This window comes from Eucalyptus grandis, chromosome 1 (assembly GCF_016545825.1).
Source record: "Eucalyptus grandis isolate ANBG69807.140 chromosome 1, ASM1654582v1, whole genome shotgun sequence".
Classification (NCBI taxonomy): Eukaryota; Viridiplantae; Streptophyta; class Magnoliopsida; order Myrtales; family Myrtaceae; genus Eucalyptus; species Eucalyptus grandis.
The window spans coordinates 4,721,397-4,793,485 of NC_052612.1; the positions used below are offsets into that span (position 1 = coordinate 4,721,397).

Here is a 72,089-nt window from a genome sequence, read left to right on the forward strand (position 1 = left end):
GCTAGCCTCCATAGCCATCAACAAGGACCGACTAGGCAAGGCAATTTGGTCACAAGCAAAAGGGAGAAGAAAAGGAAAAAAAAATCATAAAAATAATTTAAAGAACTCAAAAAAATTATATGAAAATATTATTGAAAATTGCTCATATCAGCGCTCACCATCCTATGTGGTATTGCCAAATCTACGTTATTAATTTTCAGGCAAAATTAACCATACGGACTCGTTGACAAAAGTAAAAAAGTATAGAACTCAATTGGCAAAATTAAAAGTTTTAAGTTGAAATTGGTAAAAGCGCAATAAATTTAGGACATTTTGAACAATTTTCCCTAAGTCAATCTTAATACTCTAAGGCTCCATTCATTTCGCGAAAATTGTAACGTTTCTAGAAATCATTTTCCAATAAGCCATTTTCAGGAAAATAACCATATTTTCAGGATGCTTGGCTGAATTTTGAAAATGAACTAGAAAATATTTGCTGCCGTTCAGTAAGGAAGATCTTTTCCTACATGCACTCATTTTCAATAATTTTTATTATTTTATTTTTAAAATCGATTTTTTAATTTTTAAATTTTTGTATTCTTTTTCCCTTCTTCCTGGGCCTTTTTTTCTTTTCTTTTCTTTCTTCTTTTCTTCTTCTTCTTTGGCCTTGGCTGATCGTCGGCTATGGCAATGGGCGGCCGGCAACCGCCATTGCTAGCTCCGACCTCCCTAGGCCGGTGAGGCTTGAGCTCATAAGATTCTGACAAGGTCAAACCTTGCCCGATCAAGCAATGCCCGAGGCCGGCAAGCTCGAGCCTCATCGGATCCGGCGAGCTAGGTGGGGCTCGAGCCTTGCTCGAGTTCGCCAAAGACCCTCGTCGGCCTCTGGTGACCTCGGGCGAGGCTCGAGCCTTGCCTAGCTTGCCTAATGTGGCGAGGTCCGAGCTTGGCGGCCTTAAGCGAGCTTGACTTTGCCAAATCAGACAAGGCTCAACGTCGCCGGCCTAGGATGAGGTTAGAGCTCACTAGCTGCTGGTCGTTGGCAGTCACCGTAGCCAACGGCCAAGCCTAAGGAAAAGAAGAAGAAAAGAAATAAAGGAAAAGAAATAAAGAAAAATTCGATTTAAAAAAAAACATAAAAAAGTATTTGGTAAAAGAAAGTGAAGTGGAAGAAGTTACAAAAAGTGAAAAACATTTTCCCATTTTTTGGATGGCGGAAAATATTTTTTTTTTTAACTAGTTCAATTTCTGTGAAACGAATGCCGTGAAATTCGGAAACAGTTTTTCTATAAGATATTTTCTATGAAATGAATGGAGAATGAGATTTATGATAATATGGTTAAACAAAATTGAATTTGATCACCCATATGCATTGGCAGAAGCCCTTCGTAAAACTAGGGCAATGAAGGCAAAACTAGACTTTTCCGTTAAATTATCACAGAACCCACATAAAATCAGAATTTTTTAATCGAGAAACGAGACGACAGACTCACACCATGAAACACTAGAAAAGCTTACCAAGTACCGGAACGTATCCTTTCTCCTTGAGAACGGGAAATATGGTAGCAATATAAAGAAAAGCTGCGCCGGCGGTCCGCAGCACCAATGCATGGACCTTCAGCCTCTGGGCTACACTGCACGTAAAGCTGAACATAGAATCTGATATCAAGCAAGCGATGGGCGCCGCATCGCCACCCTGCGATGACACTATTTCCCGCAGGCATTCCTCGAAGGGGACCGCGCACCGGACGTCGAGGAGTGCGAGGAGGCCCCGGGTGTCCAGCGTGGAAGCCTCTGATTGGTCGATGCCGTCCGTGATGGATTGGAAGGCAAAGTTGGGGTGGGAGGACGGATCTGGGGCGTTGAAGTTGGTGTGGACGATGGTGATGGAGAAGCCTCGGGCGTAAAGGATCCGACCCAGTTGGAGCATTGAATTCATGTGGCCTTGGAATGGATGAGGAAAGAGGATCAGACGGTGGTTGTTTCTTGGGTTCATTATGGACTTCGTTTCTCTGGTCGCTCGCACGTTAATGGAGGGAGGTTTTCTTGAGAGATATGCAGAAATCTTAGGTTTTTTGTTGCTTTATATGCTCTTCACGAGTTGGGTTTATAAAATTGGTATTGCTGATCATGCGAGATATAACATAGGATTAGAGATGGCTCGGTCGTGGAAACTCGTGAAATGAACGTTCGATGTTTCAGGGAAGCATGGCGAGTTTGACTATTAGGTGTTTTAGTTCTAGCCCAAAAAGGGGCGAAAGAATGTTAGGTGTTCAGAGGCGAGCAAAGCGTGTGGTCAGAAATAAATGCAACTGTTGAAATAGATTGGACCAAGATTCATGATGTCGCTGGAAAAGCTTTGGTATTGCCGGCGGTAGGCCGGCACAAAAATGCAGTTTGTGTCCTTTTTGTGTTTACCTGCATACGTATATATATTCTATTTACATATTTTGCTTCAAAAAAGAAAATGCACTCTTTTCATCTTGTAACTAGTGATTCACATCATCTAGGTAAAATATGGATAAGTATCATTACAAGATGCAAAGTTCGAAAACGTCTTTGTAAACATTTGGAACCAATTTTCCTTGCATAAAAGGTCATAAGTAATCGTGTTTCTCACGCTTGTCTCCGCTCATTTTATTTTCTCCATTATACACCCCTTTTTTTGTTGTGAATTTCCGTCTTTTTATCTCTCTCCCTCGTCGCACATGATGATATTAGTTTTTCTTATCATTGAAATGTGGGAAGGAGCTATCGACATCGAGGACTCTTTCTAAGCGTTACTGTACAAGTTTTACGTCTAGAATAGAATGTTCGATTTGAATTATAATCACAGCTCATTTTGAATGAACCCATCACCCCATCACAAAGCTATCAGGGGCATAGATGGGAATGGCGATTATACCAACTCTGTTGTTGCATGCCCACTCACTCAGATTCCCGCACCACCCTACCCCAAAAGTATTGATACCCACTCATCCTGTGCAACCCCAAAAGCAATAATGTATAATCGGGTAAAGTAAGATAGCGGAAAATTACCAAAAAGTCATAAACATATTGCAATTATGCCAATTCGGTCATAAACTTTTCTTTTGACAAATTGAGTCCTAAATCTTTTACAATTATTCCCAATTAGTCCATTCGGTTAAAATTGGCAAGCATCAGCAAACTTTTTTAAATAATATTTTATTTTTTGAAATATTTTATTAATTTTTAATATTTTTTTCTTTTTCCTTTTGTTTCTCCTTCTCCCTCCTCCCTCCCCCTTCCTTTGGGCGGCAACCCGCCAGGTGGCTGGTCACCAAACTAAGGTGATCGGCAAGCTAACCTCATTAGTTGGTGAGCTCGCACCCAACAACGGCGGAAGCGAACCCCTGCCGGATTTGGCAAGGGCTCGCCTCACGGTCGGCCCAGGTGAGGCGAGCCCTCACCGGACACAACGGAAAGCCCCCTTGCCGGACCGGCGAGCCCCCTCGCCTCGCTTGGCAATGGCGAGGTGAGCCCTTGCTAGATCTAGCGAGAGCTCACCTGTGTCGCATTTGGGCAACTTGTCGACTAGCAAGGCGAGCCCGCTAAATCGCCTCAGTCTAGCGACCGGCTAGCTTGGCGGTTGCGAGCCAAAGGAAGGAGGAAGAGAGGAGGAGAAGGGAAAACAAGGGGAAAAAAATATATATATATATATATATATATAATTAATAAAATATTTCAAAAAATAAAATATTATTAAAAAAATTTCAGTTGATCTTTGGCTAGTTGCCACATTAGCATCGGCTAGCCAATTTTGGCCGGATGGGTGATCGGGAATAATTGTAAAAGGTTTAAGACTCAATTGAAAAAAATAAAGTTTATGACTGAATTAACACAATTGCAATAGGTTTAGGACTTTTTGGTAATTTTCCCTTAGTGTAGACATTGCACGGTATATTGCCTTATTTGAAGAGTAAGGACTAGGGTTAGTTTAATCTAGCATGGGCAAGCCATGAACCTGAATATCTGCTTTGTAGAGTAAGGCGACTAGCCGTCTTACTAGACTCCTAATTGGTTTGAAATAGGTTAATGGCAACTCTAATATAATATTGATTTAATCTAAAGAACGGGAGAAACCAAATTGTCGTCAGTGGAATTTAAGGGAGTCCATATTCTGTGTTATTCGAGCCTACTTAGTTCGATCAGTTTGAAACTCAAGTAGTTACTAGTGGATGTGCAAGTAAAATTAAGATATGATCAATTTGACGATAAAAGTCAACCTAACACAAAGCAATAATCATCATTCATACACGATGAGATACTTTACTCCTGCCATATATTACTTGAGATACCGTAATTAAGCTCATGCAATCTCTACTTAATAAATAAAAAAACAAAAAGATAGAGAGATATTCCTGATATGTAGAAAATCACTTGCTATGTTGGGAGATGAACATGCTTCTTTGGAGCATCTCACTTTTATTAACTCCAATTTGGCTTTGGCTTATATTATAAAGAAAGTAAGGGAAAGTAAACTTTTTGACTAAAGCTAACTTTTCCTTTTATTTAGGAGAAAGCAAACTTGCGGTGAGATTTTGTCATTCATTGAATCAAAATCATAATTGAGTGAAAGGACATTGTCATTATCTTGTGAAGTATGAAATAATGAACGAGTTAGCAATTATTAACCAGATGGCATCTTCCTTTTTAGTGGGACACACAACCCATTGTAAACATTAATCCATTAGTGGTTAATCTAACTCAAGTTACTTGAACATGACTCATGAATCACGTGTCTTCTCTTCTTTTGAATCTTTTTGCCTGAGCTTGTGAGTCACGTTGGAGCGATGCTCACAAAAATCAGCCTTTAAATCACAGGAGTTGTATGTGGGGTCTACATTATTCAATGATTGACAACCTTTTTTTCCCTGTTGGTGATTTTGTCCTTGGTGCTGATTGGACTTCATGTTCAAATCTTCCCACCACCAATAGGAAAACCAATAGAAACAGTCTGCAACCACGTTTGCATCGGCCACGCTATAGTCTCGGTCCGAGAACCTTTTAAGAATTTGCTTAAATCCAACGCGTGAGTTCTACATGGGGTTTACATAATTAAATGATTGAGATTTTTGTTTCTTATTGGAGATTTTGTCCACGGCACTGATTGGACTTCACGGTCAAACCTTCCCCGCACCCATAGGAAAACCAAGTGAAAGTCAGGAGCCACTTTTGCGTCGAGCCCCGCCCGTTGTCTCTTCACTTCTCGATTTTTAAGCTTGTTTCATTGGCATGTAAATTTCTTCTGCATTAGCATTCACTTCGATCTCTTCTACGCATTCGACATTTCCCTGCATAACCCTCATGTCTCTACTTTTCTATATGCGCTTGTCTACATCATTCATCCATATTCGACTCATTTTATCAATCAAATTGTATTTTTGAAAATCAAACTGGACAATTTTGTTAAATGCTATGTCTAAATGTATAAAATCATGCCTAAGTATATGTAACCAGATCTCGATGACACGACTAGCTGTTTCTAAACGTGTCATAAACAGATTGAGATGGTCAATTAACAAATATATAAAAAGATTAATCTGTTTAAGCTCAATTTGAATAGGCTTACAATCATGCTTCCTTTTACATCATGTTTTGTTTTCCTTGTTTCCATTAGACCCATTTATCTTTTATCTTTTTCGCCTTTTTCTTCATGGTCTCCGCACAATGTTCTTAAATTGCACGAAATTACGTAATTTGTGAGTCATGTTTTCTCTTTCTAATTTGTGAATCACTTTGGTGTCTAGTAGCTGATGTACAACTCTTCGCTCTTTATTCGAGATCTGCTAATTAGATTTCTGTTGGTGAGTTCCTTTACGGTTGTCAATTATTCTATTACTTGTAGAGTAAATAAACTTATAGAATACTTAAATTAATAGCTTATTCAATTTCCTTAATAGCATTTATTATGTTCCTTGCAAAATTTGAAAATCAAGTAGCTAATTCAAATTGTGAGAGCCGTAGGAAAAGGGAAAATTACCAAAAATGTCCTATACCTATTGCAATTATGCAAATTCAGTCATAAACTTATATTTTTTTTTTTTACCAATTGAGTTCTAAACCTTTTAGAATTATTCTCGATTAGTCCATCCGGTTAAAATTGGCCGGCCGGCGAACTTTTTAATAATATTTTATTTTTTGAAATATTTTATTAATTTGGTTATATTTTTTTTCCTTTTTCCTTTTTTTCCCCTTCTCCCTCCTCCCTCCTCTTTCCCCCTTCCTCTGGCTCCAGCAACCAGCTAGGCTGGCCGGTCGCCGGACTGAGGCGATCTGGTGGGCTTGCCTTGCCAATTGGCAAGCTCGAGCCCAGCAACGGCGGGGCGAGCCCCCGCAAGTCATTTTCTTCGAACGTTGCTTAATAAACATGCAGAATATTAAGCAACGTCATTTTCCTCAAACGTTCATTTAAGACAATTTTAGGTAAGGGTAAAAAAGAGAAAGGATGAAGTAATTCTCTGTGCTTGTTAAAAATAGAGATTTTTATATTGCTTTCTTCCAACCAAAAATAAAAATATTGCTTTTTTTCTTTGTTCTTCTTGTCATTTTTGTTTTTTTTTTTTTGTTTTTAATGGAAGTTAATTCTAAAACCACAATTAGTACCTAGGGTTATGTGGATAAATTTTTTGTTTAAAGAGAATTTAAAGTAAGTTGACGGGGAAAAAAAGTCTATCCAAATCGAGTACTACATGTAGAACTGGTACGTACACAATTTTTTTCCTAGTTCAAGTGAATAACTACATGTATGAAAGTTACTTGTAAAGTTTTCTCCATCCAACATTAATTTTATGATATTGGTGTCCATATCCATAGATTTTATTGGGATGATTCCTTGCTTATTTGTCAGAAAATAGAATCTATTCAAAAAGTCAATAAAGTAAAAAAATTGTGAACCAATCATTTTGCAAGTGAAATGGGGCTCAAGATAAATCTAACTTGAGTTAGATTAACCACTAATGGATTAATGTTTACAATGGGTCGTGTGTCCCACTAAAAAGGAAGATGCCATCTGGTTAATAATTGCTAACTCATTCATTATTTCATACTTCACAAGATAATGACAATGTCCTTTCACTCAATTATGATTTTGATTCAACGAATGACAAAATCTCACCAGCAAGTTTGCTTTCTCCCGAATAAAAGGAAAAGTTAGCTTTAGTCAAAAGTTTACTTCCCTTACTTTCTTTATAATATAAGCCAAAGCCAAATTGGAGTTAATAAAGTGGGATGCTCCAAAGAGGCATGTTCGTCTCCTAACATAGCAAGTGATTTTCTACAGATCAGGAATATCTCTCTAGTTTTTTTTTTTTTTTTTATCAAGTAAAGATTGCATGAGCTTAATTACGGTATCTCATGTATTATATGGCAGGAATAAAGTATCTCATCGTGTATGAATGATGATCATTGCTTTGTGTTAGGTTGACTTTTATCGTCAAATTGATCATATCTTAATTTTACTTGCACATCCATTAATAACTACTTGAGTCTCGAACTGTCGAACTAAGTAGGCTCGAATAACGTTTACACAGAATATGGGCTCCCTCAAATTCCACCGATGACAATTTGGTTTCTCCCGTTCTTTAGATTAAATCAATATTATATTAGAGTTGCCATTAACCTATTTCAAACCAATTAGGAGTCTAGTAAGATGGTTGGTCGCCTTACTCTACAAAGCATATATTCAGGTTCATGGCTTGCCTATGCTAGATTAAACTAACCCTAGTCATTGGTACCTCTTTCTTTTTAGGAAAACGTTTTCATGTGATCTTGGTTCATTTTATTCCCTAAATTTTAATCTAAGTGTCGATGTAGAAAAGATGATCTGTGGAGCATTACCAAAAGTAATTTATTCAAATAAGGCAATATACCATGCAATGCCTAAAATGAGGGAAAATTACCAAAAAAGTCCTAAACGTATTGTAATTGTGCCAATTCAGTTATAAACTTATTTTTTTACCAATTGAGTCTTAAACCTTTTACAATTATTCCTGATCAGTCCATCTGGCCAAAATTGGCTAGCCAAAGACTGACATGTCGGCCGGTCGGCGCCGGTGAGCTTTTTTTAAATAATATTTTATTTTTTGAAATATTTTATTAATTTTATTAATATTTTTTCCTTTTTTTCCTTTTTTCCCCCTTCTCCCTCCTCCCTCCTCCCTCCTCCTTCCTTTGGCTTCGGCGATCGACCAAGCTGGCTAGTTGCCGAACTGAGGCGATCCAGCGGGCTTACCTCGCCAGTCGGTGAGCTACCCAACGATGGTGGGGTGAGCCCTCGCCGAATCGGCGAGGGCTCGCCTTGCGGTCATCGGGCAAGGTGAGCCCTCGCCAGATCCGGCGAAGGGGGTTCGCCGTCGCGTCTAGCGAGGGCTCCCCTCGCCAACGACCGCGAGGCGAGCTCTCTCCAGATCCAGCAAAGAGGCCTCGCCAAACGCGACGACGAGCCCCCTCGCCGGGTCTAGTGAGGGCTCGCCTCACTTGGCAACCGCGAGGGGAGCCCTCGCTAGATCTGGCGAGGCCTCCTCGCCAATGCGACGGCTAACCCCCCTTGCCGGGCCTGGTGAGGGCTCTTGTGACATCCAGATTTTCGGGTTCGATGTCGATGAGATAAATTTGGCATTTCATCGATGCGACCATAGTGTTTTTCTTTGAGTTGGCCACTCATGAGATAACTAGACTAGTTGGGTAAGCTATTAAGAATTTTAAGGTAGATAGACTTGAGAATTCGACCAAGAATCGATTTATTGACCGTGCTCATCTTTAGAGGTCATTACGGCACAGTTAAAAATCGAATTAAGATCAGAGATAGGTCGGTTTGACTAAGATGAATGATCGATTATGGGTGACTCCACTAAATTGGAAAACTCTTGTCGACTGGCATTAATTTGATTTCTTGTCGTTTTGATACTTTGTGTCTGTATTTGAATCATTGAGATTTTCATAACAACCGAGAATCGCCAATGGGTCGAGTGGGTTCATCGTGGCTCGAAAAAAAATCGACCATGAGTCATTTGTCCTAAAAGTTCTAAAACTACCTAGTAGCCTAGGTCATACTAAAAACGCGCCCGAGTGAAATTAACTGTCAATCTGAGTCCGAGTTTAGAAATTGAAGATTCTATCTTGTCACAATAAATTTTAGGAACGTCGACTTAGTCTCAGAAGATTTTTCTGACAATCGAGACTTTTTGGGAAAAAGTCGGTTTAGGACCATTTTTGTTCGGTTGAAGCTAAGGATTGTGAAATTGAGAAGCATAAGGGATCCTTGGATGAGGAAAATAATCAATTTGATAAGTGAGACATCAATTGATTTTATGAGTCATTTGAGAGAAATTCAAGAGGGAAGTTAGATACATAAATGCAAGTGGGGACCAAGAACTCTAATTTGAAATTCTTTTGGGAATTTATGAGCTTATTCAAAAGAAAATGAAGTAAGAATTTTCTATTTGAGGAAATTCTTTTCTTTTGAATTTATTCTCATTTCTTTTTCCCCATTTGGCCAAACACCTCTTTCCCCACAAGCTCTCTCTCATTTCTTTCTTTCTTTCTTTCTTTTTCTCTCTCTCTCTCTCTCTCCCTCTCTCTTTTCCCCCTCATGCGGATTATCCCCCACCGATTTGCCCTCTTCCGTTTCTCACTTTGCTTCCCCCCTCACTTTTTATTTTTTTTGACTTTTCAACATCTCTCTCTCTCTCTCTCTCTCTCTCTCTCTCTCTCTCTCTCTCTCTCTCTCTCGGTACCCTCACTCTCTCGTGACCGACCCGCTCTCCCTCCTCTTGTTCGTGCAAACCAACAAAACAAAAATAGAAGCAGAAGCAATGGCCATCATCACCTGGAGCTGAAGCAACAACCTCCAGCCGCACGGCGCCTTGCCGAATCGCCAGTCGCATCACCGCTTGGCCGCGTGTGCCATTCCCCTGCAACCCCCGACCCCTGCAGCTTCTATTCGTTGCTGGAAGGACCGACTAGCCTCCATGAACGGCTGAGTAGGCCGCTGGAGTCATTGTATGCTGCCACCTTAAACCACCAGAGCTCCACCTGGCCCTAGCCACCCTTAGCCACCTCAACCAGTCGCCGCCTCCCCCTCCTTCGGCCCCAACCAACAGCAAACCGAGATGAAGAAAATGGGTATGGCAGCGGCTTCGTTGGCCCATTTTGGTCGTCTTCCCAAGCCCGGATGCTTGGCCCGCCTTGAGGAAAGTCGATCCCGTCATTTTGACTGAGTTTTGCTCACTAATGCCTTGTTAGTTTTCTAATTATGCTTAAAGGTTAATTAATGTTAGTTAAGTGTAATTAGGTGGTTAGATTAGAATGGATTATCGATTATTAGTTAATTGCATTGCATATTAGTTAGGTGGTTAGTGTACTTAAATAGAGAATTGCCTATAGTATTTATTGGATGCTTCTTGGGATTTTCCCCGACCCTTATCGGGTGTTAATTAGGCAATTTGGGCATAAATGGAATTTTTAGGAATTAAATATTAATTTTTGAAATTAATTATTTAATTATTTATTTTCCGGAAATTCAACTGGAATGACCGATTACTGAAATTTTATGCTGATTGTCGTGGCGCAATCCATTTATTTAATTGAGCTTTATTTTGTACTGAATTGAATTATTTATGAAATTGAGAATTATTCTTTAATTGAACAATCTTTGGTTATTAATTGAAAAATAACCGGGCATCGGTTGATAATGTCAAAAATATGTGAATGGACTACAGAAAATGTGGGAGTTATGGAATGGAAAATATTATATTTTGGTTCAAGCAAGCCGTATGCCAACACATGATATCTTATTGTGTATTTTTAATACGAAGAAATTAGGCCAAGACATTACTTTAATTGAGGAATTTAAGTGCGAGGCGCATTGTCATTGGGCCGTGAGGGATTAATCGTGTGTTGGTTTATAGTTGAAGCAAGATGATTATTGGAAGTAGATGTGATGTGTGTTGTGTTAAGGGAAGCCAACGGGTCATGAGCAGGTAAAGGACTAAGTACTACACGATAGCGAGATTGTGACATCCCGAATTTCGGCCCCGTCCCGAATATATGAAATGGGCATTATTAGAGGAATTTTGGGTCACCAAATTTAAGTAAATGGTGAGGAGATGGTGCAAATTCGTAGGGATGATGGACTACTGCAGTTCGGTCCTCAAATTGACTTCATTTGGTGTGGAATTGTGGAGAAATTGGCCCCTTGAGTGACCCATTGGAAAGGTTGGCTGAAAATGGGCATAATTATCTACAACAAAATGATTTAATTTGGGGTGAAATTGGAGCAAATTCTCCATTGGTTGGGCTAAAGACTTTTATGGTTTGTTAATCATGAATGAGATATTTTGTTTTGACTTGACTCCCTCTCATTCGGTCTCTCCAGCAAGTCTCGCCAACTTCATCTCCACGGCACCTCTCTCATTCTTATCTCTTCTATTTCTACTTTCCTCTATTCTCTTTCCTTTCCGTCGAACCAGACCGAAACAGCTCCGTCCTCTCTCCTCTATCCCTCTGCCACCTTGCTGTTTCTTTTACACGCACTCAACACCACCGAATTCCCCATTCAGCCGACCCACCGAGTTCTCCTCTGCGCACCAACCTGCTCCACTATGCTTGGTTTCCCACAGTCAATCTTCAGTAGAAGTCTTCAAGCAACACCACTTGGTTGACCCGGCAAAGCCACCGAGCGAAGCCCTCACTGATTCGCTCAGCCCACATCCCACGAAGCAGCCGCGCCACTCGTCCGTTCCTCCGCATCTCCAGTCAACGTTCAGCGAAGAGGAAGACTGTGTGCTAGCTGCCGTGCGTCTGTCGCAACTCAGACGAAGCTGCTTCCATCTTCAACGCTCGAAGTCCTCCTCCGAAGCCAGCTCCTTCAGTCAACAGCTGCACTCACAAGAACCCCTTAGTTGACCGCAACAGCCCACACACGGATCAGACGCCAACAACACTATCCACCGAAGAAATCTCCATGCGTCTTTAGTTTTCGGTTGAGCTGCCCGTGTTGTCCACTCGTGAAGTCGGTCAGCAAATCAACCCCTATGACCACTGAGGTTGACTCCTCTTGGTGCGCATCTCCGCATGTCTCTAGCTTCTTCAATCCACGAAGCCGCATGTGTCTTCATCGCCAGCAGCTGCTTCCCCGTCTCTGCCGCGCCAGTCCACAAACGAAGTAGCACCGTTCGTCCGTGTCTCTCGCGTAAAGCGTTCCTTCAGCCCGTGAGTCAGCAAGAAGCCCAGGCCGGGAACAGCCCATTCACGAAGACTTGCAGCAGCCCAGCCGTGAGTCTTCAGCCCGCGAGTCTAGTTTTGGCTGTTGGTTCCAGGCCCAAACAAGTTGTATTTCAGTCCAAGAAGCAGTCCAGCAATTAATTTAATTGAAGCCCATCTCAGCCCATTCGAATTTTGGTTTAGCTCTTTGAAGCCCAAGCCCAGTTGAGTTCAGCAAAGCCCAGCGAAATTCTTGAAGCCCAGATCAAGCTCAGCCCAAGAATTTTAGTAGGCCCAAGCCTAGAATTTCTGCGAGCTTGCAAGGTTTCTTGGCCCGGTCCAAGTTCGTCGAAAGCCTGATTTCGGCCGTCGTCGTGTTGCCATCGCGGTGTCTCGGTCTTTGCATTTTTTCAAGTGAGTTTTGCTCACTAATGCCTTCTTAGTTTTCTAATTATACTTAAAGGTTGATTAGATTTAATTAATTGCAATTAGGTGGATAGATTAGATTAAAGTAATTAAATTAAAGACTCATTGATGCATGTTAATTAAATTGATTGTGCATTTAATTAGTAAACATGTCTTAGTATTTATTGGATGCTTCTTGGGATTTTTCCGTCCCTTATCGGGTGTTAATTAAGCGATTCGAGCCTAGGTGGTATTTTTAGGAATTAAATATTAATTTTCGAAATTAATTATTTAATTATTTATTTCGGAAATTCAATTGGGATGGCCAGTGACCGGGATTTTATGCTGATGATCGTGGCACAGTCCGTTTATTTAATTGAGCTTTATATTGTGCTAAATTAAATTTATGGTATTTATTTATTTAATTTTCGAAATTAATTATTTAATTATTTATTTTCCGGAAATTCAACCGGGATGGCCAGTGACCGGAATTTCGTGCTGATTGTCGTGGAGCAGCCCGTTTATTTATTTGAGCTTTAATTCGTGTCGAAATGATTTAATGGTGCATTTTTAAGTATGTTATTAAATAATGCAATTTTGGCCTTGTGATTGAGAATTGGTCGGATATCGGTTGTTAGTATCGAAAGTGAGTTGGTAAATCATCTTGGGGATGCACGTGGCCTAGTGAATTGGAATATCACTTGGGAAAGACACGTGGCTCGGTGATTTGATATGTCATCTTGGCGAAAAGGTAGCCTTAGAGGATGCACGTGGCTCGGAGACTCAGTATGTCTTCCTGGAGAATGCACGTGGCTCGGTGACATAGTATGGCATCTCGAGAGGGTCGGGTGGGACTGTAAAGCCACTAGTTCTCGAGAGGGTCGGGTGGGACCGTAAAGCCACTAGTTCTTGAGAGGGTCGGGTGGGACCGAAAAGCCACTAGTTCTCGAGAGGGTCGGGTGGGACCGAGAAGCCACTAGTTCTCGAGAGGGTCGGGTGGGACCGTAAAGCCACTAGTTCTTGAGAGGGTCGGGTGGGACCGTAAATCCACTAAATCCAAGGAATTGCTTGATGTGGGACGAATGACCTAGAAATGATTTGACTGGCTTGAAATCGACTAGGTCGATTGATCGATGATTCGATCTGAGTGTGTCTTGATGTGATTCATTGCCTTGGTTTGATGTTGTGAATTGAATGATTGAAGGGAGATGATCGTGAGTGGTCTTCTTGATGTGAAATCGACTAAGTCGATTAGATCGATGCTTCGATCTGTGATGTGATTGCTTTTGTGCCTATTCGATCTGTACTAATATGCAGGTGGAATATGAGGCTAAGGTAAGTCCTCTGACTCATGTTGTGCATAGGCAGCCCTAAGGTGTATTAGTTTACTAATCGGGTCTTAGGAAGTAGAACTTGCTGAGACGTTGTCTCAGTGGTTATTGAATAACCATTTCGGGACCTGGATGAGGAGCCTAAGGAGCATGAATCGATGAGGAGATCCTGTTGAGGAACCCAAAGAGGAGTACGTGGAGGAGGACCCCGAGTATGACATCGAGTACGACCCGGATGAGGATCGAAATCCTATCCTGTCTTGTCAGACCTTGTTTGCATGTAAAAAGATGTAGTTGTGAATTTTCAGTATGAAAAATGTATAGCCTGCTTTTCTATCCCATTGCTTTATTGTCTAGGGAATTATAACTGCTTCCGCATGTGCATATATAAATGAAAGGGTCGGCGATACATAGTCCTGGGATATCGCATTTTTAAATCGACCAAAAGTAAGGGATGTGTGCGTGCCTGAGGGTCGGGGCGTGACAGAGATTTCGTGTGAGTTACCTCTAGCGCCTTATACTATTGCTTTTTGTAGTGGAGGACTAAGTACTACACGATAGCGAGACTTCGTGTGAGTTATCTCTAGCGCCTTATACTATTGTTATTTGTGATCTGAGAGTGCTAGTATGAACACTTAGAGGGGGGTGAATATGTGTTTAAATTAAACCTTGGCAAATATATGCGGAATAAAATAAATTTCGAGTAAAAGAAAGGAGTTAAGGAAGAGAATAAGAACACAAGGTTTATAGTGGTTCGGTTTAATCCAAGCCTACGTCCACTCTCCCACGTTAACAGCCTTCTTGGCTGGATTCCACTATGCAATCAACAAGAGATTACAACTTTGAGTGCAAATACTTAGTAGTAGATCACACTATTTTATTAAGTCACTTTTTTGGTATTTCTCTCACAATCACAAATGTTTAAGCTCACCAAAGACAAATATATGATTGAAGGTTGCTCAGACTTTGGAATTATAAATTCTACGCTCCGTCTCTTACTTGCTTATCGGTCCTTCATCTCCTTAAATACTCATCCACTTCCAAACTAGCTATTAGACAGTATCTTGAGGATCGTCTTCCAATCTACCCATTGGAGTATCGAGAAAATTTGGTAGCCGTTGAGTGACAAAAGTAGAATCCCAAATTGATTCTGATCGCCCATACAAACAGAATCTTGGTTTCCATAAGTAAGGCTCCTTCGTATATAAAGTTCTTGTCTTCAAGATCCAATTGTCAATCAAATAGAATGAGTCAATTAAATCAATCTTGATGTGGAATCCAAACCAGATCACTAGCCGTTATATGATTGGGCTTGAGTTACGTTCTGTCGAATCTAGATGTAAAGTTTAAGAGCCATAGACTTTGCAATATAAGTCTGAGTGCAATAGACTTTACAATCTGAGTCTGAACATATTATGCTTCAGCATAGAGTCTGTCTTCTAGCTCAGCTTCAGCATAGAGTCTGTCTTCTGGTTCTTCCAAGTATAGATTTGATAATATCTTTTACACGTTCTATCATCTGCATAGCCTATTACTCAACCATCAAATACATTAGTAGCCTTTGATTTATTTTTTCATCTTCAAAACATCATAAGGGATTTCCCTAACATGATTAAGGACTAAGTACCGCACGATGACAAGACTTCGTGTTGGGTCACCTCTAGAGCCTTGAGCCTATTTTGAGTGGGAATGTTTAATTTGAATGTTGAGATTAATTATCAAGTATAGATGGAATAACCGATATGATTTGATCTGTTTTTGTCATGAATTGATTGATTGAACTGAATTGGCCAGGGAATGGTCATCGTTGACATGTAATCGACTAGGTCGATTGATCATTGCTTTGATCTGATGTTGTGAATTGATTGATTGAATGGAAATGACCGTGAGTGGTCTTGTTGGCGTGTAATCGACTAGGTCGATTTGATCGATGCTTCAATCAGTGATGTGATTGCTTGGATGCCTATTTGATATGTGCTAATATGCAGGTAAAATCTGATGCCAAGGTAAGTCCTTTGATTCATGTTATTCATAGGCAGCCCTAAGGTGTATTAGTTTACTAATCGGGTCTTAGGGGATAGAATTTGCTGAGATGTGGTCTCAATGGTTATTGAATAACCATTTCAGGACCCTGATGAGGAGCCTGAGGAGGAGGAATTTTAAGAGGAGAACCTTAATGTAGAACTAGATGAGAAAGAAGATTTTGGAGAAGAAGATGACCATGAGGAGGATCCTGAGTACAACCCGGATGAGGACTGAGACCCCATCCTGTTTTGTCAGACCTTGATTATATGTGGATAAGTGTTAGATCAGACCCCTGTGAATAGTATTGCATTATATACTATGAGGTGCTAGTATAAAAGAGTAGTTGTGAATTTCAGTATGAAAAATATGGCACTACTTTTCTATCCCATTGCTTTATTGTCTGGGGATTTATAACCGCTTTCACATGTGCATATTAAAAAGAAAAGGGTCAGCAATACGTCCTGGGATATCGCTTTCAAAATCGACCAAAGGTAAAGGATGTGCGCGTGCCTGAGGATCGGGGCATGACAGCTCGCCTCACCCAGCGACCGTGAGGCACTAGCTTGCCTTGTGGTTGCCAAGCAAGGCGAGCTCGTCCAATTCAAGAAAAAGAAAAAAATTGCCAAAAACATACCTTAAGTCAGTGACCATATATTGAAAAATTGAAAAATTAAATGTGATTTTTTAGTCACAAAAGCCAAAATTTAGGAAAAGTTAGAATAAGAGAAAATATTCATTTTGGTCTAGAGAGCTCAGCTTTAAAACATAGGCCTTATTGATAATGCAATAGTTTTAATCTAATAGAAAGTAAATATCCACTTGATATAATAATGTCATATTTTTCTCTTAATAAAAAGGAGTAAAAATTCTACTCGAGGTATATATATATAACTTCTATTTTTGAAAATATCACATACATACCAGAGTTTTAACTTTAGAGGCCACTTTACATTTTCACACCAACGATTTGGGTGTCCCTATTTACAAATATGTCATATAAAAAATAAAAATAAAAGTCCATCCATAAATCCTAGATTCTCACACCCACACAAATCACTAAAATCATTCAAAAACCATACCATCCAAATCCTAAGCAACATACTAAAATGAGTTTGCAGGAGGTGCAATTTGTTCTTTTCAATGAAGGTTTTGTTAGAAACCGGTCGATAGATTTTTTGAAAAACACATATAATAACGTGTAGATACATCTCTCTCGAAATGTAGAGCTCTCTCTACCTCCTTGGTAGCATTTTTCCATGAACCCTCACTCCATTGTTACCCACCGCAAAGCGTTCTTTCCAAAGTCAAATATTGCCTTTCATCTCCACCCTTCCCATCTCCGTTTCTCGTATCCATAGCTCAATTCACCGACTCATCTTCGCCCATCTTCCCTCCTCCGCCTCTTCATTATCGCCCTCCGCCTTACTTCTATGCTAATCTTTTGCATGTCCCTTTAGTTTTGTTCTGACGATGCCCTTGCATTCCAATGCTTCTTTCTTCTTTTGATTCGACCTCACTGGATTTGGAATGGCTAGAGTAACTCGTCCTCTTGTCAATTCTTTCGAAGCCACTCGTGGATGGACCATTTCAACGAAGAAGCAAATCCCCCGAATTGTGCTGATGCTCACTCTTAGATGGGACGATGAGGCTCGCCTTGCTGCCCTGTGCAATCAACTGGGACGTCTTTGGTTAGAACAGCAAATAGAAGTCTGGGATGATGCGGCCCCTAGGGAAAAACTAGAGGAATGCATATTGATTTTGGTGGGTAAGATTTTAACCAATCCCTCCATTAATTTTCAAGTGTTTCAGAATATTATGAAGCGAGCTTGGTGCATTGACTAGGTAGATATATCCCAAAGCGAAGCGAGACTATATGTCGTGAGATTTAAATCAGAAGAGGAAAAACAGAGAATATTTGAGAATGGACCTTGTCTCTTTGCGAATCATCTGGTTGTTTTAAAGCTCTGGACACCAAACACCTCTACATTGCTATGACTTTACAACCTGTGCTTTTTGGGTCCAAGTATTTGGCCTCCCCTTGGAATGGTGTATTGAACCTATGATTAGTAAAGCTATGCGACATGTAGGTAGGGAGCTAGAGGTTAAAATAGAGCATAAAGAAGGTACAACTCTAAGAGCAGGGAGGGCAAGAGTTGAAATCAACCACAATAGCCGCTCAAAACAAGGCAACTCATTAGATTGGAAGGGAAGAATATTTGGTTAGATTTTCAGTATGAAACGCTATCTCACTACTGCTACTCCTGTGGTAAACTAGGAAACTATGCAATGTATTGTAAAGACTTCCCTTTTGATGAAAGCAAAATGGAAGGAAAGGCTAATATGTATTATGGTCAATGGCTCTGAGCAGAGATTCGAGAACATAGTCCCTTTTGGCGTACCTTTTATGAGCCTCACCACCCACGAGAAGAGGCAGAAGAAATTATCTTGGAGACTCCTCAGTCTCCTAATGTTTTGCTTCCTACGAACCAGCCACAAAACAACAAAAACAAGGAAATTATGGAGTTACTGGTTGACAGCCAACTTATTACTGTGGCAAAACCGATCAAATGGCAACCTCTAGATGGGGAATCAATAGGTTTCAAAGTTGGGACTGACAAGACCCCTGCATTGCAGCAGCATGTGATAATTTTAGAAGCGGCAGAAGGTTCGATCAAATCTAAGAAACTGAAAAACACACGCTTGAACACAAAAACAGGGCCCATCAAGAAAGTAAAACGGTAGAACCCATATGAATTGCGAACTCAGTTACAAGAGGGGTTTGATGAATCTCATCTCCAGGAGACTCCAGTCCTTGCGGTAGTAGGTCCCGCAAGTTGGGCCTTGGTGGCTGGCCCTAAACAACCACCAAGTAACAAATGAAATTAGTAAGTTGGAACTGTCGGGGTTTGAGCAATCCTGACAGTTCAAGCTCTAAGGGCCTTAGTGACCCAAGAAAAGCTCGATGTTCTTTTTTTATTTTATTTTATGAAGACTAAGAATCAAGAAGTGATGCTACTTCGCCTTCAAAAGAAATTAAGGTACCTAGCGGTATCATAGAAAACCCTATTGGCTTGGTGTGGCACCTGAAACACTTAAGGTCACCATGGGTACTTATCGCTATACCTAATGAATGCTAGTTACATCTCTTTGTAGAAGCATCGTAGTTCATAGGCATTTTTTTTTTAAATGGTCCCAGCGCAACTTATTAGCGAAAGCATAATTAAATATTACCATCTCTCCCTCCATCAATCATGATACAATACACACCACTAAGCACCATATGAAAAGATAGAGCCGAGCCACTTTTATTTACATATTTTCATGATGGATTTTCTCAAGTCGATACAACAAAAGAAAAGCCAAGATTTTTAGCTACATTTGGCCACATCCCAAAAGGATATCTCGACCCCTATAACGATCACGTGTCATCCTCCATCTATCAGTGTCGACTACCCCCAAAAAAAATCAGCTCTCTACCCCTCACGCGGCCATCACACCCATCATGGCGCGTCGGGCGGTGGTGGTGGCAACATCCCCCTAAACACTCCATCTCGGCGGACGTGAACTGATAAAAACTCCTGTATGACCGGGGCCCCAGCTAGGCCCACATCGTACGTGACCAGCACTCGAACTCGCACAAACGTCAGACCAGGGATAGTAATGCAGTCGATCTCCGAACACTCTACCTCCACATCAGATGGGAGGCCATAAAAGGTGCCCCGCGTGACAATAGGGAGCGGCATCTTTCTAATCTGAAATGTTGGTCCCCGAAATTGTGAGTACAGCCACTCAGCAAGTAAAAGATCCAATAAACCACTCAATGCATCACACAATACAATCATAACATCCATAGCATAGTACATGTTATTCATGCATCTAAGCATAACTTACCTTGCAGCCATGCATATGTCATCATACCATATGTACATACATCCTCATGTACTCATCACTATCATGTCATACATATACCATGCCATAGGTGCACACACAACCATGCACTCATCATCATCATGTCATACAAGTACCATCATGCAATAGGTACACACACAACCATGCACTCATCATCATCAGGTTATACATGCATCATCATCATGCCATAGGTGCACATACAACCATGCACTCATCATCATTAGGTTATACATGCATCATCATACCATAGGTGCACATACAACCATGCACTCATCATCATCATGTCATACATGTATCATCATGCCATAGGTGCACATACAACCATGCACATACAACCATGCACTCATCATCATCATATCATATAGCCATGATTCAATTTCCACTTTTATCTTTCAATTTGATCACCATATCTTTCTTTCCCGGGACCAGTAATTGCATCCCACATTTTTATCACTCGCACCCCAACCTGGCATCGCGAGAAACCTCCGGCACACATCACCGGGCATCCGGCACCCCCACATTCCGGGCATCTCGCATCCCAACTGGCATCACGAGGCATTCCCTGAGCACAAACCTCCGAGGCTTCCGGCACTCAACCATTCCGGGCATCTCGAAACTCCTGAGGACATCCGGCATGTATCACAATATAACTAGGCATCCAGCACCCCCCATCCCGGGCATCCTGATACTCCTAGGGCATTATCGACCCACCTCCAACAGTTTCCTCATTCATCATAATTCATATTCACCAATTCATGTCACACAATCAACATGGCACATGATGTAATGACAACAAAGTCAATTTCAGCATTTGATTCTATATGCAATGCCAAATATCATCACATGCTCAGCAAGATTCAATCACCTCAACCAATATAATTAATAGGGCTCATCCAAAACAGAATAATCATAAATTTCAGCATTTGAAATTCGCACAATCCAGCTTGCACAGTTTTAGAAAATATTTCCATTAAATACCCAAATGGTTTTTAAAAATTATAAAATTTGAACATGTGATAGTCAAGACATAATGGCAGATATTTCATGAAGGACGCACCAAAAGACCCTCATACAATTTGATATAGATCACGCATCACAGCATTTCTATTCTATCAATACAGCTTGCACGGTTTTTGAAACATTTTTGGTTAAATAGGCAATTGAACTTAAAAAAATATGAAATTTGAATATGTTGCAGAGAAGACATACAGAAAGATACTTTTTTAAGAACACTTTGCCGAAAGAGCTTCATACAAAAAGATATGACCCATGCATTGAAACTGACTAAACCGAACACGTCAGATTACTCGGTTTTTGAAATATTTCCGATTAAATACTCTAATGACCTTCAAAAATTATGAAATTTAAATACGTGGTAGTAAAGATCCTAAAGTATATTTTTCATGAATACATAGAAGTCATATTTTTCCTAGATAATTAATTATGGATGGTTGAAGCCCCTGTTCCTAGTACCGAACATTCCAGGTTTAGCCGTCTTCGAAAAATCACGATTTAACCTACTTATCTTCCATATTTTCCTCTGAATTTTTTATATGTTTTACCTCATGATGTCTAATACAACTTTCATTCAGGGGTCAAGGTAATATTTTCAAAGGAAAGTCACTTTATAGTCCACGAAGTCACTGGAGTTCAGTACAACATTTCCAGATCTAACGTCTTCAAGAGAAAAATCGTTTCACTAGGCTATACTTGTTTTTTTTACCTTAAATTTGAGTATTTTTGTCTTCAAGATGTTCTATACAACTTTTTTGAAGGGGTCGAATTGAAATTTTCAGTAAAAAGTTACATGCAACACACAAAATCACCAAGAGGTCAACAAAACAGCTTCAGATCTAACATTTTCGTAGAGTGAGGGTTTCACCCCTCACAACTCAGCCATTTTGTCTCAAATTTTAGTATGTTATACTTTAAGATGTTTTCTACAACTTTCATGGAGAAGTCAAAGCCAAAATCAGACTCAAATGTTGCATGCAAGCCACTACAACATTCTGGGTCAGACGGTTTACTCGAGAACAGCTTACTACTTCAAAACAACACACTCAAAACTTCGGTTTTTCACACCCTAGACATCCAAAATTCATCACCATTCAAACACACATGCTAGATACAACATGCAAGAGCAGATTAAGGATCCCAACTTGCCTCCAAACCGAGCTACGGCGAGCACAATGGCGGCGGACGACGGACGCACGGGCGGCTACAAGCGATGGACGCACAGCTTCTTCCTCACGCGACCTCTTCCTCCTCTCTCTCGGTTCCCTCACTCTCTCGACAACTTTCTCTCTCTCCCTCTCTCAAAACCGGTCACCTTGTCTTTTATTTCCCCTTTTATTCCATCATTAGTAATCATTAGGTGCCACCCAAGGTGGCCAATGGGCTTAACTCCCCTTTTGCCACTTGGCAAACCCCATGCATGATGGGCTTGAAGATGGGCCGGCCTTCTCCCCTCCTTATGGTCAACGGCAGCCCCTCATGGCTCTAATGGGCCAGCCAATTGGTCCATCTTAGGCCCATCCCTCTTGGGCCTAAGACCCAAGTTTAATGAGATCCAATTTAACCCATTTTTAAAACTAATTAAATCTCTATTTAATTAAAGCACTAAATTGCAAATTAAGATAACTATATACTTGAAATTATAAATCCATAAGTTCCCATCTATCATACATATGGCCAAAGATAAAACTTCCTTTCCAAAATTCATCCATTAAAGACTTGGCCATACATCTCATCGCAAATCATGGATTAGAAGGCTACAAATTACAATATCGGTACTTCCATCACCTATCCATGGTCCATGGCATATTCAGGGATTTTATGAAATTCTAGGATGCCACACTTGGCTAGTGGCTTAGCGGTTGTTGACACCTAAATTTTGGCGATCTAGTTATTTATTTATTGCATAGAAAATTAGGAGTTAATTTTATCCCTAAAAAAATAATCAATTGCATAGCATATTAATTTAGGTGCATTTGTTTTTAATTTGCATTTTATGTTGGACCTGTAGTTCTGAGCTTTAACTTGACAGACTGGGCTAAGCCCACAAATCGGCCTGAGCTTGCATTCTCGGAGAGATTTTATGAATTTATCTTTGCGAGATTTCAAATTTGAGAAGAATCTTTTTGCAATCCTAAATTTGGGAGGTGATCTTCGTGGATATTGATTTGAAGTAGGAAATGAAACCCTAGTCTATTCGGCTATAAATAGGTGGCTATATTATAGAATGAAGGGGGAGACAATTGAGTACACGAAAAATTGAGAAGACACGAGTGAGAAATTGAGAGGAGAAGGCGGATCTTGGAGACTCCTTCGATGTCAGAGATCTCCATGCACTTCCGTGGTGTTTTCTCGGTGATGTTATTGTGTTCGTTAAAGGACGCCTAGTATCAATTGCCGTTGTTCCAGTGCTATACCACGCCGGAGTGTCTTGTGGTGTCGCGTGAGCCGCGCCCCCAACTTCACCAGCAAACGCTCGGATCTCTAAACACCAAGTGCTGCTCCCGCTAATCTACCACGCCGAGCCTTGCTCCCGTTGCTCTGTCACACTAGTCGTGTCAAGAATGATCGAACAACATCTTCTCCAACATTGACGTGGACTTTCAAACATCCAGCAAATCCCGCAACTTCTTTCGGTGTCCAGTATTGTGTCCGTGAGAGGCGCCAGTCCAGAACCTGCTGGTCTTGCTGCATCAACGTTGTGGTTGTTAGGGAAATCCCTTATGATGTTTTAAAGATAACAAAATAAATCAAAGGCTACTAATATGTTTGATGGTTGAGTAATAGACCATGCGAGATAATAGAACATGTAAATGATATTATCAAAGTCGAAGATAGAAGCCGAACGGAACACATGTCAGTATATTTTGAAGATTTCCAGACTTCGTGTCAAAGTCCGAAGACGCAGACTTTAGTGTCAAAGTTTGAAGACTGCCAGACTTTAGTGTCAAAATCTGTTCTACATTAGAAGTCTGTCAACTCTGACAAATTCCAGATTGAACGTGAAGGAAGAACCAGAAGACAGACTCTATGCTAAAGCTGAACCGAGAAGACGGACTCTATCTTGAAGGCCGAACCGGGGGTACTGAGACCTTAAAGCTAAATCTGTTCAAAAACAGAATATGTTCAAACTCAGATTGCAAAGTCTATCGCACTCAGACTCAGATTGTAAAGTTTATTGTTCTCAGACTTTACATCCAGATTCGACAGAACGTAATACAAGCCCAATCATATAACGGCTAGTGATCTAGTTTGGATTCCACATCAAGATTGATTTGATTGATTCAATCTAATTGATTGACGATTGGATCTTGAAGACAAGAACTTTCTATACGAAGAAGCTTTGCTTATGGAAACCAAGATTCCGTTTGTATGGGCGATCGGAATCAATTTGGGATTCTACCGTTGTCACTCAACGGCTACCAAATCTTCTAGATACAGAGCTGTCCAATGGGTATATTGGAAGACGATTCTCCGGGATGCTGTCCAACGGCTAGTTTGGAAGTGGAGGAGTATTTAAGGAGATAAAGGACCGATGAGCAAGTAAGAGATAGAGCGTAGAATTTATAATTCCAAAGTCCAAGCGATCTTTGTTTATACACTTGTCTTTGGAGAGCTTAAACGTTTGTGATCGTGAGAGAAATACCAAAAGAGTGACTTAGTGAGATAGTGTGATCTACTAAGTGTTTGCACTCAAAGTTGTAATCTCTTGTTGATTGCATAGTGGAATCCAGCCAAGAAGGCTGTTAGCGTGGGAGAGTGGACGTAGGCCTGGATTAAGCCGAACCACTATAAACCTTGTGTTCTTATTCTCTTCTCTAACTCCTTTGTTTTATTTGAAGTTTATTTTATTCCGCATATATTTGCCAAGATTTATTTTAAACACCTATTCACCCCCCTCTAGGTGTTTGTACTAGCTTTCATAGTGGTTTCCTGCTCAGCGACACCGGCAAACCTCCCGACGAATTATTTAAACTTTCAATAGTATTGCAGATTTCTTGGTGTCCCGAACAATAGTCCATCAAACTCGCCGCGACTTTGTCGAGCCACACCGGATACTGCTACAACCGTTGCCCTAGATTTGTGCCGTGCCATGCTGCGCTTACCATTGATCCATTCTACCGATTGGGTTTTTGGAAAAATTCAAATTTAGGTATAGATTTATTTTATTTTATTTGGTAGATTTAGTAGATTTAATTTCTTAGGTAAATTTGTTTATCATGTTTTAGTTTTTGATATTATATCTCTTTGTTTGAAATATTTTCCAATGCATGATTGAAATTCCCTGATGTAGCATCCAATTCGCAAATGCACGAATTTTTATTCTATCTATAAGGCTTTAAATGGAATAATTATTCATGCGAGAGTAAAATTGATATCTTGATCTTTAAGGCTTAAGATCAATTTATCAATTTTATTAGCGAGATAGTCAAGTTTGAATTTCAAATTGAGTGATGGATAATATTCTTGACGATCATGATTGGTTTGATGTTTATCTCATAATTGTTCTATTTATCCCAAAAATACAAACAAAATTGCATTTGCATCCCATGTAGATTAGGATTGATTGCATGATAGGTTAGTTAGTCATTTTTTTTTTAAAATGCATGTTTAGATGATATCTAGGATAGATGATATCTTTGAAATAGGTTGCATTTTTAGGATAGGGATTTTTATTTTGAAATTTTTCAAAAAATAAAAAATGCATTCATTTAGGATGTTAGTTTTAAATTTGAATTGCATGTTTAATTATTTGGCAATTTTAATTTTGAATTTCATGAAAAAGGGAAAAAGAAAACTTAGAGCTAGGGCATTCTTTGCACGTCATTGCATATCAGAGTAGGATTGCATGTTTAATTTTATTTTCTACTTAGTTATAGTCTCAGATAATTTTATTTAGATTAGACCACATGCTTATTTATATCATATAGTTTAGGTCATGTTGCCATGTCATATCATTTCATGTTAGAGTAGTAGCATGCATTGCATGATTCTCATTGAATAAGTGAAAACAAAAAAAGAAATTGCATGTTAATTAGAAATCATATCTACGACTATTGATATGAATTTTGATTTAACATTGCAGATACTTTCGTTGCTATGAGGTAAGTCTTGCAATTTATTCATCACTTTATTTGGGTGTTAAATTGATGGTTTGCGCACCTGCATGATCACCTCACATGTTAGGGAATTAAAATCAATTCAAGTTGCCTGCAAAACATTTTTTCAAAATAAAAGAGAAATGTACCGAAATGTCGTTAGAGAAATCTAGCGTAATAAAGTCTCCGAACTCACAATCTTTGGTTCGTAGAAGTCAAGTAAATCTCCCGTTACTTTACTTGGATGTCTAATCGACCTATCAAAAATAGATTAGTGGCGACTCCTAGTTAAAAATCATTTGCATATTATGAACTTAAACCTAAGTCGCGAATTGGTATGGGCTTGGGAGAGCCCGAGTTAAGTCTAGGCTTAACAATCTATTAGCCAAACCCTAGGTGGTGCACCAAAAAATTTTGGTCGCGATAGCTGTGTTTTGGAATGATAGGATATCTTTGACATTGGACTATCAATCTTCGGCTTTACTAGATATAGTATGCATGGATTTGGACTATGGCATAATAATGCGTCTAACATGTTTACAGGCACCAGCAGTATACCAGCTCAGACAAGGTCTATGGGCAGAAATACGGTAGATAAGTCACTATAATACTTTACCATGGCTGTGTGTTGGTGATTTCAATGAGATAATGTATCCTTGGGAGAAAATTGGTAAGCGGCCAGCAGAACCACATCACATGCACTTTTTTCGAGAACTTCTAAATGACTGCTCTTTGATTGACATGGTAAGCAAATATTGTGCATTCACGTGGATCAACAATAGAGATGGAGAGGACATGGTGAAAGAACGATTGGATAGGGTGCTTTGTACTATGGATTGGTGACTGACCTTCCTCGACGCAGAAGTTTTTGCCTTACCTGCTCTTGGTTCAGATCATAGCCCACTCCTGTTAACAACTGACACAATGTGAATCAAAAGATGCAAGGCTTTTTATTTTTGAAGCTTATTGGTTACAGGACCAAGAGTGTCGTTCTATCATTGCAGACTCATAAAATTCTTTCAAGGTTAGAACATTGCCTTTACCTCAAAAGTTACAAGCTGTCTCTGAGGCCCTTGCAAGCTGGAGTAGATCAAAGTTTGCCAATTCTCATAATCAAATCAATATTCTCAAGCAGCAACTCCAAAATCTGACAAATTAAGTCGATGGTCAATATGACAAAGTCACGGTTACTAGTCTAAAAGAGCAAATTCAGAAGTTATGGCAACGGGAGGAATAATTTTGGGCGATGCGATCAAGAATTAACTGGCTTAGATGGGGGATAAAATTACAAAGTTTTTCCATGCCACTACAATTCAAATGAGACAACGTAATAGGATAAGCATGCTGCAGGATGAACATCAACATTGGGTACATGAACCGAATTGCTTGAAGGAAATGACATTGCGATTTTTTAAAAACTTATACACTTCAGCAGGACATTGTGATTATGGACCTATTCTAGCGTAATGCACACCTATGGTGACAGGGGAAATAAACTATAATCTTGTTGCAGCGGTCACTAGAGACGAAGTTCAGAAAGCAACATTTCAATTGGGGGAAACAAAAGCTCCAGGTCCTGATGGCTTGAATGGACAATTCTACCGATCTCATTGGGATATCTTACAAGAAGACATATTCTCTTATGTGCAGGATTTTTTCAACTTCGGAGTGATGCGACCCGAGTACAACAGAACATTTTCGTCAGTGGTCGTCAGATTCAAGATAATATTCTTGTGGTCCAAGAAGTGTTCCATCAACTCAAGATAAGGAAAAGGAAAAAAAAAATTCAAGCGGTTCTGAAGCTAGACATGCAAAAGGCCTATGATCAGGTGGAATGGAATTTCCTACAAGACTGTCTACTTCAGCTGGGCTTTCATGCACAATGGGTTCAATGGGTGATGCAATGGATCACTATGGTCTCCCTAAGTGTCAAGTTTAATGGAGAACCCCTAACCTACTTAAATCCAACAAGGGGTCTCAGGCAGGGCGACCCCCTTTCTCTGTACCTGTTCATTCTGGCGGCTAACATCCTATCTACTCTTATTAGTCAAGCTGTGGCCATGTAAAATTTAGAGGTACTAAATTAAACAGGTGGTGTCCTACCCTTTCTCATCTTTTTTTTTTCGCAGATGACGCCATATTCTTCTTAGAAGGTAAACTCTTGGAATGCCAGAACTTAGCCAATATCCTAAATAATATTGCCTAGCTACACGAAAAACGGTAAATCGAAACAAATATGGTATTTTCTTTAGTAAGGCATGTCCTAACAACCTTCAGGTGAATTTGGCAAGAGAATTCAGAGTCCCTATGTTAGACAAGACTGGCAAGTATCTTGGCATACCATCAAATTGGGGGCGGTCAAAAAGGGAGATGTTCGCCTGGATTTTGGGTCAAGTGAACTCCAAGCTAGAAGGGTGGAAAGAACAGCTTATTTCCAAAGGGGGTAAGGAAACTCTAATTAAAACAGTCATACAAGCACTCCCGCAGTATGCTATGTCTACTTTTAAAATCCCTGTGTCTATCTGCAAGTCAATAGAACAGAAAATTGCTAGATTCTGGTGGCAAACTAATAGCAGCAAATCCGGCATACATTGGAAGAATTGGGACACTCTCAAGAATCGGAAAGACAATAGGGGTATGGATTTTCGAGATCTTATTGCGTTTAATAAGGCTTTACTAGGTAAACAGGCTTGGTGGCTACTGCAACATCCTAAATCCCCGTGGAGCAGACTCTTCAAAGGCCTGTACTTTCATTCTTAGGAATTCTTGCAAGCTACAAAAGGAAAAAGACCCTCCTGGGGACGACAAAGTTTACTACTAGGCCAGGATTCAATCTAAGACAAGCTCTAATGGTCTGTTGGTGATGGAAAACAGATAAAAGTCCGAGAGGATAGATGGCTTTCTAAAGGCATCATTGGTGGGCTTGGCACCTAAAAGCGAACCGAAGAAAGTGGCCGATTTTATTGTCCCAGATCAACATGCATGGAATGTTTCCCTTCTTCAGCATAGTTTTGATAATCAAACTATGGCAGAAATTCTCTCTATTCAACTTCGACCTCACTGCACTATTGATCAATTAATTTGGAGAGGGAAGCTAAATGGTATGTTTACGGTGAAGAGTTGTTACAACTCTATTAGATCACAACACAACAGAGATAGACATACCCATGCTACATCATCATTCTAGACCCCCCGCAAGTTGTGGAACAGAATTTGGACTATGAAAACTACCCCCAAATTGCACACCTTTATGTGGTCTGTTTGCAGCAACGCTTTATCTACAACAGAATCTATCTAACAGACACATTTTACTAGAACCGGTATGCTGTCTTTGTAAAGATCAGGTCCCGGAATCTATAGAACATCTCTTTCTATTATGTACTTGGACATGGGATATTTGGTCTCACGCACAAGTCCAGATAACAATCCATTTTAGTGGAGTGCACAAAATCAAAGCTTGGCTGACAGATCTAATCGAAACAGAGTTGGCTCACTTGATCTCGAGACTATTGCTTCCATTCTGTGGCAAATCTGGAAGGCCCGCAACAACTTCGTCTTCCGCCAGCAGAGGCCAATTTCTAAGCAGGTGGTATAGGTGGCTTTAGCAAACGCTGGATCCATTCGGTGCTGCAATCAAACGAAGCTGAAACAGGGTTTATAGCAATTGAATCCAGAGCAGAGATGGAGTGCACCAGATCCGGGAGTGGTAAAGGTAAACATAGATGGTGCCTACCCATCAGCCCAATATGAAGGCTCAGTGGCATGTGTGTGCCGAGACTCTTCAGGCCAATTCACCGACGGCTTTACCAACACCGTCATTGCCTCCTCAGCTCTGCATACAGAGGTGTAGGCGCTCACTCTTACACTTAAATTTCTGCTGCAAAAAGGGAAATCAAACGATCACCTTGTGCTGGAATCTAACTGCTCCGTTTTTGTGGAAGCCGTGCAAAACCCAACCTTGACACCTTGGGAGAATAGAGCTCTGTTCATTGAATGCACGGCGTTGTTGCCATGTTTCCCTAATCTGAAGATTCACCCTTGCTGAAGAGAAGCAAATGTTATAGCCGACTGGGCCGCCAAAGCCCATGGGTGCTCTCTCCTTCCAATAAACTGGGCTGTATCTCCTCCTCAGCATTTTCTTGAACTTATTTATTCTAAAGCACTGTCAAACGGTTGTTACTCTTTGCGCTCTTAATAATACTATCGTTAGACCCAAAAAAAAAATTTAAGGTTTTGTGTAGACGTATGTGAATGGTATTTATATAAATAAAGGTAGTTATTGGTCAATAGTGAGACATGTTTTTTATATTTCCTCTGGAAGAAAAGGACCCACTCCAAAATCAATACAAGCACCGCTTTTCAAAATGAAAAAAAAAAAAAAAACAAATGATACTCTGATTTATAGAAGAAATGATGCAATAAACTTTGAGTAGCTACTTGAACAAGTAAGTTTTGTTTAAATATTCAATAAATATTTGCCACATTGTTCACAACTCGGTTTCATAAGCTAGTTTTATATCTATAGCTTTAATAAATTAATTTTGTTCAAATCGATCCCTGTGCTCTTTGATTCAAATCAATTCGGATATTTTTATGGTTCTCTAAACGATAAATTAATCCTCTTATGATTAATGTGATTAAATAATGCTGGTCCATTTTTCAGCATATATATATAGGGTTTTGTCATATAATATGGATTTCCGATTTTTCGGCTCATTATACAATTATGAATGCATGCAAACTGCCCTGTGCATTTATATTTATCATATAGCATCGTATGGGACCACCCTAAAATGGTGAGCACAAATCCTAAGACTGAGAAACACTGAAATCTGAATATGACTTTGTCTTATCTTAACCAAACGTGTAACTAATCAGCCAATTTGTTGGGTCTTACACAATTTTGTTAATTTTCGATTTGAATTTTTATTTGATATTTTTGCAGCACTATTGAGTTCTTCAACTGGGTTGATTTATCTTGGATTTATGTAAAATTACTATATATATCCAAGAGAATAATCTGTATATAATTACAAATTCAGAACCTCTTATTCGTCAAGTTTTTGATACTCGAAAGGCTGAGGAGTTGCAGAACTAGTTTCATTACTTCCTTTGAACGTAACACATGTTATAATTATAAATTTGGCTTGTCAGGTTCCTAATCTTTAAGTTGGTTTAAGAGGATTTTATACTTTTGTTGTGGAGGATAACCTGCTTATCCTTTAGAAGCACACTCGTATGACTTTTTAAATAACATCTTATTCATCAATAATATCAAGTGTTTTGTTAGGTAGCATCACCAAATATTTCACTAATCTAGTCATGGGTACTGAAGTTTCATAGTTCGAAACTCAAGCAATTACAGATGGAAGTACAAGTAATGTCGAGATAAGACCAATTTGACGATAAAACTTCAACCCTACACAAAGCAATAAGTATTGTCCATTCATGTCTATATATAAAGAGCGAATGAGGTGAGAGAAAGGAAGAATAAGAATAACTTGCCTTACATGGACAATAAACAAAAGGGCGAGGAAAGGAAAGAATAAGAATATATTTTATGCAATCTTAACATAGAAAAGAAAGAAAGGAGAGATTCTTGGTTTCTAGAAAACCGGTCGCCACTTGCATTGGTGGGAGACAGACATGCCTTTCTGATTAACTCGAATTTGGCTTTGGTTTATATCATCCACGTTAAAGGGAAAGTAGACTCCTTGGCTTGGTGAAATTTCGTCGTTTGTTGTATCCAGATCACAATTGAGGGAAAGTTGTCATTATTTTGTGAAGCACATACTGTTAAACAATTTATAATCTAATGGCATCTTCCACTTTCGTGGACATTTGGCCCGTTACTAACCGAAATTATATAGAGAAGCAATAAAATTTAAACTAAGCGAAAAAAGAAGCAGGAAATTTAGCTTCATTGCGAGCCTATGGAACAAATGATACATCTGAAGTGTAATCATACTAAGCCTCTCACTTAAGGTCTTTCTTATTAAATTGCACTCCTAGTAAAGAAAACTATGAACGGCCACATCATTTTCTCCTTGTGGTTGACTTATTTGATGGCTGACTGTATCGGGCTTATCTCTCATAACCAATGCAAGCCACCCCCTGATGAAGCTGAAATACACTCAGCACTTCAGCAATTTTGGCCTAATTTCTCTTGTTACATGCTGATGGTTCGGATATGATCACTGCCTTTTCTCTAGAGAACAGTTCCCTTTTGCGATGGCACTTGCTCACTCTCATTTTCCAAGTCAGTGCCACCATCTATTTTTTTGTACAAATATATTCCAGCAATAAGTTATAGTTTTACAACGATGTTGCTGTGTCTTGTCGGGGTTATAAAAAATGTGGAGAGGTTACTAGCACTTAATCTTTCAAGCCTCTAGAGGCTCCAGCAAGCGATGCTCTCTAGCCTCCCAAGGCACAATTTGGATGACGAAGACGTTGCTCGAGTGGATGAAGCTACACATACGAAGTTGGCCGATGAACTCAATGTTCTAAAAGATAGATATTCTGATGAAGAGAAAGCAAAGCTTGCGGAGGATATTGTGGTAAATCATGCCTACTACTTATTTCAATTCTTCAGGGTCTTCATCCGGAAAAAAAGGTGACAAAAAAGAAGAAAAACAATATTTTGCCCTTTACACGGATAAAACTTATTAAGTTCACGCAATCTTACCAATTTTATATTTTTCCAATAAATTTTAATTTTATAGAAGTTAATCTTGTCTATAAAGGAGCAACTTCAGCTCGCAGAAATCAATAATCCAGAAATTAAAAAAGATAAAAGAGATTCCTAGTTTATAGAAAATCCGCGGCCACTTGCGTTGGTGGGACAGACATGCCTTTATTAAGCGTCCCACTTATATTGACTTTTTGGTTTATACCGTCCACGTAAACGGACAAGTAAACTTTTTAGCTAAAGCAAACTTTTTGGTGGAATTTGCTCATTGGTTGAAGCAATATCATTATCGAGTGGAAGCACATTGTCATTGTCTTGTGAAGTTCATTATAATGGATGGGTTTGGCAATTATATTAGAGAGGCACGATAAAATTCAACTTGAGCAAAAACATGGCATTTGGCTTGATTTCGGATCTGTGGAATAAATGGAACATCTGATGTTTCGTTATTCTGAGTCTCTTAATTCAGGTCTTTCTCATTCTATTTTCATCCCTTAGAAAGAAAATAACCGAGAACCACATCATTTTCCTCTTGTGGTTGGCCTATTTGATAGCTGATTGGGTAGCTGCATTCGCAATCAGGCTCATCTCTCACAACCAAGGCAATTCATTCACTCGTGTAGCTGAAGTAGATAAAGCACTTCAGGCATTTTGGGCCTCATTTCTTTTGTTACATCTTGGTGGTCTGGACACCATCACTGCCTTCTCTTTGGAGGATAGTTCACTTTGGCAACGGCATCTGCTTAGTCTCATCTTCCAAATCGGTGCCGCCATCTATGTCTTTGCACATATATTTCCTAATGACAAGTCACTAATGATCCCAACGATGCTAGTGTTTTCTTCCGGGATCATAAAAAATTTGGAGAGGATATTAGCACTCAATCTCTCAAGCCTACCAAGGCTTAGGGAATGGGTGCAGGAGTTTCCTAATGTTGAACAGAATGAGTTGGTTGAAGAACTTGATGTTCTAGGGGATGGATGTTCTGATGAAGAAGAACCAAGGCTTGCCGAGACTATTGTGGTGAAGCATGCTTATTTCTTCTTTCAAATTTTTAAGGTCTTCCTCGGAGATCTCATATTCACTCATAGAGAACGCAAATTCAGTCGTGAATATTTCAACAAAGTTTCTGCAATGGATGCGTTGAGGGTGATATCAGTCGAACTCCATTTCATGTATGAGGTGCTCCACACAAAAGCATTGGCAATACGTTACAAGTGGAACTACATTTTTCGTTTCATAGCCATCATTGACGTTGTGGTGGCTTTCATTTTGTTTAATCGCTTGAAGAAGCATTGGCTCCCAGAACTTGATTTGAAAATTATTTGTTCCCTTCTTTTCGGAGGGATTTTTCTTAATGTGGTTGCTCTGTTTATGCTCGTTTTCTCTGATTGGACTATTGCTAGAATCAAGTGGTATGACACAGGATCATTTAAACCAAATTCATTTCTCCATGATTGGGTATCTGCCTTATATGACTTGAGGAAGCCCCAATTCATTCCAGTAGAATCAAAGTCTAATGTCGATGTTACTTACATGGCCTTAGATACACCATTAATATTTCGAAGGTGGTCAGAATCCATATTTGCTTGCAACATTTTATCAGAGAAATTGGAGGAGAATCCAAGAAAGATGTACAAGTGCAATCAGCACTGGGTCATCATTGCTTTTTCTAATATCTACAATTTTCCATTCCGTATGGCTGAGAAGATCGTTTCTTCTTTTCATCAAGCTAGTGAGACAATCATCGGAGGTTGTGGTTCGGGGTTTCATATGTATGGGTACATACCAATGATTGCAAATACGAAGTATGTGTCAAAGAATCCATTTGTTAAGAAATTATGGATCTTTATCTTTAAGGAGGTGAGACGTAAATCCAAAAACGCAGATGATCAAATAGAAGTGATGAAGATATTTGAAGCCAGAGGTGATCTATTTCTTAAGAGTAGCTTGTGGGAGAATAATTGTGGCAATCTTTCAGTGTATGTCACCAAGATTAATTACGATGCCAGTATTATACTGTGGCATCTTGCTACTGAAATTTGGTACGATAGAGAGAAATCCACAACCAGAACTGATGAAAGGGAATATAGTAAGATCCTCTCCGACTACATGTTGTATCTTGTACTTAATCAGCCTAATGTGGTGTCCACTGTGGCGGGCAATGCCCAAATGATATTGGCAGAGACATTGCGCGTGCTACAAAAGTGCCCCAATCTTGCAACCAAGGATGTGGAGGGGCTATGCAACGCATTGTATGTGTTGCGATGGGGCGAGCGATCGAACAATAATATAGATAGAAAAAGAAAATAAATCGGACACCAGATTTACGTGGTTCAATCGTAAAGACCTACGTCCACGGGGAGAGCAGCAGTGAATTTCACTATAGATCAAGCAATACAAGGAGATTACACACTCGAGTCACTCAAATACTCTCTCAGTGTTTCCCAAGCCCCAATTATACCCAATAACACACACAGTGTTTAGCCCCGAAATTCCTCAAGAAATAATCTCTCAATCTCACGAATGAATTACACGCAAATCTTACCACAAGATTTAATTGGCTTTAACACTAAACCTTCTTGGATGTAATTCACGACAAAGAAAATCCCTCCCAAGCACTCAACAACGAGGCGGTGCTTCAAGACCAATTCTTCACGATCAACGGCGGAACACCAAGCACTCACGCGGCGCTTCAAAACAATTTGTGATCCACATCTATCACCCATGGCCTTAAGTCTATATATAAGTAAAACCCTTATTCTTTTGCCAACTTCTCATAGGATTTTGTTTCCTATCCAAAACATATCTTTGTATATTTTAAACAAAAAAATCCAAGTCCTAGTCAAAGTTGGACTTTCCTATTTTAACAGCCAGACTCTCCAACGTAGATTCAAATTCGGGAAGTTGATCTTCGGATCTTCTTTGCTTGATTTCGAACATCCGCAACATATCCAATTCCGAATATTCGTAATTTTGCATTGGGCTTAAACTCGAGACATATTTTAACAGTATGAGGCTCCTCTCGAAATCTCTGTTTTAAGACCACTCAGCGAGGGGATCAATTTGGCCAAAGTGATGGAAAGCCTCAGGGATTCGAAGTGGAAGGTGATGAGTGGAGTGTGGGTTGAGATACTGTCATATGCAGCCATTCATAGTAAGAGAGCTACACATGCACAGGTGTTGAGCAAAGGTGGAGAGCTTCTAGCCTTTGTTTGGTTGTTGATGGCTCATTTCGGTTGCTTCTACACTCCTGAATGGGGCATATATTATGAAGACTGGCATGAGCTCTTCAATCCAAGTGTAATACATAGGTGTCGTGACCCTCTTGAAGCGGATCCCAAGGAGGTTTGACGGATTGCCAAGCTGGCGCAAACGCGAGGTGGCGCTTGTGCTGGGCATGGACTTTCCCAAACCCTACCTATTGCAATTTGGTTTCCTCGAGTAATAATGGAATTGTTTTTACTTCAAGATTCGCAATAACCTTTTGGAGGTCAGTTAGGAAACAAGTAAAACTGGAGAGGTCCCTTTACTTCCACGAACCAGAGATTTGGGTCTCCGGACTTGATTACGTAAATTGTCTAATTAATGCTATTTTATTACCTGAAGTTGCTTTGTTTATTTATGTCATGTAGTCTTATCAAGTTATGAATTCCTAGTTACCTTTCAATAGGTGTTCATGCCCATTGAGCACGACATAAACATAATATATATCATTTGCCAAACGAACAAAGTGAAGATCCGAAAATCAATATACGATCAAAGTGCACAGTAAGTAAAAACCTGATACAAGCCAGGTAAAAAATATATACGGTCTCATTATTACGCCTCAGGACAGGATCCGGTGAGAGAAACCGAATGGAATGACTAACAAGCAATGACCGAACCTATCCTTACATACAACCTTAAGCTAAATGCCATTCTAAATGCTCTTTTTCACCTTTTTTCTATTTTTCATTTTGTCATTTGTTACTCAAGACATACGTGACCTAAATTTAACTGTACAAGGTGCACATGAACCTAATATGGACTAACATGCGATATGCAAACATGAAATGATTCGATAACCTGAAGGACACAACCCGCGGTCGGGGCCACCTATTGAAACTACTCCAGATCACGTTATTCATCTACAGAAAAAGGGACCAATGCTTGTTGCCCATGAGATAGAGGGCTGTATATGGCCTTATCTTTGCGTAGAAACGAGACCAACACATGTTAGAAATGACAAAAAAAAATTAAGAGAATGTCAACGTGTCATCATGAGCAACCAAAGTACCAAATGACATCGAAATCCGCCAACTTCCCTCTCAACGAATATCGACCAGCAACATTACAGCAAATACAATTTATTTTTCGTGCATGAGAATGTTATCCAAACATATTAAAGTGTCTAGGAACTCATAGACATAAACCCTAATCATGGACGAGCTAAAATAGGATTCGAGGAAGGCCAAAATAATCCCATATCACATCTCAATGGCAAAGTTTGGCATGCATTCATTTCAACAAAACATATCACACATTCAATGTGACATTTTCCCATAAGGGAGAAAAATTGTCTAGCAAATCCTAAACATGCTGCGCTTTTGTCAATTGACTAGATGAACTCAACTGGTAAAAGGTAAAAATGTTTAAGATTTAATTGGCAAGACTTAAAAGTTTAAGACTGAATTAGCAAAAGCATAATATGTTTATGATTTTTTGGACAATTTTTTAAGTGCGGATTACATGGTTAACAATTATATTTAGTCGACCTCCGTCAATGTTCAGACTGCAAAACAACAAGAAGGAAAAGGACACGTGCTCCTATAGTATATGACTCAAAATCAGAAAGTCAATATATTCCCCAGATTCAGTTTATCCTTACCCCAGCGATGAGTTGGTGATAAAGACCTACAGGATTGGAGGGTGGCGTGACTCCAATGAAAGACGGCAGCATGTGAGCAAACTATTCTCAACGGCAATGCCTCTGCGAATCAACATAAGAGGCACGATCTGAGTGAAGTAAACCTGCTACAGAAAACCGAAACAAAATAAAAATCTTGGACTCAGCTTATAGGTTGACATCGAAGTCCACGATAGCAGTGAGCAGAACTGTCGTGAATGCATCATTAACTTCAACCATGTTCTTCTATCCGTGGCCCGTTCCAAGGAGTCAACTCCGACCATACGTGAATGCATCATCAAAAATGTCGATTTGGATTGGTGACTTCTGCACCGTTCAAGCCGTGGCCCGTGGCCCGTGGCCTTGACTTTGGCCCATCCATGGTGCTTGATGCATGGCTGGTGCTTGGTCCCCCCACGGTTGATGATGGTATGGGCTTGGCTCATCTTATTTGGTCGGACCTTCTTTGATTTTCTTGTTTTTAAGCTCTACTTGTTTCACAAAAGATAAATGATTTTGAAAATATTTTCTTGAAAATAATCACTTCTATTAGTTAAAATAATGAACTAAAGAGGCCTTTATCATTATCTACTAAACATTTTGATGAATAATGAAAATATTTTTCTTTCATTCATTGTTATAAGCAATATAGAAGATCATTTTTAGGAAAAAAACTTTAGGTCATTCGATTATTCACAAAATAAACGGAGCCTTAGTATTTTTATTGTGAATATTTGCTTCTCAGTTTCTCGATGGCCATTATTATCTTAGCATGCTAGGCTCTAACCATATAGTTTTCAAAATTAGATCTCTTTTACTACATTTAGTAATATATTGTACGTTATTTGTCGTAAAGTTCTTCGTTAAGCATGTTTGATTAAATTGCATGATAATTTGCATGTTAGTTTGCATGTCAAATAACAGTTCTTAAACGTCTAATGCATGTAAGTTCGTATATTAATTGAATTAGGAGCTTGCATCTCATATTTGCATCTTTAGAAATTCGAGTTTGCATATCTTGGAGTATTCTCATCTTTGCATATCTAGGAATTTGCATCTTTACATATATTTAAAAATTTACATTCGAATGTTTATGCATATCTAGGATTTTTCATATCTAGAAAATAACACTTTAAGAGATCTTCCATATTTGCATAGATGAAAATATTCACCATCGGCAAGGAAAAATATTTATTAAAATAGCATTTTCATAATATTTGCATAATAAAATTGCCTCCGATAGGTTAGTCAGGGTTCTTTAGAAATATGTGCTATAATGCATATTTAATGCATATTTAGGCTCATTGAGATCACGCGTGCGTGTGTATATGTATAAATCACGTTTGCACACCATCAAAAAGGAAATGGAAAAAAAAAAAAAATCATTTTTTGCATGTTAGGGATTTTAGGGTGCGTTTCCGGTAAAAAAAAAAAAATTGGTAAAAATACTACTTTGGTTGCATTTAGATTAAGCTTGCATATTCATATCATTTACGATAAACATCATTTCCTTTCATGTTTAACATATAGGAAAGCAAATCGCATAAGGTGTAAAATTACTATTCTTGCTTTAGACTGAGTGCATTGCGTATTGAATATCCTAGGCTATGTTTTATTTCTATGCCTAGATTCGCATTGAAGGGAAATACCTCATTTAGGTAGGTATTTTTTGCATGTCATATCATATTTGCATGCGTTGAGCATCGGCGCATTATATCAAACTCATTTGGAATTTCTTTAGAAGTTCCTGTTACCATTCACCAGTTCTTATCCCAGGACATAATGCCAAAGCGGTGATTAATGTTGTCCAGAATTGCTCGGGTTATTTCCTTTTTATACATCGTTTTATTTTGCTTTCTTTTATATTTATGCTATTTTTTTTTATATAATTTTAGGCATTGCACGATATGTTGATTCATTTGCATTATTTACTTTTGATGATTTTCACAGATGGCCATTCGTACATGGACATTTAGATTAAATTTTAGGGAATAAAATGAACCGAGATCACCTGAAAATGTTTTCCTAAAAGAAAAGGGGTATCAATGCACGGGAGTTAGTTCAATCTAGCATGGGCACGTCCTACAACTTTCAAGTTGTAGAAGCAAAAAAGGTAATCTAGACTCTTTGATTATCTACCCAATTTGGCAGGGGATATTACTATGTTTATACATAATACATATCAAGAATCCTCGTGGACTCTGTGGATGAGTTATAAGAGCAAATTAGTCCAATCAATATAGATTTTAAACAAGTTGTGAAAGAAGATTTTTTTTTTTTTTTTTTTTTTTTTTAGAGTGGAATTTATTTCCTTATTTTTATATTGATCGGAGGATCAAATGCCAAAAAAAAGAAGAAGAGAGATTATATGTTTTTTTGTGTGAGACTAAACACCTAAAGACGCACTTAAACTTTAAAAAAATTACGCACATTTGCTCCGTTTATTTCATGTAAATTTGAAAATTTGAAAAAGGATTTTCCTAACTTTAATTGCTTATATCGCTAGGAAAATAGATCAACTGAAAATATATTCAATATCAACAAAATCCTTTAGGCATACATTGTTGGATGATAAAATATTTTTTATTCACTTGTTTATTTGAAAGTTCGTATCTGCCACGGATCACCTAAGGAAATCTCAATTCAACCCATGTAAAGTAAAGCCTAATGCCAGTGTTGCTTACGAAATGTTAGATACACCATTAATATTTTGAAGATGGTTAGAATTGATTTTTGATTGCAACCTTTTATCCATGTATCTTTCAAGGAGTTCGAGAAAGATTTATAAGTGCAATCGATGCTGGAGCATCACCACTTTTTCTAAGATCACCGACTTAATTCATCTAGTTGGTGAGGTTTGCGGGGACTGGGACTGTGATCTTGATGGGAAGATACCAAATATTGCAAATACAAAGAACGTGTCCCAAAATCCCTTAATTAACGATCTATGGATCTTTATTTTTTGAGGAGGTGAATCATAAATCCGAGAATTTGATAATCACGAAAAGGTGGGGGAAATGTTTGAGACTAGAGGTGATATGTTTCTCAAGAGTAGACTAGAAAGGATCGATCGTGACAATCTTTTAGTGTATATCACCAAGCTTAATTACGATGATAGTATTATACCGTGACATATTGCTACCGAAATATGGTACAATAAAAGAAATAAGTAGGAGATAACAAAAGAGAATTCAACAAGACGTTATTGTATCTTTTATTTAAATTATCTAACGTGATGTCTGCTGTGGGGCGTTACCCAATTACCCAAATGACATCAGCTCGGATGTTACGAGATCGTTACTTACACAATGAGAATGGTACCATTGGTTTAGAGACGCTATGCATGAAATTTTTGAGGGTCACAACTTCCGAAATGCGCACCTCCCTCCATGGGGGAACCGATTTGGCAAAAAGATGGAAAGGCTCGAGGAAAGGAAGTGGGATATGATGAGCGGAGTGTGGGTGGAGATGCTGTTGAATGCAGCAATTGATATTAAGGGAGAAGCACGTGCAGGTGCTGAGCAAAGGTGGAGAGCTTCTAGCTTTTGTTTGGCTGTTGATGGTTCATTTCGGTTGTTACTACAAACCTAACTGGATACATCATAGAGAGCAGGATGTCATGTTGTCGACGTTATTCATATAACTTGAATACGATTTTTGTTGAAGTTATCATGAGATGCCAAGGAGTGGATAATCATATGAACGGCAAGCCTCTATAGCAATTTTACGATTCGTCGCAATGCCATCGATCCAATCAATCCCCGTTTCTCGTCTGATAATGTGCAAAATGTTGTATTTTTGTGATAAGCTATATTTCGATTGTTATGGAATAATTAATACAAGATTTAGGACTACGTGCGATTCTATATCTGTGATTTTTGTTGACATGTAATCCCTGTGCGAATAAAATAATGGATGGCGTGTGAGAATGCAGTGGACGGTGCACGTTGGATGGAGATCGCGTCGAGATATTAAAGCACGAGCAAAGAAGCGGCGTCGGGTCAGAACAAGATGGAAAACAGATACAAACTCGATTCATTGATTTCTATTAAGACAACCAGCTTTTTATATTCCTATGAACCTAAAGAAAGTTGCTCAATTCACCATGGTAAAGCCTAAACCGTCGGAAAGGATCAATTCAATAAAACGTCATTAATTTAGAGTCGCAAAACCTAGGTGGTTAAAGTCGAAATTGAGAGACTATTTTTGTTGCGTTTGACTTCACACATGTCGTTGTTCATGGTACAAATGCAACAACAAGTTTTAGCTTATTTGTAATCCTCGAACTGTTATCTCATATTGCATAAACAATCATAATAATAAACTCAAGGACCTCTATTTAATTTTAATTATAGGAATACAAAAGTAAAAACAATAATACGAAATCTAATTTATATGTAGGTTAATTATAATTTGCACAGAACTTACTACATTGAATGAGTAAAATTTCACTTAACATAAATTCATTTCACTGCCGTTACAACAAAAACAATTATTGAAAAATGTAAAATATGTATCAAATGTAGCTTATTTTTATTAATATATTTTTTTTTGTGACCCAGAACCCATACTGACGGCGGCCGAAGATAAACCCTTTGGGCAACACGTGCGTCCACCACACACGTGCTTACCAGGGTAAGTCGCCAAAGGACTCAAAGCTAGCCTTCGACAACTTGCGTTGTAGGAGCTTCAAACATGAGACCTCCTCGATGGAAGTCTAGTGCCTACCCAGCTGGACCACCGCGGCGGGTGGTTCAAATGTAGCTTATTATTCTCCTCTCTCCCCATCACCACACGCACGTTTTAGTGAAGAGGCCAATTGACAAAGTTAAGGAGAAAAGGGTTCGATCTTCCAAATTACATCTCTGCTATTTCGTCAAGTTAGAAAAGCTCCAAGTTGCTACCCACACAAGCCCATACCCGAGACGGTCCCAGACAAGTTTGCTAAGCATTTAACAAGGCGATAAGGGAAAAGTTTCATCTCAAGCGACATGCCAAATTATGATGGTCAGTCGGACGCAGCAATGGGACAACATTATTGCAAGAAGCAAACGGTCACTTCAACATGATACAAGAAAACCAAATCAGACGTTCCAGTCAGTGGCAATGAGCACAGACCTAAGGAATTTCTGAATCCGCCATTGGCAACTGGCATTTTATTCCGCTCATCTGAGCAAATCATCTAGCACTGTGACCTTCGAACAAAGCTGTTATTTGTTTACAATGAGCTTTACCCGATTCATTCAATCAATTACCTGGCGCCTTCTGAAGTCAGGACTCCATGAGTCGATCCAGGACTAATTTCACGACAGAGGGAGCGTCAACAGTCACCGCCACCTTCACCTTCGGTTTGTCAGACCATTCCGTGTGTTCACCGAACCTAATCAATGAAGTTGATATAGCTGAGTGGTTACAACAAGCATACTCAAGTGGAAAAACTTCTTTACAAGCATAGCATATGAGAAGGGTAATCCAACCTCCTATAGTTTAGATTAGAAACGCTACCTCTCCTCTATACTTCTATTCTTTGTTATTCAGCAACAATACAGGGGGAAAAAATTCGTTGTCCCTTTTAAGGGTAATTGAGATACAAATCCGTTTGTCGCATCTTCTCAAAATCGAAACTTCAAGGAAATAACTCTTTATTTTTCCAGAGTTTAAGCAGATTTCAAACCCAGCACTGCGCCCTTCACAATATATTAATTAGATCCTGGACTTCTTATTGGGTTTAACTAATATCAGACAGCCTTGCTTCATGACATGATGCCCACCATCAGTGGTTGGCACTCAAAAAAAATTATGTTGAATTAGTAGAACAAGGGATCTGAAAGGGCCCTTGAAAATTGAGCTGCAGCATTCTACCTACCTTTTCTGTCCATTATATAGTATAGTGAGCCCTCTTGTGATACCGGTCGTTTGCACTCTAACCACACCTTCAGTGAAAGTTAAAAGTGAAGGGTTCAAAGCTGCAATTATTGTTGTTGGATCGTGGAGGTAAACTCCTGCACCAAGATGAGATATAAGTGTTAAAAATAAACAATGGGAAGATAATAAAAACCATGTCCTGAATCAAGATGTTTCAGTAAGCATACCTCTGGTGAAGTATGCTTCGCGGTGATAGGCAAAGTACACTTCCAAGATTCTGGAGAGGTATTGAGCAAATCTTCCATTTGATTGGACCAACTTATCTCTATCTGCATCTGTAGTGTCTCAAAACAGTTCAGATTAAAAAACCTGGCAATCCAAATTTCATCATTATTATTTAAATAATTAAATATGTAATTGACAATACCAGGATTATTACACAATTCAAATCTTTTATTAAATGGATTAAGTTTATGGTTGTTGACTGGCCTGACTTTTGGTGTCACTACTGTTTAGGCAGAAAATACTTCAAAACAGTAAGAAGCTGAATACTTGCGATTTGTCGCACTCAATCAATAAAAAACATTCTTTGGCCAAAAAACAGAAAAATCCATAGAGTAAGCAACGAAAGTGGACTTGTGAAACTATGCTGGAAACAGTTCTGACCCTTAAGTAAATTTACCCTTCAGTTCAACCATCAGAAGAAAAACTAACACCATAGGTTTCTCCAAAAGCAGCAGATAGGATGCTTTACTTATAACTAGAATGATTAAAGAATCACTAGAAAATCACTAGCATTATCTCTGCATAATCTATGCTAAATCTCTATTTAAGTCCATCAAAACATGTGCACTATTAGCAAATTTTAACACTAGCTGACTTTACCTGTCAAAACAACTTGATGGGTTACATTTATTCCTATAGCCAGAACATCAGCTCCACTGGTAAATACAATGTCTGCAGCATCTGGGTCGCCAAAAATCTGATCAGCAGTCAAAGATGGACAAGAATGAGAAGGAGAGTTAAAGCTCTGGGCCTGAGCCATTCAAATTACTTCAGGTTTGAATGGTAAGTCACTCCACCCCCAAACAATAAAACAGACATTTAGAAGCTATTTCAGATAGAACCAGGTACGTCAAACACAACATACACCACCATTATGATGGGACAATTAGCAAAGAATATGAGGCAACGCAGACGACTTAGCCATGGATAATTAGAGAAAAAGAGCCTTCAAGAAAACTTCTGGCAGCTGCTCAGGTTTTACATTGCAAATTTAGATATTTGTCTCTTGCAAGAAAAAGAAGAATTTCCAACTTACGTTGGCTTCAGCTGCTGGATTCACATTGCCATTCACAGAAAAAGCTCCACCAAGAAGCACGATCTGCCCAATCTTTTTTTGAAAAGGTTGGATCTTGTTCAAGAGCCTGGATTACTCATACATTTGACAACATATGAACAAGCCATTACAAAACCAGTATGATACTTTACTACCTAGTGAAACAAGCATGACAAAAGATCAAGAAGCTGACCAGTGCAATATTTGTGGGCAGGCCCAATGCAACCACAGTAACTTCCCCAGATAAAGGTTTGCTTGCTCGATGAGAAAAGTGGCTGCCGACTGTTCTATTGGTTTTCCTTTTGGTGGTGGGAAGTTTTGATTGCCAAGTCCATCAGTACCACGGACAAAATCCACAATTCGAAGCTTTGCACCTTTCTTTACGAGAAACAATGATAAAATCAAAAAACTGATGATGCTTCTTTAGAATAAACGATTGGCTTTTAAGTCATTTAGAAGAGTGCATGAGAATCAGCTCACAGTCAGAAGGCCATTACAATTGATGAAACTCAAGTATGAAATCTGCAAAGTTACGGTTCAAGAACATCACAAATATGATGCACAGCCATTACGAGTTCCAGTGATAATTATTAAGAACCAAGAGGTGGCCTTACAGAGTTTTCTTGCTTTATAAAATAAACTTGCTATGGTGACAACAAGAGATTCCTTGCTATAGTGAGCCATGACAAATGAGAGCTGCCCACACTTCAAAAATAAAACGAGAGGACCTGCAAACCTCTTCTATCCTTGAAACCCATCACATATGTTGCATGCAACAAGTCCCAGAACAAAGACACACACAGTAACTGAAAACGCATACAAAATCCAGGGTCCCTAACATGTGCTAGTGTCGACACTCGCTATGGTGACAACAAGAGATTCCTTGCTATAGTGAGCCATGACAAATGAGAGCTGCCCACACTTCAAAAATAAAACGAGAGGACCTGCAAACCTCTTCTATCCTTGGAAACCCATCACATATGTTGCATGCAACAAGTCCCAGAACAAAGACACACACAGTAACTGAAAACGCATACAAAATCCAGGGTCCTAACATGTGCTAGTGTCGACACTCGCTATGGTGACAACAAGAGATTCCTTGCTATAGTGAGCCATGACAAATGAGAGCTGCCCACACTTCAAAAAATAAAACGAGAGGACCTGCAAACCTCTTCTATCCTTGGAAACCCATCACATATGTTGCATGCAACAAGTCCCAGAACAAAGACACACACAGTAACTGAAAACGCATACAAAATCAAGGGTCCCTAACATGTGCTAGTGTCGACACTCGCTATGGTGACAACAAGAGATTCCTTGCTATAGTGAGCCATGACAAATGAGAGCTGCCCACACTTCAAAAAATAAAACAAGAGGACCTGCAAACCTCTTCTATCCTTGGAAACCCATCACATATGTTGCATGCAACAAGTCCCAGAACAAAGACACACACAGTACCTGAAAACGCATACAAAATCCAGGGTCCCTAACATGTGCTAGTGTCGACACTCGCTATGGTGACAACAAGAGATTCCTTGCTATAGTGAGCCATGACAAATGAGAGCTGCCCACACTCAAAAAAATAAAACGAGAGGACCTGCAAACCTCTTCTATCCTTGGAAACCCATCACATATGTTGCACGCACACAAGTCCCAGAACAAAGACACACGGTAACCGAAAACGCATACAAAATCAAGGGTCCCTCACATGTGCTAGTGTCACACTACTACCACTACCTGGTCATATCTACAGATTGGGGTCCTATCATTTACGCGACCATGTTCATCCCACCAACCGCAAATGCGTCTCAACCACTCATCATTTTGTCAAGGTGACAAGCCACGATTTCAAGAGCCCAAATTGAGAGTAAGCGGTCAATAGTATCCCCTGAATCCTATATCGGCAATGTACGAAAGCGTGCAATTAGAAAAGTACATACGGTAATTGTCACATGGGACCCTTCAGCCACAGGGATGTCGGTCCGTCCTGCAACCTCCAGCTGCACCACATAAAAAAGGGAAAAAAAGAACCCAAGAAAGTAAGGCCAAAACGTTTGTGACCCCCAGAAAATTCACTGTACAATCGATTCAGTCCTTCAACCGACACCAGAAAAAAGTAAGCATACGAAATCCCGAAAACCTCCCGCAGTAAACCATCACGCACCGCCCCACCCAAGTAAGACATACCATATGCAAGGCGTCTCTGGTGGCCAGGGTCGTGTAGACCTTCCCGTATATGGTGGTGAGGCCAATCACCTCCACCTGTGGCGACCGCAGCACGACGAAGATCGCCATGGCGTTGTTTGAAAGACGTCGAACCCATTCACGACAGTGAGAATCGAGGCACACTGACGATGCAAAATCGGGCGATTCCATTGAAAAATCGAAACTTTCTAGAAGGGGGTACTTGAAATTCTACATACCGATGCCGGGGTCGGTGTCGATGATGATCTTCTTCTTCGCAGTGGCCATGTCTTTCGCTGACACGGCAGATGCTAGTGACAGACTGACAGCGCGTGCGTGCCTCGTTGAGATTGAAGAGAGCAGTAGCAGCAGAAACGGATCACGAAGTGATGATCTTTTACGGCGAAATGACTCGGCCGATCGAAGCGATGGCCGACAGGGAAGGAGGGAGGGGTCCCACGATGAACTGGATGTTACCCGATCCACGTGCAAAACGGGGAACCTATTTTAATCTCTCTAGCAACCGTTGGAAAATGTTAATCGAGGAAAACTAGAGAACCGCGGGGGTGGGGTTTGATTTTGATAATATATGTAATTGTTTTTTTTTTTTTATGACCCGGGACTGTTGTATAGCCGGCAGCCAGCTACGTAAACCCGAGGCGTCACTAGCATAGGGGCAGCCATCCATACACCGCACTTAAGTCACACAATTGCGCACGCGTGACTCGAACCTCCTCCAACCGGAAAAAGGAAATGCCCGAATGAACGTGCTCACAATGAAGTAAGTATATATGTAATTGTATTTTTGGTAAAGGTAATAAAGGTATATATGTGATTGTTTTTTTTATTTGGTAAAGATATATATGTAATTGTTTATGCAGCATAAAAATGGCAAAATAACTACATTACCTGAATTCGTAAATTAAATTCTTCTGTAGCAATCTTCTTAGGAAAAAATAGATATGAAAATATGCTAGAATTTATATATATATATATATATATGTATGTATGTATGCATGTATGTATGTATGTATGTATATGTATCATTCTTTCTCGTTACACTAAAATTCACAATCGGAGCTCATGGCTCTCTTAGGATTTCATGTTTCATGAAAACGTTACCAATTGTTGTTGAGCCTCATGAATTATGTGACACTAAGACAATTCAACTTCAGGTTCAATTGTTTTCTAAACAATTCCTGTGGAAAAGAATATTAATTAATAAACTTTCTAACAATTGTCTTAGCTCAACTGGTAATACTAGCTTGTACCATGGTTTTTCTACTAAGAGTGGCTATAATTGTGCGGAACTTAGATAAATGATTTGGATTAATTTCAATATTTTGATGAGTGAGCATCATAAGTCTAATTCATGTGATTTTGATCTCATCAATTGCTTTCCATCTCCACCCTATCAGAAAATATTTAATGTGATGCACAATATAACAAGCAGATCGAAAGTAAGTGATTTCGATATTTATAATATTGTAAGTGATTACAGTAATATCATAGAGCTAAAAGTGATTGTTTGATCGCACAAATTTAGGTGAGTCTAACAGATAAAATACTTTTCCCCACTCAGATCCACCATACATTGGAGTTCTCTTTCCCCACCCTTCTCTACAAACTTTTTCCCCCAAAAGAGGGCGCTTATAATCTTATTTACATAAATACTCACACGACATAGAAGTGCTCTCATTAGACATATATAAGACCGATCATATACTTTTTCTAGAAAAAATAATGTAAAAATGTGGGTTTGGGAAAATTTCCCTCACCTTCATTCACGTGCTTTTATTGAATGCGCATATATACCATAAACTTTATCTTAATATACAATGTCATCTATAAATTTTTATATGTTCAATGTAATCCTTAACTTTTTGTACATATTCGATCGAACTATATGAAAAATATTTGATATTATCTTTGAACTTAAATTAATAGAAAGATAACATTGAACATTCTTATATAGTTTAGATATTACATTAAACATTTATGAAAAATTCAGGTTTCGCATCAAATGAATAAAAAATTCATGGATAATATTGCACATTTACTGCTTAGATCACGTTGAACAAATTAAAAGTACGAGAATTGCATTGTATATTAAGCCATAGTTGAAAAACCATTTATGTCATTTTCCAAAGACAAAAAATCTTAGCTGCACTCCCCTAAGTTACTTGGGCCCTTGGATCAGATGTCCACCTGATCCAAATGTTCATTGGACCGGGCTCACATGTTCTGCGTGCACTCGATACTTGCTCACTTACTGTCGGGACACGCGGCGATTTCCCATTGGAATGCTCTTTCGCCCGTTAACCGTTTGTTTCTTTTCCTCGTCCACGTGCGGCATTTTCGTAATTTCAGGAGGATGTCGGGGGTGAAAATGTCCCCCAAAAAAAGTAACTCCACGATTTCAAATCAAATCTCTCTCCCGTCAGACCTCACTGAGATCTCTGTCCTCTCTCTCTCTCTCTACATTCTCCGACCATGAAACGGGGTCGTACTCGTCGTCCGGCCACCGGAGATGCGCTCCGGCCCCGCCGGCCGGCCGCCGGAGCCCGCTGCGGCACCTCAACGGCGTCGCCGCCTGCCGCGGCCGGAGCAGCCACGCCTCCGCCTCCGCCTCCTCCTCTTGCTCCTCTTCTTCTTCCACCACCACCGCCGCCTCCATCGAAGCTCCCAGAGGTTGCCTCAGGTTCTTCCTCTCTCACTCCTCTTCGACCAGGAACGTCGCCGGTCGGACCTGTGCTCCGGCGAGGACGCCCAAGTCGGCGCCGGCGAGGCCGTCGAAGTCCGATCACCAGCGCAATCGCGGCGCTGCGGCGAAGGCGGCCGATTTGGAGGTACCTAGAGCAGTCAAGCAGCCGAAGCTCAAGAAGAACCCTCCTTGTCTTTACCAGTGGCAATCTGCGAAAACGGCCGCTTCCAGGACTGGCAAGAAGAGCGGCAGCTCTCCTGTTTCTGGAGCCGATGGCAATGTCGCTGGCGAGTTTCCTTCCGGTTCCGAAGCATCGAAGCGGGAACGGATTGAGCTTGGTTCGGCTGGAAATGGCGGCGCTACTTCTACTCCGATTAGTAAGGGATCTGGCGTAGTAGAGACGCCGTGCGGGGGCGATAGAAATGTGGAGGAGAACTCAAGTAATAGTAAAATCAAGACTCCTCCTATCCTGGCTTCCGTGTCTCCGGAGATACAATGCGGGTCGGGTTTGATGAACTACTCTGGGACGATCGCGTCGGCAGGAGGAACGGCCGGGACGCATCCTTGTTTCGGTGCTGGTTATGTCGTTTCGGGAGTCGCCGATAGAAGAAAATGCAGGCCTAGGGGGATTCTTAGCGTTAGAGAGAACGAGTCGGACTTTAGCGTTAGTAGTAGTCACGGCAATGGTGATGGTGAAAGTTTTAGTCGGCTTGCCGACAAACCTAGCATCTCGCCAGTACCTTTACCTTGCGAAGCTTCGATGCAGTGGTTGTTGTCTCCATGTAATGAGGAGGATGAGGAGCATAAATATGATTCTGAGAATGAGTCATGCCCATTTGAGAGGGTTGAAGAGGAAGGGTCTGCTCTCTGTGCTCTTACTTCACCCTCGTCTGGTCCTGTCTTTTCTTCAGATGCTGGTAATAAGAGTAATGTGACATGTACGACGACAGGTACGGATAGCAATAGTGGGGGAAGGAATCCTGAGGGGTGACTTCTTCAAGAGGACTCCTTGAATTTGATGGTGTGCAGCCTCCGCAGTGTACTGGTGATGTTTGTTCTCCAGCAGAGATGACCCCTATTTGGAAGGTTTTTTCTTTAAAGGAAGAAAGAAATTGAGTTACAATGTTGATCGACTGGATGACCCATCAAATGCAGACTCGCTGGGTAGTGGAAATGTTATACGAACCCCAAACTCCGACTCAAGAAGTTCAGATGGATATTTCCGCCTGTCGTGGGTTAATAATGCTCAGCATGGAAGGAAGGATCAAACAGATTCTGAGATAGATCTACTGACTCAATCTTTTAGTAATGCCACTTTATCTCCAGACTACTCTATGTCTACATGGGATTCAACAAATCTAAATTTCCGGTTAGATTGTCTGGCAATGCCATCCAACTCCATTGATTTGGCACAAGTTCAAAATGTTCTTGATAGCAAAGTATATTGGGCTTCCAATTCCATTGTAGACAATGTATCACAATCTGATTTGAGGATATCTTGGAGAGATGGTTTAGTTAGTAGGATCTTTGAGATGGACGAGTATGATTTTGCAAAATGCGTGTCTGATGATGAGGATGCTACTGGCAGCGATATTGATCTAAAGTTGCATAAAGTCCCGCACATAATGTAAACACTCAGAATGCTGCTGCTGAAAATGTTAATGATAACAATACCTTGGGCTCAAATCATTTGTGGATGAGAAGCATGAAAATGATCAGAAAGTCGAAGACATGCATTCCCGTCAAAACAATTTGAATCAGCTGAATCCATAAGCTTTGATGGAGGTGGTCTTCTAGCTTCAACTTCAAGTGATTCAGACTGGAATCTATGCTACAAGAACAGCTTATTCAAGTAAAAGCATTGGGATCATTCATCTAGTCTTGACCAAGGTTAAGTACTTGAAATCTAACATAACGGAGGTTTTCTTTCCATGCAATCTAAAGATTACCACTTCAAGAGCACTGGTGAATTCTTTTCTTTCTTCATTCCAATATGCATTTGCTTTCTGTAACTGCTGAAATGTAGTTCAAATTTGTCAGCATTCAAGATGGCAAAAAACACGCATTTGACAGATTAGCGTGTTAGAATTTTTTCGGTCAAAAAGATTAGATATTTATCTTGAATGTTGGGGTTGAAAACACCGCTCTTGGTAGCCTTGTGCAATTATGGTTTTGTAATCTAATTGTGCTTTTGGCCATGTAACTTACCTGGTGACTAGAATTGTATCACTTCTTTCTTTGTTCTATGAATTCATTACTAATTATAGAAAACGGTGCTTTTGGTTTTTAGATGAAGGATAAAGCATCAAGTTATATAAGTGAACGATAATGATTAAGGAATAGCCAAATTGAGATACCATTGTTTGATCTTACTCGTAGTTTGGGACCTCTTTTTGAGATTCAGGTGAGAGGGTGAATGGTACAGTTAGCACTTAGTTATATGGCTGCTTCTACAGATGGTTCAATGACAGTGACAAAAATATGTGGAAAATACTTCTCAATGTGATCCCATCTTGTGCTTCCATCCAAATGGTATGAGGAATACTTGATTAATTAAAACAATAACTGACAGTACTTGATCGTGATTTGTTGAACTCAATCCTGAACCGTAAGATACTATCTCCGGACGTGCCCTACTTTCCCTCTTTTCGAGTCTTCGGCTTCCATCGCTTATTGTGTCACTTTAAACATGAAAATTTATCCAGATTCAACACCGATTAGAAAAAGAGCGATTCAAACAACAAACAATTTTAGCACTCACTACGTACATGCACCAGCATGAATTCTAAAGGCCTTTCCTACACAAACTATCCCATGGTCGGCTCATATCACTCCCGATCTTGAATTAGCTGCGATACCATAAAAAGGGGATGTCACGCCCAGATCCTCGAGAACGCGCCCGTCATCCTTCTATTGGTTGATTTGAAGTGCGATATCCCGGTGACTAACCACGCCGACCTTTTCTTTTCATTACGCAGGCCGAAGCAATTATAAATCCCCAACAATAAAACAATGGGATAGGAAAGCAGGTCATATTTTTCATATTGAAATTCACAACCATGACTTTCTTCATTAACGGACAACTCATAGTATATTTACAATACTATTCACAACATACTTGTCTCACACTGTCTACACTAAGACGGGGTTTACAAAGGGATGGGATCTCAGTCCACATCCGGGTTATACTAAGATCCCTTTCTTTTGGATCATCTTCAAAAGTCTTTCTTCCCGGAGTTCCTCCTCCTGCAGCCTTCCTCGGGGTCCCGAAATGGTTATTCAATAACTTGATGAGACCACGTCTCAACAGTCCCAACCCCTAAGACTCGATTAGTAAGCCAATACACTATATGGGATTGCCTAAACACGGCACGAGTCGGAGGACTTACCTTGGCCTCCATTCCATCTACATATTAGTACGGTTCAATAGGTATTTCAAACATCACATCAATGATCGAAGCATCGATCAAATCAACCTAGTCGATTTCATGTCACGAGACCCTCTCTAGGTCATTCCCACTCATACCATGATCTCCCAGTGGTGTACTCATTCGCCAAATCACATGTGTTTTTCTCGGGCGTCGTTTTTGCCAATGACATACCGATCACCGACACCGTGCGTTCTTTAAGGCGCCGTTTTATGAGGTGACATCTGGTATAGACAACATCGTGAGTTCTTTAAGGCATCGTTTTCACCAGTGATATTTCCTTAATCACCGAACCACATTTGTCTATAAGTCATTTACGTGCGTTCTTTAAGGCGCCCGTTTTCGCAGTGATACTTCCAATCAAGACACGTATGTCCAATAATATCGTACGATTGGTCTCAAAGCAATAATGTTCTCGGTTAGCTCACCTCACCATTCTCCCTACTATATAGCCCATCAACGTACCGGGCGCTATAACCCCATGCTTTCGGCCATTACCATTCAAATATTCAATAACAAACAATTTAGGACAATTCCCTCAAAATTTCACAATTTAAATCAATTCCATAAAAATTGAAGCTCAATTAAATAAGGCGGTGCACCATGACAGTTGGCACAAAATTTCAGTCTTAGGCCATCCCCAGTTGAATTTTTCGGAAAAATAATTAATTAAATAATTAATTTCTGAAAAGTAAATAAATAAATAATAAAAATCCATTTAAAGCCCGTATTCGATTGGAGCCCAAAACGGGTCGGGAAAAATCCCGAGATACAACACCGGCGGGCTTGGACCGGGCCTTAAGCTTGGGCCCAACAAATCTCAGCCCACCGAGGTTTGTTCTTTGTTGGCCGACCTAAGTTAGGTTCAACGCGAAATTCTCGCACTGAATTCACTTCTGGGCTTCACATTTCTTTGCCGGATATTGGGCCTCAAATTTCAGTTGATGAAATTTCGCTGGACTTAGACTTCGAGCTTCATGGCTGAAGAAGAAGGCCCAAAGAAGCTGCCGGTTCTGAAATCAAATCATGGGCAATGGCCCAACTTGGGCCGTTGGCCAGAAAACTGACTTGTGCCTTCGATTCTTGGCCGGGGAAGACGCACCACGGATCTCGTGGAAGACCTCGCGGACGAAGGTAGCTGGTAGGCGGTCTTCTTTCGTTGAATGCCGACCAGCTTGAGACTTGGACCGAATGAAGAGAGCCCATACGAAGCGAGCTTCGACGCGTGGACGGCTCAGCAGTGCCGCAGCAGGTAGCTTTGGCGGAAGGCAGAATTCTTGGACTTGGCACACGGAAGACTTCTTTGTTCTGATTTTGGTGGAGGCTAACTTTGAGTGGCCAAACTGCTGCTGATGCAGCGCCGACTCGGAGCTGAAAGGTGGTCTTCTTTCATCGAAGATTGACCAGGTGAAGATGGAAATTGATTTTTGTTCGACAAAGCCTAGTGGAGGACGCAGACTTTGGTCTTCGGTGTAGCTAGTCGTGGAGCGGAACGGTGGTGTGTTAGCGTGGCTTCTCTACTCTTGGCTTCGTGCTAGGAAAATGGATAGATGGAGGAGTGGTGTAACTGGTTAGAGGGGTGAGAGAGAGATGGATAGAGTGGAAGGTGAAGGCCCCTTAGCTTGATCTTTCCCACACAAATATCTCTTGCTCTTATCTCTCTACATAGCTGTCATCCACCGGTCCATTTTCATCCCCAGTGCCCCTTCTAGAGAGTTGAATTGGTCCATAAGTCACTACCATGTGGGGGCACACGAATTTTCTAGTAACAAGGCATTCATTACACATCAAATCTCTCAATTCATCCGAGATCGACTCCTCATAAAAATCAATTGACGCCTCAATGTCTCAATCGTTATTTTTCACCCATGCATCCAACCATCTCAATTTTGCGACTGAAACCATCTCCGGCATTTTCGCACTAAAACAAACCGCGACAACTTTTCCCCAAAAAGTGTTAGTTGTCGAGAGAAAAATCTTCCGAGACGAGTCGACACTTCTTGAATTTATTGTGACATGGCGAAAACTTCAATTTCTGAAATCGGACTTCGAATTGATGGTTCATTTCACCCGGCGCGCTTAGCATGACCTAGACTACCGGGTAACTTTCGATATTTTTAAGTGCAAATGACCCGTGATCGATTTTCTTCAAACCACTATGAACCCACTCAACTCATTGGCGACTTCCGATTGTCGTGAAAATCTCGAGATCCAACTACGGACACGGGGTACCAAAACAATAAGAAAAATCGGTCTAGTCTTGGTCGACGAGAATTTTTTCCAATTTAATGGTGTCACCCACGATTAGTCACACATCTCTATCGATCCAGTCTATCTATAATTTCATACGATTTTTAAGCTGATGCGCAATGGCCTTTAAAAGATGGACACGATTGGCCGATTCCCGATCGAGTTTCTCAAGTCTACCGCTCTTAAAATTCCTTAATGGTTTCGCAGGATAGTACAGTTATCTCGAGAGTGATCGGCTGAGAATAACCCTATGCACACGTCAATGAAATGCCCATTTATTCGCAGAAGACAGGTTGAAATTCTGGGATGTCACACTCGGAATTAATTTGGCTGAAGCACATACAAACCGAAAAACTGAGACTTTCAAAGGTTTCTAGAGCTCCTTTTGGAGTTAAAAGCACAGTAATATGGAATGGAGTTTGACGTAAGAACCTCCAAACCGCATTGAAATGTACTTCATATTCTCTCCATGAGAAGGCACGAGACTCTTCACCTTCAAGTTCAAGCTTTATTGAGGAGTTCAAGAGACTGCCAAGGCAGAAGATGTTGAGCGCTTGATGGAGACAATCAAAAGCTGAGGGAGACAGTTCGATCGATGGGGATTTCCAGCTTGTTCAATTCCCAAACACTCCCCGATTTCATTGAACTTTTTATCTTTCTCCACTTTTTTGCCGTCGACAAAAAGGGGGACAATGTGTAGATTTGATTTATCTTTTGGTTGTTGAATTTTGGTTATTGACTCTTTTGACTATAAACTTTTGTTGAACTTTGAACTTTTATTCTATTTGACATTACTGGGTGATAATGATATGGATGGATAAGTTGTTTAAATCTTGGATGTTTATCTTTATCTTTTCAAGATTAACATGTTTTTATGTGGTTGTAGAATCAAGGCTATCCCGATCCTAATCTGTGGCACCTCGATGGCCCCCAACTGATTCGGGTCGCCACAAAGATGTCACCGTTTTTCTCTTAAAAGATATCCGTTACTTGTCTTTTATAAAGGGTCTAAAAAAGAAGGTATGAGGTCATAGGCATTTTGTTTTTTTTTTTTTTTTTTAAACGGTCTCGGCGCGAACTTATTGGCGGAAGCACAATTGAGTCTCACCATCTCTCCCCCAATACCCAGTAACCATAATGCAATACACGCTAACTACACATCATAGAAAAGATAAGGCCGAACCACTTTTATTTATATATTTTCATGATGGATTTTCTCGGTCGGTACAACCAAAAAGAAAAGAAAGCGAGACTTTTAACTACATTTGGCCACATCCCAAAGATATATTGACCCCTATAACGATCGTGTCATCCTTCATCTATCAAAGGTCCGCTACTCTAAAAAACGCGACTCTCTACCCCTCACGGCCATCACACCACGTCTCGGGCACGTCGGGCGGTGGCGGCGACGGCATCCCCCGAACTCACTCCATCTCTACAACGTGGACCGCCAAAACTCTCAATGTTGGGCCCCGGCCAGCCCACATCGTACATGACCAACACACGAACCGCACAAACGTTAGACCGGGGATGGTAATGCAATCAATCTCCGAACACTCTACACCACGTCCGAGTGGGAGGCCATAAGGTACCCCGTGCGATCGGGAGAGAGCGTCTTCAATGTCGAGATGTTGGTCACCGAAGGAGTACGGCCACTCGGCGGAGTAAAAGATCCAATAAACTACTCAATGCATTACACAATACAATGTCACCACATTATAGCATAGTACATGTCATTCATGATCCAAGCATACTTTACCTTGCTGACCATGCATATGTCATCATACCATATGTGCATACAACCATGCACTCATCATCAAGCATCCACGCATATACCATGCCTCATGTACACATACCATCATGCCATGGGTGCACATACAACCATGTATCATACACATCTATCATACTGACCATGCATACATGTCACCATACCATGCATGATTCACTTCACATTTTATCTTTCAATTTGATCTCCACATCTTTCTTTTCCCGGGATCGCATTGCATCCCACATTATCACTAAGCACCCCCAACTTAAGACGCAAGAAAAACCTCCGACACACACCACTTAGGGCATGGCACCCCCACATTTCGAGCATCTCACATCCCAACCGCATCACGAGGCATTCCCTGGGCACAAACCTCCGAGGCTTCCGGCACCCAACCATTCCGGGCATCTCAAAACTCCCGAGGACATCCGGGGCATGTATCACAAGCACCGAGCACAGCACCCCATCACGGGCATCTGACACTCCTGTGGCATTATCGCCCACCTCAACAATTTCCTCATTCATCATAATTCATATTCACCAATTTATGTCTCACAATCAACATGGCACATGATGTAATGGCAAGAAAGTCAAATTCAGCATTTGATTCTATATGCAATGCCAAATATCATCACATGCTCACCCAGATTCAATCAACTCAATCAATATAATTAATAGGGCTCATCCAAAACAGAATAATCATAAGTTTCAGCATTTGAAATTCGCACAATCCAGCTTGCACAGTTTTTAGAAAATATTTCCATTAAATACCCAAATGGCCTTAAAAAATTATGAAATTCGAACATGATAGTCAAGACATAATGGCAGATATTTCATAAGAATACTACACCAAAAAGACCCTCATACAATTTCATATAGATCACGCATCACAAAGCATTTCTATTCCATCAATACAGCTTGCACAGTTTTGAAATATTTTTTTTTTTTTTTTTTTTTGTTAAATAGGCAAATGAACTTCAAAAATTATTAAATTTTAATATGTTGCATACAAAAGATACTTCGTGAAGAACAATTTGCCGAAAGAGCTTCACACAAAATGATATGACCCATGCATTGAAACTGGCTAAATCCGAACGCGTCCAAATTACTTTGAAATATTTCCGACTTAATACCAAAACGACCTTCGAAATTCATGAAATTTGACTTCGTTATAGCCAAGGTCCTAAGGTAGGTTTTTCATGAAGAAACCAAAGTCAAATTCGTTCTAGATGATTTAATATAGACGGTTGAATCTTCTGTTTCAATACCGAAGTTTCCAGATTCAACACCTTCCGAAAAACCACGATTTCACCTACCTATTCTTGTTGGTTTTCTCTAAATTTTGATATTTTTTAATCCTCAAGATGTCCTTCACAAATTTTCTTCAGAGATCAAGATGATATTTTCAAAAGAAGTTGACTTTACAGACCACAAAACCACTGAAAGTCTGCACAACGGGTTCCAGATCTAGTCTCTCCGAAAAATGAAGATTTCACCTACTTATACTCAATTTTTTTGTCTAAAATTTGAATATGTTATATTTCAAGATGTCCCCTACAATTTTCATGAATGGGTCGAAGTGAAATTCTCAGTAAAAGTTACATGCAACATATAAATCACCAAGAGGTCAACAAAACAGCTTCAGATTTAACATTTTTTTCGTAGAGGAGGGTTTCACCCCCAAAACTCAGCCATTTTGCCTCAAATATTAGTATGTTATACTTTAAGATGTTATCTATAACTTTCATGAAGAGTCAAGCCAAAATCCGACTCAAACATCGTATGCAAGCCACTACAACATTCTGGGTCAGACTGTTTTACTCGAGAACAGTTTACTACTTCAAAACAACACTCTTAAAACTTCGGTATTTCACGCCCTAGACATCCGAAATTCATCACCATTCAATAACACATTCTAGACACAACATGCAAGAGTAGATCAAAGGATCTAACTTTCCTCTAAATCGGAGCTACGGCGAGCACGACGATGGGTGGGACACGGCGGCGGTCACGGCTCCTCCCTTCTTCTTCTCTTCTTCCTTTCCTTGGTCATCAACTGGTCATCAACTTGGGACAAATGGGGAGGACATCAACTGGGGACAAATGGGGAGGACATGCAAAAACCGGTTTCCCCCTTCCTCACCCCACGGCCCCTCATGGCTCTAATGGCCAGCCACGGTGGCCCATCTTAGGCTCAACATTCTGGGCCTAGGACCCAAGCTAATTAAATCCAATTTTAACCCCTTTTTAAAACTAATTATATCCCCACATTTAATTAAAGCACTAAATTGCAAATTAAGATAACTATATACTTGAAAGTATAAATCCATAAGTTCCCATTTATCATACATATGGCCAAAGATAAGTCTTCCTTTTCAAATTTCATCCATTAAAAGATTTGGTGATACATCTCATCGCAAATCATGGATTAGAAGGCTACAAATTACAATATCGGTACTTCCATCACTATCCATGGTTCATGTCATATTTAGGGATTTTATGAATTTCTAGGATGCCAATTCCCCCTTCTTAGAGAATTTCGTCTCGAAATTAGACAGTTATTCATGCCTTTTTGAAACAAGTAGGTACTTTTCCTTCATCTAATCTTCACTTTCCCATGTGGCTTCTTCCATATCATGATGTCGCCATAATGCCTAACCAGAGGAATCTTCTTAGTCCTAAGAATTTGTTCTTTTTCAATCTAGTATCCGGACGGGCTCTTCGATGTACCTCACTTTCTCATCCACTTTGATGGCTTCGTGATTGAGTATGTGACCGGATCCGGCCGATACTTTCTCAAGATCGACACATGAAACACATCATGTAAATTACTAATTTAGAGGCAGCACCAAACGATAGCTATGCATCTCTATTCTTTCAAGTATCTCAAAAGGTCCAATAAATCTAGGGCTTAACTTACCTTTCATTCCCAAATCGAGATATTCTTTTTCATTGGAGATACCTTAAAGAAGATACATGATCTCCACATTAAATTCAAAAGGCCTTTACGCCTCTCGCGTAGTCTTTCTGTCTACTCGAACTGTTTTAAGTCTTTTCTGATAATCTCGGCGGCTTCGGTGGTAACTTGTACCAGATTCGAGTCCCCACACTCTCCTTTCACCTACTTCATTCCAACAGATAGGAGTCCTACATCTCCTTCCATATAATGCTTCATAGGAGCCATGTCTATACTTTTTCTGAAACTATTATTATAAGCAAACTCCACCAAATGTAATTCTTTTTCATCCCAATTTCCTTTAAAGTCAATCACACGAGCCCTCAACGTACGGCTGACTTACATATATATCCGCATATTTGTCCGTTGGGTAATCTATATGAACCTAGGAAATGGAGCAGACTTAGTTAGACGGTCCACTATTACCTAGATAGAGTCATGACCCACTTGATGTCCTTGGCAATCCTTGTACAAAGTCCATTGTTATACGTTCCCATTTCCATTATGGTATGTCTAATGGTCTCAAGAGTCCTGCGGGTTTGTGATGTTCCTTTACTTGCTAGCACGTTAAACATTGAGAAACATGTTTAGCCATATCAAGCTTTCATACCATTCCACCAAAATTCTGACGCAAGTTCCTATACATCTTTGTGCTACCTAGATGAACACCTTTGTAATTACTCCTATGTGCCTCCGCAAAATTTCTTTCTTTACTTCTTCATTATCGGGAACAAAAGTCGTCCTTGACATCTTACCACTCCATCTTCAAAAGACTTGAAATTATGGTCTTTTTCCTAAAGACACTGCATCTTTTACTTTTAAATTCCCAGATCGATTCTTGTAAGATCTAACTTTCAATAATTTAAGGTTCAATTCTTAATGCACTAATCATATTTGTAAGACAATCCATTTTCAATTTAACCCGAGTCCACTACGGACTTTAACAAGCTCATTCAGGCATTCTTAAACTAGCCATCTCCATAGGCGACTACATTAAGAGCATCCGCTACCTTATTTGCTTTCCCCGGATGGTATCGTATCTCACAATCATAACTTTAACAACTCAATCCACCTCCTGACTCATGTTCAATTCCTTTTGAGAACAAATACTTCAAGCTCTTATGATCAGTATAAATCTCAAAACTTTCCCCATATAAAAATGTCTCCATATCTTAGCGTACACTATAGCTACCGGTTCTAAATCATGCGTTAGGTAATTCAATTCATGGGGTTTTAATTGTCTAGCGACGCATAGGCTATGACCTTGCCACGCTGCATCAAAACACATCCAGTCCTTTGTGAGATGCATCACTATACAGTGTAAAAACCATCTGATCATGTCAGTATCAAGATTGGAGCCGAGGTCAATTTTGTTTTAAGCTCCCGGAAACCCTTTCGCATTCCCCATTCCATTCAAACTTCAACAATTCTTTCGAGTCAATTTTGTTAAAAGACTTGCCAATCGTGTGAAAATCCTTCAATAAACCTCTATAACAACCCAGTTCTAAAAACTGTATTTCAAGAGGTGTCGTCGGTCTCGGCCAATTTTATTACCATCTCAACTTTACGTCTCGCAATTCCTCCTCCTTATACTACGTGCCCCAAAATATTATCTCGGTCCACCCAAAATTCACACTTGCTAAATTTGGCATACAAACCTTATGGTCTCGGAAGTTTGCAAAACTATCCTCCAGTGTTGTTCATGCTCTTTAGGCCCTCCCGAATATATTAGTTATCATCGATAAAAACAATCACAAATTGGTCTACAAATAAGGCTTAAATACCCTATTCATTAGATCCATAAATGCAGCCGGTGCATTTGTCAATCCAAATGGCATAACAGGGAACTTGTAATGTCATAACTTAGTCCTAAACGCAGTCTTAGGAATGTCCTCTTTCTTAATTCTTTGATGGTATCCCAACCTTAAGTCAATCTTAGAGAAGACCCGAACTTCCTTGGAGTTGATCAAATAGGTCATCAATTCTAGGCAAAGGATATTTATTTTTAATGGTTATTTGATTCGAGTTGCCTGGTGATACAATGCACAAGTGCATCGACCCATCTTCTTTTTCACAAACAAGACCGGTGCACCCCAAGGTGAAGCACTTTGGCCTAATGAATCTTTTGTCACAACTCTTGTATTTGCACTTTTAATTCCTTTAACTCGACTAAGGCCATCCTATGCGGGGCTTTCAATATTGGTCTCAGGCATTAATTCAATTTCAAACTCAACTTCCTCGCTTGGTGGTAACAGGCAATTCCTCGAAATACATCTTGAAATTCATAACCACTTTCGAATTTCATCAAGCTTAGCTCTTCCTTATATAATCTTTAACCATGACCAGTACCACTTTGACATCCTTTTGTCAAGTAACGACGAACTTCCATTTATGAAATAAGTGCTATAGGTAGGTGGGTCCGCCTCTCAAAAATTTACAACTAGACTGATCGGGTAAGACAAATTGGATCACTTTTCTATAACAATTTTGGCCCGATACTTACGAAACCAATCCATTCCTATGATAACATCAAAATCATACATAGCCATCACGACCAAGTCTATTTCCATATCCTTTCCTCCCATTGATATCTTACAATTTCCACACACTAGCGTAGAAACACAAAAAGGTGTCTCAAAAGGCGTAACTTCTATTTTACTCAAATGCCTATATCTTTCAGACACAAATGAATGCGTAGCACCAGTATCAAACAATGCATATGCCTTTTCACCATTGATAAGGATCACTCGAGATAACATTTTTTCCTGCGGGTGACCGCATGCATACCCTTCCTTGTCTTTGGTGGCCTCTGAGGATTCCTTGGTGAGTTTGATCTAACAGCACTACGATCCCCCGTCACCGAGCCAACACCCATTTGCAACCTTTCTTGTGGGCAACTTCTCCTAAGGTGGCCCACTATTCCTAACCAAACATCTCGGTCGTCCATTGCAAGGTCTTGGACCATGTCGCCCATTACACCTTTAACAAAAACATCGGGACAGGTGCTTTCCCCAATATTCAGGCCATCTTTTGCTCTCCCAAAATTTCCAAAAATGCTCTTCTTCTTCACATTCCAAGTCCCATCTTGGCGGTAGGGTCTAAACCTTCTATACACATCATTGTTTAGCGGTTTCTTAAACTCGATCTCTCTCTCAACAGCTCTGCTCCACTAACCGTGCCCTTTCATCTCTCATGATAATCCCTTATGTTCAAAAGGCTCCGGTTGTTTCGATATCGATTCTCAACCCTTTCGTAAATCTTTTAGCCTTTTCTTCCCGATCCTCAATTAGTTCAGGAGCATATCTAGATATTTTAGAAAATCTAGCCTCGTATTGGTCCCAGCATCGGCTCCTTTTGTTCTAATGAGCAATTCTGAGAAGTACCTTGTCACTTAGCACCGGTCGGAAAAATGCTTTCTATTGAAGGCCCTCACAAACTCCTCCCCGATTAACATCATTCGGTGAAAAGATTATGTCCTTTGAAGCTTCACCAAAACTTCGCATTTCCTCAACTGGTACTACGCAAAGTTATTTTCTCAACATCAGAGTCCAACAACTGGAAAATCTCGTTCCATCCCATTAATCCAATGCTCCGCCTCCTTAAGATTTCCCATTCCATTGAACTTAGGTGGCTTTCGTAAATTGCTCCACCAAAGTCTTGAGTACGACGTTTCGGGCACTCAATTTGTTGTTCGCTTGTCTTTCCATTGCATTTCCTATATCGTCAATACCGCAGATATCTTCTATCCGGGTTCGGCCACTTGCTATAGAGCTTCGACCCTCGATGGACGAGCACTTCCGGCTTGTACCATAATTTCCCGCAATTTCCAAGCATTTGCCTCGGAAATATCTACGACTCAATGTCTTTTTAAAAACAAGAGCAACTAAAGAAAATAAGTAACATAACCATGTTACTGTTTCTAAAAAGCAATTCATAATAACTACTAAAGGGATCTGAGTGATTACTCATCACCCGTTATTCAAAGTTACCCAACCATTCCAGCCAACATACTATGGTGTGCATTGTCATCATGTTCCTCGATTTCCAACGAGGCCCTTATCACTCCAACCATAACCATTACTCTAATACCAACAAAGCGGGATGTGGCACCCTCCATGCCCCCAATCCATTCACTAGCCACATCCTACCACCGCTTTCTCTCAAAAGATATCCGTTACTTGTCTTTATAAAGAGTGGTCAGAAGAAGACCGGGGTCCTTAGCGTTTTTTTTTTGAAAACGGTCCCAGGTGCAACTTACTAGCGGAAGCACAGTGAGTCTCACCATCTCTCCCTCAATAACCATAATGCAATACACCAACTACACATCATATGAAAAGATAAGGCCAAACCACTTTTATTTATATATTTTCATAATGGATTTTCTTAGTCGGTACAACCGCAAAGAAAAGAAAGCCAAGACTTTTTAACTACTCTTGGCCACATCCCAAAAGATATCTCGACCCTTATAACGATGCGTGTCATCCTCCATTTATCAATGTCGGCTATTCTAAAAAATGTTAGCTCTCTACCGCTGCGCGGCCATCACACCATCGTCACAGCGCGTCGGGCGGCTGGGTAAGCCGTAAGCATCCTCAATCACTCCATCTCGCGGACGTGGATCGACAAAAACTCGGCCGACGTTCCTGACAAAGGTCACATTGTATACTAGCATGCGAACTCGCACAAACGTCGGACTAGGGATGGTAATGCGATCAATCTGAACACCTACCTCCACGTCCGATGGAAGCCAAAAGGTACCCCATTGACTGGGAGAGAGGCATCTTTCTAATCTGAAATGTTGGTAACGGGTGAGTACAACTTCTTTTCACAGGTAAAAGATCCAATAAACAACTCAATGCATCACATAATACAATCACCGAGATCATAGCATACAAGTACATGTCATTCATGCATCCAAGCATAACTTACCTTGTAGCCATGCATATGTCATCATACCATATGTGCATACAACCATGCACTCATTATCAAGCATCCACGCATATACCATGCCTCATACACATACCATCATGCCATAGGTGCACATACAATCATGCACTCATACACATCATATCATACGACCATGCATCATGTGACCATACCATGCATGATTCAATTTCCACTTTTATCTTTCAATTTGATCTCCACATCTTTCTTTCCTAGGGATTATAATTGCATCCCACATTATCACCGCACCCCAACCTAGCATCGTGAGAAAACCTCCAACACACACCACCGGGCATTCCGGCACCCCGGCACGGGCATCTCGCATCCCAAATGGCATCCATGGGGCATTCCCGGCCTGAGCCTCTAAGGCTTCCGGCACTCAACCATTCCGGGCATCTCTAAACTCCCGAGGACATTCGGGCATGTCACAATACAACCGGGCATCCGGCACCCCCCATCCCGGGTATCCTAACACTCCCAGGCATTCTCGGCCCACTCCAACAGTTTCCTCATTCATCATAATTCACCAATTTATGTCTCATAATCAACATGGCACATGATGTAATGGCACCAAAATTCAGCATTTGATTCTATATGCAATGCCAAATATCATCACATGCTCACCCAGATTCAATCACCTCAATCAATATAATTAATAGGGCTCATCCAAAACAGAATAATCATAAGTTTCAGCATTTGAAATTCGCACAATCCAGCTTGCACAGTTTTAGAAAATATTTCCATTAAATACCCAAATGGCCTTAAAAAAATTATGAAATTCGAACATGTGATAGTCAAGACAAAATGGCAGAAATTTCATAAAGAATACTACACCAAAAGACCCTCATACAATTTGATATAGATCACGCATCACAGCATTTCTATTCTATCAATACAGCTTGCACAGTTTTTGAAATATTTTTGTTAAATAGGCAAATGAACTTAAAAATTATTAAATTTTAATATGTTTCAGGAAGACATACAGAAAGATACTTCATGAAAAAGAACACTTTGCCGAAAGAGCTTCACACAAATGATATGACTCATGCATTGAAACTGGCTAAATCGACGCGTCAAATTACCACGGCTTTTGAAATATTTCCGACTTAATACGCAAAAGACCTTCAAAATTCATGAAATTTGACTATGTTATAGTAGAGATCCTAAGGTAGGTTATTCATGCAGAATTAATAGTCAAATTCGTTCTAGATGATTTAATATAGACGGTTAAAGCTGTTTCAATAAAGTTTCAGATTCAACACCCTCCGAAATATCACGATTTCACTTACCTATTCTTGTTTGTTTTCTCTAAATTTTTGATATGTTAATCCTCAATATTTCCTTTACAACTTTCATTCGGAGATCAAGGTGAGATTTTCACAAGAAGTTGACTTTACAGACCACGAAACCACTGAAAGTCGGCACAAGGGTTCCAGATCTAGTCTCTCCCGAAAATGAAGATTTCACCTACTTATACTCATTTATTTTGTCTAAAATTTTGAATATGTTATATTTCAAGAAGTCTAATTTCATGAAGGGTCGAAGGAAATTCTCAGTAAGGTTACATGCAACACATAAAATCACCAAGTGGTCAACAAAATAGCTTCAGATTTAACATTTTCGTAGGGAGGTTTAACCCCACAAAAGCAGCCATTTTGCCTCTCAAATTTTAGTATGTTATACTTTAAGATGTTATCTAAAATTTTCATGAAGAAGTCAAAGCCAAAATCCGACTTAAACATTGCATGCAAGCCACTACAACATTCTTGGTCAGACTGTTTACTCGAGAATAGTTTACTACTTCAAAAACAACACTCTTAAACGTCGGTTTTTCACGCCCTAAACATCCGAAATTCATCACCATTCAATAACACATTGTAGAAACAACATGCAAAAGAGTAAGATCAAAGGATCTAACTTTCCTCTAAATTGAGCTACGGCGAGCACGACGAGGCAGACACGGCGGCACCTGGCCTTGCTCCTCCTCCTTCTTCTTCTCTTCTTTTCCTTTCCTTCCCTTTCCTCTCTTCCTCTCTCTTCTCTCTCACGGTCGACACACCTCCTCCCTAAACCACACATCTTTCTCTTTTTTATTTCTCTCCTACTCAGTGTTAGCAATGATTGGTTCTTGCATGGATGACACTTGGTCATCAACTTGGGACAAATGGGGAGGACATGCAAACCAGTTTCCCTCCTTCCTCATGGTCGACGGCCCCTCATGGCTCCCAATGGGCCAGCCAATTGGCCCATCTTAGGCCCAACATTCTAGGGCTAAGACCCAAGCTTAATTAAATCCAATTTTAACCCTTTAAAAACTAATTATATCCCTATTTAATTAAAGCACTAAATTGCAAATTAAGATAACTATATAATTGAAAATTATAAATCCATAAGTTCCCATTTATCATACATATGACCAAAGATAAAACTTCTTTCCAAATTTCATCCATTAAAGATTTGGCCATACATCTCATCGCAAATCATGGATTAGAAAGGCTACAAATTACAATATTTCGGTATTTTCCATCAGCTTATCCATGGTTCATGGCATATTTAGGGATTTTATGAAATTCTAAGAATACAACATAATCAACCTATTTTTATAAGATATCATGTATTACTTAAGAGCTATTTTGTGGGTCAAAAGTTCTTAAATCTACAGAAAAGTTTTGTCACCATAAAAATGGGAGATTGTTGGAAAACTCCTTTATTGTTTTGAAGTTGACAAACTTGTCCAAAGTCTACCAAGACTTAGCTTTAGTGTCAAAGTCTTCGGACGGCGGACTTTAGGTTCAAGCTCTTGCCCACATTGACAAATCGCACGGAATGCTACTAAATAATGAAGACTTTTCCGGATGCAAGATTATCTTTATTTCTTCGAGAGTTCGGTCGTATGGCTTACGGATGACTTTTACGGTTGGATATGGCACCTCGTGATTGACTATCTTTACTGGAAAAACAATTTTGATATTCAAATCTTTTTGGAAGGCAAGCAAATTTGGAAAGTTCTATATGGAAACCAATATCCTAATTGTATGGGCGAAAGGGATTGATGGGCTTTCATAAATCTTCAAATGACTCGAGATCTCATTGATTGATTATGTCCAGCAGTATTGATTAGAAGAATTCCTTTGGAAAGTGCCAATGGTCGAAAAGATGTGAAGAATGTATTTAAGGTGGACTCTAGTTGTTCGATTAGAGTGAAAGAAAAACTTCAAAGTCTGAAGCTTTCTAGTTCCTTGTTATTTCATTCACCGAGCTCAAATTTGTACTCAAGAGAGAAAACACATAGTGTGACTTCGTGAAAAGAGAAGCGAGACTCTTCACTATGAAGTTGAGATCACCAAGCTATAAAAAATCTCTTTTGTTTCTTAGTGAAATCCAGCTAGTGGACTATCAGCAAGGAGAGTGGATATAGGCTTGACTAAGCCGAACCACTATAAACCTTGTGTTCTTATTCTCTTCCTTGGGAATTCCTTTATTTTGTTTAAAGTCTTATCTAATTGCTAATTCAAAATAGTTTCCGTTTTTTTTTAAAAGCAAATTACTTTTATTTAAATTGCAAAAAATTTTGTTCCACATTTATTCACCCCCACTAGGTGTTGTTGTTCTTTCACTTCTTATTCCTCAAATGGACCTTGAATTCAAGGCATGATTTACCTCCGAACGGTACAAAACTAAATTCAAAGAAAATTGATGACCTTCATGTCAAAGTCGAAGTTCGCATTCTTTGTTTTGAGTTCTCTTCATCTAACTTTTGGCAGAAATTTGAGGTGTTCAATAAAGATTAATGTAATCACCATTTTGCATCAAAGTCTTTATACGAAACAATCAAAGGGTGGGGCTATATGTTGCAAAAAGGATCAAGAAAAGTTTAGGGTGTCTTGAGGATGTTCTTTACTACATAGCATGATCATGTGTTATACAATCTGGTGCAGAAATTACATTTTAGCTGCTCATGAGTTCTAATTCAGTGTATGCATAAAACTAAAAAAAGGGATTTTAAAGCATTTCCAAAATATAAAAAGTGAAATTTAAGCAAAGAGAACATAAATTAAGATCACCAAGGGAAAAATTTGGTGTCAAAAAGGAAATCTCGATGATCTAAATCGACTTTGGTGAAATTCTATAGCAATATTGCTTTGAAAGGATGATAGTGGCAATTAAGCGGGAAACGAGGGGATATGACATTATTGGCAAAATTTACAAAATCATTATGTCAAATCGATGAGAGATTATATCCGAAATCATGTTGATCATTACTTCCCTTCAATCCTTTTCCACAAAAAGGTAGCTAGAAAGAAATTCAGGGGGCGAGGCCAAAGAAAAGAAAGGAAATGCACATGGGGGGACGGAAAAGAGAGAGAGAGAGAGAGAGAGAGAGAGAGAGAAGCAGGAGGATTTCTTTTTGTAGCAAGAGTGGCATAGAATAGAACCGAAGCTTGTGCTTTTTGCCAATTAGACTCTAATTCTTATCACTTTAGGGGAAAAAAGGAACATGGTGAAGTTGCTAACACTTAGTTGAGAAAATTCTTCCATGCTAAAGGACAAAATGTTGGAGAAAACTCTATGTTATTTTGAAGTTGACAAACTTATCTAAGTTTTTATTATAAAGATTGCTAGATTTTAATGTCAAATTCTATTACATCGGAAATTACGCCGCTCCCGACAAGTTCAGTTGAGCAAGAATGAAGACTTAATCGACCGGATTTATTTTCTTCAAGTTTTAGTATGAACAAGATATATTAGGCTTTCTAGTTGGAAATATCATTACCATATTGGTCATCTTAATTGGAATCAATTTAGGAAGAAGCAAATCATTTTGGAAGGCAAGCTTATTTGGAAAGAATCTACATATGAAAACCAAGATCTTGATTATATGGGCGAACAAGATTGGCGGGTGTTGACACCCCAAATTTTGGGCAACCCATTTACTCATTATTGCATAAAAATTAGAGATTAATTTTTTTAACTCCTAAGAAAAAAAAACATTATAATTCAATTGCATAGCATAGAATTTTTTAGGTGAATTTATTTTTATTATTTTATTTTAATTGGTTATTTATTGGACCAATCTTAGAGATGGGTTCAAATTAGTTGGACTAAGCCCACTAAGCGAGCAAGTTGGCCCAAGCCCAAGTTTTTTAATTATCTTCGTGGAAAAATAAAAATTTTGAAATTTTTCCGAATATGAATCTTTTTGGATAGGGTACATGTGAAAAAAATATTGCGATATTGCGATTTATCTTTGCGAGATTTGGATTTCGAGAAAATATTTATCGTAATCTTGAATTCTTATCAATAAGTGATCGGTTGGTGAAAAAGTATCGCGGATGTAGATTTGAAGGGAGAATCGAAACCTATCTCTACCCCTATAAGCAAGAGAGTACGAGACCTACGGGCGGGCTTCTCTTGGTCGAAAAAGAAAAAGACAAAAAGTCAAGTGAAAAGAGAGAGAAAAGGAAGAGGGTTTCGGTTCTTCGGGAAAGGAAAGCGGAGAGAAGCAGTGCAGAAGTCGGCAAGAGAGGACGTGAGAGAGAGAGTTAGAGACGTGTGGAGGAAAAGCCACATTTCATCTTCTCTTCCCTACGTTCGCTGTCCGCATCTCGCCTTCCCGGAGCTTGCACCGCCGCCCATTCGACCACCATGACCTCCGATCGGCCGACGCAAAGTCGCAAGCCGTACTCGTGCCGCCGATCCGACTCACCGCCGTTGCTCGCCCGGGCAGAGCCAACAGACCCGCTGCTCACTCCCCGACGATCCTGCCGGCCGCGCCGCTCGCGCCCGAGCGCGGACCCGCACCGCTCACTCCCCACCGCCCAACAACCCAAATGCCGGATCGACCACACCATTGCCTGCCCGGGCTCGACCGCCGCACCGAACGCCGATCTCGCCCACAGCATGCTGAGAACCCGCGACCTAGCGAATCTCGGGAGCGGTTCACCGCACCTCCGTCTTTCTGCGCCCCGATCGCCCGAGTACTAGCGGCCTGTTGCTCGGGCGAGCCGCTCACCCTGCCCGACGCCGATCCTCCGCCCCAGGCCGACGTCCTCCGCCCGAGCCTAAGTCGAACACTTCGCTCTCCGCCGAGACCGAGCCCGAGCGAGGCCGCTCGTCTTCGCTCCTCGACGCCACTTGCTCACCGCCAATCGCCCACATTCTTGTCTTTGCCGGAGCTCCGAACGTTGATTCTACCCAATCCCCGGTGATCCACCGGCTGCGGCCATAGGTGGTGAAGAAAAGAAAAAACAAAAAAGGAAAAGGAAATAGGTAGTTTTATTTTCTTTTCTATTAACTTTATTTATTTATTTCTTTTTAAGTTGAGTTGTTCTTTGTGAAAATTTGAAGTAATCTTCATTTCATGAATTTTGTAGGCGTATCATTGGGGTCTTCCCCATAATTATTGTAATTACTAATTTGATCCGTAAGATGTCGGATCATTTTTTTAATTATATTAATTTTTGGGGTTTGTCGATAGTATTTAAGTGTTGAATCAATATAATTATTAATTTGATCCAGTAAGAGTCGGATCAGATTATTAAGTTATTTTGAACTTTGTCGGGATAATTAGGGTTAGGATAATGCGTTAATTTGACTGTGAGACAACGGGTTATTTTTTCGATTATTTTGATCCTTTATTTGATTGTATGCCTTGATTAGTTTAAATACAATGTTTATTTGATAATTGCTTGTTTTGGAGAACCCTTTAAAAAATCCAAAAATATTTGAATTAGGATTCAGTTTGTTTTGGAATATTTCTTGTTATCTTGCGTATCTAGAATAGGGATTTTAGTTCGAATTTAGAAAAATATAAAGCAATTGTGAATTTAGAATTTTATAAAAATAAAAACACAAAAGAATCTCATGTATATATCCTGTAGAATTAAAGGGCATTCTTTGACGTCATGGCATCTTAGGATAAATGGCAAGTTTCATTATTTAGAATAGATTGCATTTTTTAGGATAAAAATCATATGCACGTCATATAGAATTAACTTCATGAAATGCATGCCATTTAGTGATGGTTGTTAAGTTCATTATATTATGAATTGATCATCATTAGACTAGCTCATTTAATAAATGTCAC

At 39.8% G+C, this 72,089-nt stretch overlaps 3 protein-coding genes and 1 pseudogene across 3 annotated transcripts in view; 2 read left to right on the forward strand and 2 right to left on the reverse strand.

The window, feature by feature from the left end:
* LOC104455516 (UDP-glycosyltransferase 76F1) overlaps window positions 1-2,251 on the reverse strand; it is a 4,783-nt gene extending 2,532 nt beyond the window's left edge. Inside the window, exon 1 of the mRNA XM_010070323.3 lies at window positions 1,498-2,251. Coding sequence (XP_010068625.1) covers window positions 1,498-1,975 — 478 coding nt within the window. The 5' untranslated portion in view covers window positions 1,976-2,251. The remainder of the gene's footprint in view (window positions 1-1,497) is intronic.
* Window positions 2,252-32,397: 30,146 nt separating this feature from the next.
* Window positions 32,398-36,030, forward strand: LOC104452532. Its single transcript, XM_039316003.1, has 3 exons — window positions 32,398-32,547; window positions 33,148-34,931; window positions 35,721-36,030. The coding sequence occupies exons 1-3, from the start codon at window positions 32,398-32,400 to the stop codon at window positions 36,028-36,030; spliced, it is 2,244 nt and encodes a 747-aa protein (XP_039171937.1).
* A 6,485-nt stretch (window positions 36,031-42,515) lies between these two features.
* On the reverse strand, window positions 42,516-47,453 carry LOC104428899 (annotated as a pseudogene).
* Window positions 47,454-47,713: 260 nt separating this feature from the next.
* On the forward strand, window positions 47,714-51,287 carry LOC120294929. Its single transcript, XM_039316004.1, has 3 exons — window positions 47,714-47,733; window positions 49,684-50,606; window positions 50,812-51,287. The coding sequence occupies exons 1-3, from the start codon at window positions 47,714-47,716 to the stop codon at window positions 51,285-51,287; spliced, it is 1,419 nt and encodes a 472-aa protein (XP_039171938.1).
* The last annotated feature ends 20,802 nt before the right edge of the window (window positions 51,288-72,089 follow it).

Coding starts and splice junctions, on each gene's coding strand:
- LOC104452532 (XM_039316003.1), top strand. CDS start 32,398: ATGCTCTCTAGCCTCCCAAGGCACAATTTGGATGACGAAGACGTTGCT. Junction 32,548..33,147: donor AGCTTGCGGAGGATATTGTG/GTAAATCATGCC, acceptor CTCTTAATTCAG/GTCTTTCTCATTCTATTTTC. Junction 34,932..35,720: donor GAGGGGCTATGCAACGCATT/GTATGTGTTGCG, acceptor CTCTGTTTTAAG/ACCACTCAGCGAGGGGATCA.
- LOC120294929 (XM_039316004.1), top strand. CDS start 47,714: ATGAACGTGCTCACAATGAA. Junction 47,734..49,683: donor ATGAACGTGCTCACAATGAA/GTAAGTATATAT, acceptor CTCTTCGACCAG/GAACGTCGCCGGTCGGACCT. Junction 50,607..50,811: donor TGTGACATGTACGACGACAG/GTACGGATAGCA, acceptor CATCAAATGCAG/ACTCGCTGGGTAGTGGAAAT.